Below are 72,089 nucleotides of genomic sequence, written 5' to 3'. Positions count from 1 at the left end.
TGCCGTCGGGAGTTATTAAATGCCCTCCCAAGCCAAGAAACCCATGTGGGTTTCATTACGCCGGAGCCCGAGCCCAGGCAGACAGGGGCACCCACCCACCCCGGCGGCCCCCGGACCCTCGAGGCCCTCCTGGGCGGACTCCCGAGCCACGCCTGAGCCTGCCAGGGACAAGCGGCAGCTTTTATTACGTTGTTTTGTCTTTCCTTTTTTTTTTTTTTTTTTGGGACGGAGTGGGTTTGGTGCCCCAGAGCGCTGGGCCGGGCGCGGCCGTGCCCGGCCGGGCAGGCAGCCTGTCCCCGCTCGGCGCCGTGCGGGGAACTCGCTCTGATGGATGGTACCTGCCTCCCCAACACGATTAGGCTGCAGAAATTAAGTTGCCACCCAGAAAGGTCGGCACTCGTCCCCCTCCACCTTGGCCTGGAGAGGCGCACGCTAAATCCCGCCGGCCAGACCCCGGCGCCATCTTCCTGGGAACAAAGACCCGGGGCTCCCCCAGCCCCGCCGCCGCCCTGTAATCGAGTTTCCTAATTGCATTACCCCGCTCGCAAATGTCAGGAGCATGTGTTGGGGCACGCTGCCGCCCCCCGCCCCCCCTTCTCCGCACGCCTCCCTCCCCGGGGACCGCGCGGAGGCCCGCCGGCGTTGCCTCGACGCCCGGCGCGCCCGGCCCGCCCGGCTCCGCTCTCCTCCGCCGGCCCCGGGAGCGGGGAGCGGGCAGGCGGGGACGGGCGCTGCCTCACAGCCCTTGCACTTCGTCAAATATAGACCGGGTCTAAACCTCGCGCTACGAACCTCGAACATTGTTTGCAGAGGCTTCCAAATATTTCCAAACAGCGCTTTTTTAAAACACAATGGAGAGTTATTAAAGCGCTTGTTGGTAAAGTGAGCATGTGTTCTGCAATCATCAAAAATTGATATGTACCGCCAGTAAAGTAATTATGCACCATCCTGAGGATACGAGAACAGTACATTGTTAATCCACTTGCACACCCGTTGACTTGCAGCATCAGGCTGCAAATAGCTTAATTAAGTCATACACGTGGAATATAACCATATTGTTACATTGCATTATGCAGACTATATCTCAATTTATTGGGACAATTAATGCTAGTGATAGACCTCGGGCAAAAAATATTAACCGCAAAGCACTGAAGTTGCATTCTGGTGACATTTGCAGTACGGGGAGTAAACACTGAAACAAGGCACAACCTTCCGAGAGCTGCGAGGACTTCCGAGGATGCCTCCTGCCCCCAAGCCCGTCCTTAGCAGGCACTTGGGCCAACCGGAGGGAAAGATCTCCGCAATACTCCGCTCCCTAGCTGTGTCCTGACTTTCGAAAACACTCCCAGAGCCAAACCGGCTCACTCCTCTTGACTCCGGGGAAGTTTGGGCTGCGTGGGAGCTCCGGGATCGGTCCTCAGGGGATGTGAAGTCCATAGCAAGGGGGCTCAGCGCCAGAGCGAGTTTCCCTGCAAGGTTGAGGAAGGGTGACGTGCCCTGGGGGGGGGGGTGTTGAACACCAGCGTTTCACGGGCAGCCTGGAGCTGGGACGACACACCAGCCCGTCTAATAGCTTGCACACTCTTGAACGTGACCACATGCCGGTATTTCTCACAGGGGAGCGGCGAGGCTGCATCTCGGGGCGCGACCCTGGGCTGTCTCCGGGCCCGCCGTGCCCCGAGCGGGGCAGAGCCGTCCCGGCGCGCCCGGACCCCGTCGCAGTCGGGGCACAACGAACGAAGCGTCCGCAGCGCCCAGCCGGTGACCAGGGTGGGGACGCCCAGCCCGGCCGGCGGCGCTCAGCCGCCCGCCCGGGGCCAGCCCGCCCCGCTCGCCGCCCCAAACTGCGGCGTCACCCCCCGGGGTCGCCCCTCGAGGGTGAAGCTAACGCCGGTAGCGCTCACAGCGTCCCCGTCTCCCCGGGTGATCTCCAAGCCCCCTGGACAGGCTGCAGAGCCGGGGATGAGCCGGCGCTGGGAGAGGCGGGGGGACCTGCCCCACGCGGGGGGCAGCGCCGGGGCGGGGGGGGGCAGCGCCGGGGGGGGGCAGCGGGGCTCTGCCCTGCCAGACTGCTGTCCGGGTTATTTGTGTAAGCAGGCGCAGGTACGCTTCTGGGAGCATGCGGCGGGGACGCCCTCCTTTACCGCCTGATTTACCCCCTTTTCTGCAAAACCCCTCAGAATCGATATTATTTTCTGGGGCACAAAATATACCCAAACCAAAACCTCTCTGTTTGACCGATTTCACTGCCTCCTCCAAATTTTCTAAACGCCCCTCGATGCTGCGCCGTCATTCCCATCGGGATGAAGTCTCTCCAAGTTTTCCCAGCCTGTGCTCTTTGGGGATGCAAAGGGCAATTTCCAACCTCGCGCGGTCTTTGGTTTAACGGATTTCCCAAGCGTTTGGGGAAAAAGGCGTCCAGAAGGTAACCAGGATTGCCCCAGACGTCTCTCCCGCCCACGTCGAGGTGACCCGTTAAGGGCAGCCCCGGGTGCAGGCGGGAACAGGGGTTAGACCCGTGCGCTGGGGCTGCCCGGGGGCTGCGGCAGGGCAGGGGCTGCCAAGTTTGGCACACGTGTCCGCTCCCACCCCGGTGGCCGGCGCTGCTCAGCCCCGTACACACACGAGTGAGGGCTGCTTCGGAGCTGGTTTTTCCGTAGTTTCCCCCGGCAGCTCCTTTTTACTCTTATTTCAGCGCTTCTCGCAAGTTGCTGCACCGGCGGGGGAAACGACCGCAAACTGGTTTCTGCTCCTGACCGCTGGCGTGGCTGGTGCCGCGGTCATCCCGGCAGCGCCTGTCGGGGGACAAGCCCCGGGCACGGAGGTCATTAGGCGTTAGGAAACTGCACACTAAGTTTGCTCTTGGACAGGTGACTGTGCCCAGTGCGCGACTCGCACGCTCGTATAGACACGCAAACACACGCTCCTTCCTCTGCTCTGTGTCTGGCTTCCAGCAGGGTTGCGCGTTCTTCTCCCTCCATTTCGTTTAATCGTTTACGAATTGAGCCCAGTATTAGATTTTAAATCCCCACCACCCTCGGGAAACAGCCGGCTGACGGGGATCCCCTCCTCTCCTCTGCCCGCAGCATCCCCCGCCCGCAGACTGGACCACGGGCCGGACCTCCCACCCCCCTGGGGCGCGGGCAGCACCTGCCGCCCCCACGCGTGGGCACGGCGGCTCCCAGCCCACGGAGGGACGCCCAGCCCCCCTGCGGGGACCCGCGCACCGGCCGCCGCGCTACCTGAGGCGGAGGCGCTGGGGCTGCGCTCCCCGACCGCGGGGCTGCCCGCGGCGGGAGGGCTCCCTGGCTGCCGGGGCACAGGTGGCTTCGGGCACCGGGGCGGCTCTGGCCGCGGCGGGGTCGCGGTGCGCCCGCCCCAGCCCCTCCGTGCGGCACCTGCCCGGCCCGGCCCGGCCCGGCGCGGGGGCAGGAGGGGCTGGATCCGGCCCGCCGGGTCTCGGTCCCGCGGCGCGGGGGGCAGAGGTGAAGGGGGGGGGAGATTTGTCTCGGCGTTAGGCACTTGCGGGCTGGCTGCGGCCCCCCTCCCGCGGGGCGGCGCGGACACTTGTTTTGCAGGATGGGAATAACTATGAAATAAGGGGCAAGAGGCGAGGGGAGCCCGGGCAGGGCGGGCGGGGGGCGCTTTTAACCCCTGCTTCTCCAGCAAATTACCCTCCCCTCTGCACAGCCGGCACTGACATCTCCCCCGGACCAGCGGCATCAAAAGCTCCGTCCTGTTACCAAAGCAGGCGGACACAGCCTCAGATCCAGGCTAAGGCGCCAGATCTCTGCTCCTCGCTTACGGCCAGGACAACTTTCTGGAAGCCACTGGCAGCCTCCGAGTGCCACTGAAGTCTCAAGAATTGCAGAGGTTTTTACGCCAGAAGAGAACGGAGTTTACTAGTGGTTTGGGGGCTGTTTATGGATGTTTCCTAACAGCAAGCAAAACCCACACCGAATTCAACTGCCCCTCAGAGTCCCTAGTCTGGGGTATTTATTATTGTTATTATTATTAATCGCTGTTATTATTTAGATCTATTTATTATTCAGGAGAAGGGCAGGAGCTGATTCACAGCACAGCCTTCAGTCGCCATCCCTGCAGTCCTTTCGACTTGTCCTTTCTGGTTACGGCCGGGAAGCCCTCCCTGGGGACGAGAGATGAGGTGCTGGTAAATTAAAAAGTAACACCTTGCCCAGGGGCTTTGAGATGCCGTGCCTTTTTTAAAACCAAAACCAAAAAAATCCTGCCTTGTCCCTGTGCCAGAGGCGGAAAGAAAACCCGTTCGTGACACACGAATTGTAAAAGTTCACTTTTGTTTATTTGCCTGTTGAGATATTTTTTAAGGGGGGGGGAAACAAAGCGCGATAAACATGAAAAAAGCTAAAAGCCTGGAGGACTGTAACTTCAGTGGATGGGTTTGAAGCGGGCAGACTCCGGCTACCTTTGGCCATCTGGCTGGTTTAAGCTTTTGCCCCCATGCTGTATGATTTTAGCTTAAAATCTCTTCCGTTGCAGTGCTGCTTTTATTGAATTCATCAAAAGCAAACTTTCCCCGAGTTTTCTTTTTTTTTCTTTTTTTTTTTTTTTTTTTTTTTTAAGAAGGGCTAAAATAATAAGTCGACCACTGTGACATTCTCTGGGCTTAGGCCATTTTTCATAACGCAGCTGATACGCTTTTGTGCAGCTAAGGCGACCAAACAGATGAATAACGAGAAAAGTCTCTCGAAAACTAAAGCTTCCAGCTTTTCCCATCTTTAAAAAGTTAAGTAAAATGAGAGGTGCATGTAAAAAAAGCCCTCCCAAACCCAAAAAACAAACCCCATCACGCCAAAGATCCGGGCAATACTTTTATACCTCTGAATGGTAACGATGCCTTTTAAACAACTTACTGCACACACGCACACACACACGCACTCACACACACGCGCACACACACACACTCACACAAAACTTTAAAGCTTGTGAAACTGCCCAGGTGGTGTTTATAGGACCGTAGCCAGTGGGTTGTAAAGAAATCCGAGACATTTGAAGGAGATTAGACTATTTAGAAATATATGACAAAACTTTTTTTCTTTTTTTGTTTTTTTTTAAATTTTATTCCTGTTTCACTATATCCACCGTGTTTAATGCAGGGCTTGAAGGACCAAGTTGTCTGCAGCACTAAAGAAGAGTCCCACAAATTGTGATGGCTTGGCAGGCGGGGGTAAGTTTATTTATATATATATTTTTTTTAAACGCGTTTTCTCATGCGTGTATGGTTGTGTTTAAAGTCTGCGCTGCCAAGAAAATATGCCCTCGTGATTTTAATGTCATTTTAGCCATAAACCAGTTTTCTGCTTAGAATCACGTCTCTAACGTTGTTGATGTTCTTCCTGGAATTTTGTCAAAAAAAAAAAACCCAAACCCCAACAAAAAACCAACCCCAAACCAACCCATCCCGCTTCTCCCAGCAGCAGAGGCAGGCAGCAGCCAGACCCCACGGTGCGGGACTGGGAGGCGACTGCCTCCATAGCACAAGGCAACAAGTAAGAATTTCACGAGCTTTCGCCTGGGTTCAGAGTAATCGTTTTTATTTGGCGGTTTGTTGTTGGTTGTTTTGTTTTTTTTTTTTAAATCCCACTGCCATGTATTTATTTATTTATTTATTTATTTATTTATTTATTTATTTATTTTGCACGTGCAACCCCCAAACCTGAGTGCTTTAAGACCACAACTGTGAAACCCGGGTTTATTATGAAAACTACTGTACGTACAGCCTGGATGGAAGCACAGCCATTGGTTCAAACAAAATGACTATTGATTCAAAGTGCGAGCCCTCCAGGCTGAACCGAGAAGGAAGGAATGGGTCGCCGGGTTTTGGTTTTTTTTTCTTTTCTCCCCCCCCCCCCCAAAAGAGAGAGAGAGACTTCTAAGCTGCGAGTGTGACATCCACCACCCAGTCCTTTGATTCTTCTCTGTTTTTATGGATGGCAGGAAGAATTTCCCTATGGGAAATAATAAGGTTTGCTTGGAAAATTCTGCAGGCGGATCACCCTCAGAGACAAATTCCAGCCTTTCCCATTCAAAACATGGCTTTAGTTTATTGCCACGACGTGGGGAGGAATGAGGATAATAAAGTAACTCGGTTCCTCCTCCCCCCTCCCCCCCCACGCACTTTCAACGAGGAGTCAAACTGCACTTTCCTGCCACTGGTCTCCGCTCGCCCAATTTCGCCGGGGCTGCTGATACCGCCCTTCTCCCCGCGCTGGTGCTCCGGGCGCTCAGCGCGCTGAGCCGGCCGGCGACGGGCAGCCCGGCTTCGTTTCTTCGGGGAACGGGGAGGGAGAGGAAGAAAACGCAGGGAAAGAAATAAAGAGCAAGGAAGGGAAAGAAAAAGGGGGTGTGGGGGGGAGCGGAACAGTACAAAAACCACCGGCTTATTGGAAGGCGCTTGTTAGCAAAAGGAGCTGCACCCCGGGCACCCTCGGAGCCTCCAGCCCTTCCACCCGGGAGCTGTCTGGAAGCGATCACAGCCGGCTCACAGCTAATAATGTCCTTCGCAGAGGTTTGGTCTGCGGTGCTCGCAGAAAATGCAACTTTTGCCCCATTGGTTAGCTAGGTGAATTAGCACACACTGCAACTGAACAGTACTTGACCTTTGCCTTTATGTTTGCTCAAATGTTTGCCTAAAACACAATCACCCTTGACAAGAGAGCATGCTACCGTGTGACACTGCCTATTCAATAGATAGATGTTCCCTGCCACACACAACCCAGTTCAGCATTTTAAATAGCTTAGGTATTTGTAAAAGCCGTATAAATTAATGTCTGATGATTGCTAGTTGCTGGTTAAAGAGCCGACCATTTAGCACATAGAATAAGAGTCGGCTTAAAAAACCCCAAACCAGACCAAGCCCCACAGCCGGCCGGGCTAGGATATAAGGTCAGAAAAGCGAACTTGTGGCCAGGGCGATCAACAGATTCTTATTTTCTGCCCAGTTCACGGCGTGGCTTGTCGAGCTGCACTCACAGATTGGGTTTGGGACCGGCTATGGAAAAGGCAGAGTTCAGGCACCGTCCGGAGACTGCGGATGGCAGAGATGTGCGGGGTGAGGTGCAACCGTGCGCCTGAGAAATTCATAGGTGACACAGGCGAAAGGACGGAGGCAGGCAGGTTACCCTGATATAAATCTGACCTATCCTTCGTCCCACGAACCTCTCTTGCCGAAATTGGGCAAACACCGCAAAACTTTAGGGGGGGGGGGGGGAAAGTTGCCATTTGGCGGGAGCGTTTTGTACGTGAATTTAATCGCTGGGGTCTGGAGTCCCAGGCATCCCCCTAAAGCCTGCACGGAAGAGACCTGGAGCCAGCCGCAGGCAGGGCGGCACTCGGTGGGGGCTGCTGGGCGGGCAGGGGGGCGGCCGGGGCTCCGCGATCCTCGTCGGAGGCGGCGGCGGGACGGGACGGGACGGGACGGGACGGGCGGCAGCGGGAGGACCGGAGCAGGAAAGAGTCACCCTTCATATTTATCAGGCAGAGCATCGTTCATTAATAAAATGCCACACCCTGCGTGGCTTTTGTTTGAAAGGCTACTTTATTATTTGGAAGCGTGTCATAAAGCTGTTCTCTGGAACAGAATATTTATACCAACTGCAGTTTATGATGTAAGCGGATACCTGCACATCTTGCCAGTACTTCCACTCGGTAAAATACTGCCCAGCCCGACAGGAAAAGTACAAGTGATATTGCAAACAGTTGCTCTGCTTTGATTTACCTTTACTGTCTTCATCTGGAGATTTTTTTTTTTGATGACCAATTTTTTTACTGTCTTTCAGTTTTGGGAAACACAACTTCCCCTCCTTCTCCCCCTCTGTGTTTTATTTTCACGGCATGATTTAGTCAGGAGCATTTTGAAAAAGTTGGTTCGTATTTATACGAACGTCCTGCTTTAGCTCTAACGTTATCTTGGCTTTAAAACCGAATAGCTAGGCAGAAGCCAGCGATGTAGCTTAGAGAAAACGGTTGTCGCAGGAGAGGGACTGCACAGCACCGAGTGGAATATTCAGCTGTTACTCGTTGCCAGTTATACAGAGAATTTATTTCTGTCAATCACTTCCATTTTTTAACCAACAATTACATTATCTCGTTTACAACGATGTAGTAAATGATGTTCAGAAAAACAGCAATCGGACTTCACAGAGAAGACCTTTGTACACGAAAGGAATCCGAACCTAATTTAGCCGGAGCCTGGCTGCTCCCCGATGAGTTTATTTCTGATCCCACAGACACGCGTGAGGTGCCTGCCCAGTTCTGCGCGCCCCGCGCTCCTGGCGGGGGCTGCCGCGGAGCAGCGGCTCCGCGCTCCCCCGGGGTTGGTGCTGCAGTCAAATTCACCGCAAAGGTCAAGAGCCCCGGGGAGCGCCTTTCCCCTGGCACTGCACCCCGTCCCTGTCGAGGGTCAGGAGCCCTGGCTTTGGCGCTTCTCGGCTCCGCTTTTTGACGGAGTCAAACCTGACCCGGTGGAAAGAACCTTCCCTATAGAATGAAATGATCCCTTGGATTGTTTGCTTCTGTGTGGCTTGGTTTTTGATGTGAACACATGTTCACTTAGGCTTATAGGTCACTAGTGACCTAGAATAACATAGCGCGTACCCCTAGAGGCAAAGCAACCGAAGTGAACTTTAAGGCCAGATGATATTCAGAGCGAAGTTGTGTGGAAACCGCTGGGGCTCGTTTCAGCCGGGGAGAAAAGGGATCAGACCCGCGGGGACGGGCGGTGCGTGGCTTCACCCACGCGCAGCTGCACACGCCAGGCACCGCCTCGGCTTGTCGCGAAGGAACTCGTTGGAAAACTTCACCCGAAAGCAGCGGGAGTGGAGGAAGCCCTCGAGTGAAATGGGCATCGACACCAGCAGAGTTTTTAGGAGTGTTTTCCGTGATTTTGCTGGGAGTTAGGGTCTGTTGGAAGGAGGAATTACCGGTTAAAGGAGAGACAGATGATTCTGCGCAGGGAGAGTCAGCAATGACTTCAAAACAAAACCATTTGTTCAAAAAGGAACAGTCTCTACATCAGTAATCTATATTTGTATTCCTTTAGGTATCGAAAAGCAAGCTTGTCTTTTTTCCCCCTAAAGTCAAGAAAAAAGAATTTAAAATATTATAAACTCAATATGAAATCAGGGCTTGATATGTTCCCGAAGTGACTGTTGTTTTCGGTTAATTTTGGCCGGGCGCTCTTTTACATTTGTTAGCTTTCTCTGTGGAACAGGTAATTCTCTGCGCGCCTTGAGAAAAGTTTTTTTTCCCCAGCAGTCCCATTCCGGTCAGAAATTCCCCCAAACGAGGCGTGCTCGTTCTGCCCAGTAAAGCGCTCTTTCCAGAGGCAGAGGGCACAGCTCAGCATCATCGCCTGTTTCAGGAATACCCAAATGGCTTGCTTTGTCTTTATACCTTTAATTTTTAAAGGATGAGTTTTACTGGCAGGAAGATCAAGGATGTGTCTCTCTCCTATACTTGCTATGCTGCGCAGGTATCTCTAATTAGAATAAGACACCCAGCACAATGAGCAGCTATTGTGTGAGAGTTTGAAGCACGACAGTTCCTCTTCTGGTTCAGAATCGCTGCCTACAGTTATTCTCCGATTTCCGATGCCTATTACGTATACAATCGAGCCTATAATTACCTGCTGATTTCTTTGTAGAAGTTAAAGAGAGTTTGTACTGTTCGGGCAATATTGTCCAGTCGTTATGTCTCCAGAAGCTGTCAGGAAGGCTTGAATATACTCTGTACAATCTGCAAGTAATCAATGAAATTTACGATCTCGACCCCCCCCCCCCCCCCTTCCACCCACATTTCCTGTCCAAAGAAGAAAAATTGAGATATGAAGGTGTCTGGGTCTCCTCTACGGCACCTCTGACACGGCGGCTTAGAAGGAAGATGAGTGCCAGGCTCTCTGGTTTCACACGGGAGCGAGAACCGGGTGGGAGTTTCCCGCGGGGCAGAGCCCCGAGAGCGGCGTGGCCCGTGGTAGCCCGGGGGAGCCGCCGGGGTCGGGGCGCACCGAGGGGCTCTCCCCGCCCCAGCTAGCGGCGGGACCCTCCGGACCGTGCCGCCCGAGGGGGCCGCTGCTGCCCGGGGGGCGGCGGGCGCTGCCCCGCCTGGGGGCCGGGCTCTGCCCCGGGGCGGGCGGGGGGGGGGGGGCCGGGCGCTGCCCCCGCCGCCTCCGCGCTCCGCGCGTTTGCTGATAGCGGAGCGAAAAGGGCCGGGCGCCGGGGGGCGGCGGCGGGAGGCTGGATGAACCGCGCGGCATCCCCGCGCCCGCTTCTCAGCCGGGCTGCGCGGCTCTGCCTGCTACGGGGGAGGCGACCCGAGAGCCGGGCGATGCCTCCGGCCCGGCCGGCCCCAGCCCCGTTCCGCGGTCCTGTCCCCTGAGCTAAAGCAAGCGTGGGGATACCGCCTCCCCGCGCCCCGGGCTCCGCTCGGGGCTGTGCGTGGCTCTCCGTGCCGGCTCCTGCCCCCACGGCCGGGCCGCTGCTCCCCGGCCAGGGCTGCCCGCGGGGCACCGAGCCACGTCCCTGCCCCCGCCCGCCCGCCCTGCGCCCTCCTCCCGTCTGCGCCTTCCAGGGGAGCCGCTGCCCGGAGGGGACCTGGGGGGATCCCGGGGAGATGGGGGTCACTCCGTCTAGGTGCTAGGTGCGTTTCCACCGTCCCCAGTGTCCCCCCCCCCCCAAAGCTGTCCGGGGTGTATCTGTGTGTGTGTGAGGGAGAGAGCGAGCTGCTCCAGGCATCTCACTGCTTTTCTGAACACCAACCCGCTGCGGCTTTTTTCAAACGCTGTTATTAAAACAACATTTAGGGAGTGTGCATAATTGTACAGTTAAAAGGCATGGCTGATGCCTCTCAGCCCAGAAGGTCGGATCGGGGTAGCAGCCCCCCGCCCTAAAAGATGGGGGAGGAGGGAAGAGAGGGGGGGGCCTGAAGTTTGACTAAGGCTCTCTTAAAAAAAAGAAAGAAGAGAAAGGCACTTGCAGGCTGACACAATGGTGAATCCGCCCTGACCCAACAATTAATCTTGGGAAGAGAATGTGACCAGATAGGGTGGGAAGCCGGTTCCCCGGAGAATCGGGGGTGGGGTGGGGAGAACAGGAGGAGGAGGAGGAGGGAAGGGGGATTGATCTTGGGCCCCAGGCCTGCTACGTCTTCTCCCAGTGGTTATCTTTCAGACAGGTGAAATACAGGCCTCCCCCATCCCTCCCCCTTCTCTCCAAGGCCCAGATACTGCCTGCAAGTAGATGCTGTGGTCCCCAAGTCCTCCAGTGCCATGCAAACCCGCTGCCTCAGTAACCATTTTTATGACAGGCTCGCCTCTGCAGTCCCTGGGCACAGACCCTGAGGCATGGGGATAGCCCAGATGGTAAAGGGTCAGCTCCTGGACGCTAGGCTGAGGGCTTTTGTGGGCTTGACATGGGACCAGGGTCCAGAAATCCCATGCAGGTCATAGGCAATTGCTAGGAGACACTTGTAAGGATGAGGCGATGCCAGGCAGATGCAGCAGCGGAGACTTGGCTGTCTCCAGGTACTGGATGGTGCACCCAGAGCACCCCAGTTGTGATCTACGGCCACACCTGAAACTGCCATGGCACCCTGCTGGGACATGCAATGCCCTAACATTCCCTCGTGCCCGCCCATGAGTCTCCCGTGCTGGGAAAAGGCTGAGTGTCACCCTTGTTTCGTGTCTGCATAAAGGCAGGAGCGAGGGCCCTGAGCCCTGTGAAGCCACCCCACTCCCAACCCCTGCTCACAGCCCTCCAGCAAGGGGTGCCTCTGCCTCCATTTCCAGCCCACGGCAAATGTTCCCCAGCAGTGCAAACCCAGGCAGGGGGTCAGATGCCCTTGTCTAAATTAATTGACTTTAACTAGGCATTTTGAAACTGGTGATTTTCTTTCAAAAAAGACCCAAGAAAAGGTGGCCAGAGACAGAACAAGCTCTCACCGAGGATGTCTGAGTTTCTTTAATAAACCTTCCTCTAATTTCCGCTCTCCCCCCAACCTACTATATTGTCTTGCCCAGAAATTGACTCCTTCGAAGTAGGAAAGCAGTCTGTGATGGAGTTAATCACCGAATCGTGCAGGAACACGTTTTAGCCAGGGCACCAAAGCCAGTGTAACCGATACAGCACAGACTAGTCATTTCTGTTGTTTCTTTTGCTGGCATTTTAATGAAAAGGAAGTAGCTGTAATGCAATCCTTTTGGAGAAATCAACACTTCCCGCTGTTCGAAGCGAGGCAAGGAACCGAGCTGAGCTCGAGTGATTAGGGTTAATTCCAGGAGGGTTACGTGCATAGAGTCACATGCGAACCCAACCAGCCACTTGTCCTCATGGAAAGAACCAGAGCTAGACCCAGTTTTCCGTCTAGGATTATTTATAGCCTGTCCCACACATGCGTGACAATGCCTGTTGCCACTTACAAACAAAGAAGTCAAATGCACACTTGCATATTTGCATGGACACTCCAGTTTCTTTTCTTTGCTGGCATGTAAAGCCAAGATTTCAGCATCTCAGGGCCTCATGCTGTCCAGATTTGTCTGATTTCTAAGAAAAGGGTGTTAGTCTCATGTTCATTCCTCTAACATTTACAGAAAATCATGACTTGGAAAACAGCTTCATTTTGCATCATGCATTAAAATATACTGTGATGGGCATGCTGCTATTTGCACGTATCTCTGTCATTAACATCGGCATTAGTCGGTAGGCTTGGGTGATCCTCACTCGGCCCTGGGCGAGGGTCAGTGCCATCCCAGCAGTGGCCTGGGCCCGGCAGGTGGGAAGGCCTCAGCCTGCAGGAGAGCTCTCAGGGCCGAGGCCGGGGAGTGGGGGACACCCGGGCTGGGCAGCACCCGTCCTTATTCCTGGCTGCTTTGGGGAGGAGGAGGGGAAAGGGAGGGGGGCCTTTGGCACACGCCGTGCCCGGGGTCGGCAGGGCTGGAGAGAGCCCAACACACGAATAAACTACCCTCCTTCCCTGCCCCTGCAATCCTCAGGCACAAAAGTAGACCCAAATTATAAAAGCCTGTTCTGTGCATCAACAACAAAAAAAAAAGCCCCCTATTCTCCCCTGACTTTGTTCTTTTGATTTTTTATAGATCAAAGGCAGGATAGAGGAAAAAAAAAAAAAAATTGGCAGGCGAAGATAGACATTGTTCTAGTGACAAGATGAGGGTCCCGAAAGGAGAATGCTTGCTCCATCGGAAGTGGCTGCGTGGCAAAGGGAGAAACCTCACTTTTCAAGCCCCTTTGCGAGGCATTGTCTTTGGGGCTGGCGCTGCTGCCATACAGTAGGGTCCCCATGGCAACGCAACCTGCTGCTGCTGCTGCTGCCCCTCTTCCAGAGTTGAAGGCACTGAAAGGCAGCTGAAGTGACTGGGCTTAAAGAGCAACAGAATAAACAATATTTTGATTCATTGGGAGAAGAGAGAGAGGCTCCCGCCCCCCCACCCCCGCCCCCCGACCCATGAATGCTGGCATTGTCCATGCTTTTCTGAATCTGATTTACCATATCATAACCCCTAGGAAGAAGAAAACATCAATATCCCGAAGGAATGGAGATGTTTCTATGGAAAACCTAGGAATTTTAGTCCATAACAGATCTGGTGTAAAAATCAAAGAGATCAAAGGCGGCGCTCCCAGGAGTATAGATGCGTCTCTGAATTAAAGATGGACGATGCAGACTACAAAGTACTTTTTTTCCACCCTTCTTTATTCAGGCCTCTGTTTCCATTTCAAGGGAGGCGCTGTCCCAACATCATATCTGAGCCCAGACACTCACCGCGAACAATGCTCGCGAAGGGGGAGAGACGCTAAAGAAAGCAAATCATAACAACCATCCGGCCTCGCAGGATTGTTTCCATTACAAACCCGAGTGCAACAATTAATTACGAAATTGTAAAAAAAAAAAAAAAAAAAAAAAAAAGGGGGGGTGGGGGAGAGAGGCTCAAGCGAAGCGATTAATATAGATGGTAAAGGCTGCGGGAGGTGGTGCTCGGGGATTTGGGGGGGCAGGTTGGCTGCTCTCTGCCACCTCCTGCATCCCAGCCCGGCGGACCCCCGGACCCTCAGCGCCTCCCTGCCGGCCCCGGCGGCGCGGGGGAGGGGGCCGGGCTGCCCCGCACGCAGGGTTTCGGTGCGGGGCGGAGGAGCGGGGCGGCGCCGGCCCCCGCGGCTCTACCTGCGGCGGGCGGGGAGGCTCTGCCCGCGCAGGGAGGCGCGGTCGCGGAGGGGGTCCGCGGATCCGTGCGCGCCCGCTCAACCCGGCGCTCCCGGTCAGGGCGCTGCGCTCTTGATCGATGAGCAGCTCCGAGGGTGGTGCCGGGTCTTCTCGGGCTGGCACCAGCCCACCGAGCGCCATAAACCAAAGCAAACCCACATTTAAAACACGACGGGGACGGTCAGCTCGCCGATCTACCGGCAGCCACTTCATCCCGCACGGCCCGGAGCCGCTGTGCCAGCCGGAGCGACGCCGGCGACACGGCTGTCCCCTCGGCGTGCGGGTTACCCCCGCGTCCTCATCTCCCTGCACAGCCACCCCCTCCGAAAGATGAAGCTCTCTTCGTGCAGACACCCCTGGGCCCTTTTCCCGGGGGCTGGGAACCGTGGGGGGACAAACCCGTCGTTTAGAGCCCTGGAAGACGAATATTAGAGAAGTCAATTAAGTTGTTTGGAAACACACGTAGGGAAAAAAAAAAAAAAAGGCGCTGGGACTAATGTTATGAAGAAAGCCAATTAAAATGGTTTGATAAGCATATGTATTAGCAACAAGTGTAGCACAGAGGTCAGAAACAACACTAAGTAAACAGAGTTGACAGAAGAGTGAATCTTTTGTGGCGGGTGCGCAGCTGTCCGGCCTCCCTTTGTCCGGGCTGAGGCTGGGTGCACGCTCCCTGCTGCCCTCTCCCCAACTCAATGCACAAAAACAGATTGGGATGTTCTGCATGCATAGGCAACATTGCAGCTCCAGTCCTCCCTTTTCTGTTCCTTCTTTAGGAGACAGGGCTCTCCAGACATTTTTTCCTGACAGTAACAAAGCGGGGCTGTAAAACAGTTCAGAATAGGAGGGGAGAAAGAAGAGAAAGGAGTCCCCGAGGGGGAAAAAAGCGCCGTGTCACGGGACAAAAGAATAGGAAGTTGAAAATAGAAATAAAACTGAAAGCAAGAATTATCTTGTTAAACAGAGGTGCTTTTTGTCCAGAGTCGTCTTTGTGAAAGTTTTTAAAGTATCACGACGTGGAACAAGTGTGCAAGTCCCCACACATACTTCAGTCAAAGATTCATGAGCTTCCGAGAGCCTTGATGGCTTATTTATGTGTCAGCAAATTCTGCAGCTTAAATACGTTTTAAAAAACAGATCGAGGGTTAGTCGGAGTCCCGCCGACATGGCTTAAAACGTGCGGGGCGGGCAGGGGGATTCCTCCCAGGCCAGGGAAAGGAAATGAAAAGATCAAGAAGCAACGAGCCGGTTTCTTTTCATTTCAAGTCTCGAGAATAAACACAGGCCGGGCTGTTTTCTGCCGGCTCGGCCCCCCCTGCGCACACAGGCACTGGGTGCGAGTGCTTCAGGATGGGGCCGGGAACACCCCCCGTTCAGCGAAAGAAAGCAAACTTTTTCTGGCAGGCGAGGTGAGGTGCCGGGGCTGAGCTCCCCCCGCCGCGTCAGCCGGGCTGGGGGCTTACACCGGGCACTCCGAGGTACTTTTGGCCCTCGGGGAAATCAGACATTGTGGTGCGAAAACCCATCACTTTCGCCTGCCGCCTCTTCCCGAGGAAAGGATGCGCATTTAGGGAGGGATGCCGCACTTCTTACTCAGGCAGAGTCCCGGCACCGCCACCTTCAACTCGCCTGTAGTTCTGCACTTGTCTTTCTTGGTTTAATGTCACCGGAGAAAAAAAATATAGTTAAAAAAGGGGGGAAAACCAAGCCAAGCCGGGAGCAGCAACAAAGCCCCAAGCCCAGCAAACACACCTCCTCCCTAACTCTGCTCATCCTCCGTGTCCAATATTGAGCCTTGCTCGCCTGTCCCGAGAAACCTTCTTGGAGCGCAACTTTTGTTAAACCGGAGCTGGCAGGGAAACCTCAGGAGAAACAATACAGCTCCGTTCCCAGGGACAACACGTGTTGCCCGATGTTGCCCAAATTGTCCGCAATATTGTCAGAGTAACTATGCGGCAAGTGGCTTTTACAGTCCCCTGAGAAATTGATAGCTCTTGCGCGCTTTTGATCCTGGACTCTGGTTCAGTCAAGTTTCGGTTTGGAAAAGACACATGCGAAAGCCTAAATTTTATGACTTCGGGATTTGAATATGAATCTTCCGTCTGGGCACAAGAACACACCAACACACTGCAAATCAGAGGGGGGAAATCATTATAGCCTGTCACTGGAGTTGTTGTTCTGTCTTTGAAGCAGAGTCCAAGCGCAAACTTTTCTGATGAATCGAAGTCGTTAAATTTTAGTGTGGATGAGTTACGGCTCAGCTTCCAAAATAGTACAAATGTTTAATAAAAATCGTCTCATCTGCGGCCTTTTAGAATCGTCTTGTTTCACCAGCGAAAATTAAATTTGGGACATGTCACCCTTTTCTAAATGCCATCTTCCCAGTAAACTCCATTTATTAGCAGTATCAAGTTTGTCATTCTCATGATTTAAGGAGACTCTTTGTCTTAAAGCGAAGATTTCACAATCGGAAAAAGCCGGCTCGAGTCACGCTGCCGCGTGATTTCGGAAGCGTGGACGAACGGCCCCGGGGGCGCGCGTACAGCGCCCTCAAAGCCCGTCGATGGGACACGCGGGGGCCGGTCCCGCCGGCCGCGGGCGGGGGCGGGTGGGGGTGCGGGACCCCCGCTCTGCCCAGGTGCGAGCCGCGGGCGCGGCTGCCGCCGCGGGCTCCGCCCGGCCGGTGGCGCGTCGGGCGGCGATCGTGGCAGCGCCGTGGGGTGGGTGCGCGTGTGCGTGCGCGCCGGGGTCAGCTCCCACCCGCGCCCAGCCCGCCGTGGGCTGGCCTCGCAGTGCCAAGCGCGGCCCCGGCCCCGGGGCGAGGCACCTTCCCCGGCGCTTCGCCCGCTCCCCCCTTCCCGCCCGGGGAGCAGCCGGGACCGCTGGGGTAGTTTGCGCATTCGACATGAATTTCAGTGAAACCAGATGCCAGCGTCTAAATTAATACTAGTGTTTTGCAGATTCTATAACCATTAAAGCATCGAATTAATTAAGTTCTGCGGCTTTCTTTAAGTCGAATGCTATCGCTTTATTCCCATCGATGGGAGGCGGGTCAGCGCACTCGGGCACAGTCATCAGATACTTTCCAGAAGTTTATCTGTACATCAGAACACGTTCTGAACCGATTCCAGGAACACTCTGCTTCTTATCCATGAAGCCTGCAAGCTTTGGAGAGTACGGTATAAATAGCGCGGACAAGCCTGTAATTGCAGCAGAGCAGACCCCCGCCCTCCCAACCTGGCCATTGGAAGGAGTATTTGGATTTGGTCTTTTTGTTTTTGCCGGGGGGGGGGGGGGGAGGCTTGGAGGTCTTCTTTTTAACTTTTGTTTTTCTGAGGGTTTTTTCCTTCTTCTTCTTCTTTTTTTTTTTTAAGAGGCACTTTCCCGTAACCCCGCCCCGTCACAGCTAGGTAAAGTCAACAGGCAGGGTCTAAATTAGAAATGTTTTAATGGGAGAGGGATTGGCTGGGGACCTCTCCCGTTCACCCCCTTGCAAACAAAAAATTAAAAGTTTCCTAGAGCACAGGAAAGCCCTGATGACCTTACAATTCACCCCGCACATTAAACCAGTGGCTGCACGGCTGCCTGCCTGAGAAGAAAAAGCAATAGACTTAAGAGGAAATTGAAACAAGGACATTTCTGCTGAGATCGGAGTTGGTCTGGTACATCTTTTGGATCAGATCAAGACAACTGGGTTTGATTTTGCTTGGCTTTACAGGGAGCACTGGGAAGAGAAAACCGCATGAAGGTGGGGCCCAGGGCTTCAGAAGTGAGCAGCTGATGAGCCCTTCTCTCCACCCCAGAGCGGTGCCTTACGCTAAGCAGAAAAGGCAGGTACAGCTGAGCCCTGCCCCTGGCTTTGGCACCGCATGCCAATACCGGAGGAGGAGCACGTCTCTGAACGGGCTGCGGATCTCTTTGCTAAAAGATGGGCGCTCGCCCCTCCGGCTCCCCGGGGCCACGAGTGGACCCCCGTGTCCCGAGCCCTCTTCCGCCCCCTCCCGCGGAGCTTCAAAGGTTGTCCTTCTGCGGGGGTTTCCGCCGGCCCTGGCCACTGCCTGTTCGCCCTGAAATAGCAATCCCATCTGGTGCAGGGGGATCTCGCCGCGAGGTTTCCTCCTCCGAGAGGAGCTGCGCCCTGCCAAGTGTCGTTACAAGGGGAAGAACAAAAAAGCAAACTTTGGCAGAGCCCTTTAGGGGAGAAAACGGCAGGTTAAAATACAGGCGAGAGGCAGAGGCAGGGGTTCTCTGGCTGCTGGGGATCACAAGGAGAGGGGTGTCTTTTCAGCAGACTTTCAGGGAAACCACAGGAGGAAGGAGAAACTTGCTGCGTAGGACACTTCAGTACCGGGTAGTTGTGCGCAGCAGCGCCTGAGCAGCGGCAATGAACGCGCAGCAACTCACTCTTTATTTCTCCCCTGCTTAATCCCACGGTTACCATTACCCCTGCATGCCTTCCCCTGCGTGTCCTCACTCAATTAATAAAAGGGGGGAAAAAAAAAAAGGAAGATAACTGTACCAGAGGCCTTTGAAAAGTTGAGCGCATCCAGGGGCTGGCGTTAGGCGCGACGCTTCGCGCCGCGTTGCTCGCCCGGGTTGGGGCCGGCGCGGCCCGGCCGCCGTGCGCGCCCGCGGAAGGGCAGCGCGGAGCGCCCCGCGCGGCGGCCGCCCTGGCAGCGCCTCTCGCCTCCACCCCGACATTATATCTATCGCGACACGAGTCGGGCCCCGCCAGCGCGACACCCGCCTGCGAGTCCGGGGCGGGGGGTGAGGCTGGAGACTGCTCCGGTCGAGGGCGATTCCCCCGACATCCTCGGAAGTGGGAAGGTTTTCGGGCTTCGCGTGGCCAGATCTGGGGCTGGGGCTCGGCCGAGCTCGCCGAGACCCTCTCAGGAATGTAAATATTTCAGTCTTTCCTATGAGAAAAAAACCCCTGCCCGGGCTAAGTCCCTGCGCGGGAGTTTGCTGACCACGTCCAGTCCCTTCCCGCAACCACGTCCCCTCGCTAAGGGACACCGGCGAGCTCTGATGGTAAAAGGAGAAATGCCTTCATTGCCAAGGGTCACATTTCTAGTAGCAAAGTGCTGTTAATATTTTAACTACATTAAGAAAATCACTCGATTAAAGGATGCAGTTTATTGGAATAATGCGAGTGTATTTCAAAGAAATCAAATACCCAGAGTTAATCAATATTCAGACACTCGAGGCTACAAAGCTAGGTGGAAACAAAGCCTTTTTCAGCAGAGTAGCAGTAACGTGCGGCACCTGAAGTAAGTCACTGCTGGGGAGCTCTGTCAGACACCGCTAATTAACCTACTTTTCAACTGAGTTGATGTCAACTTTTTGTAAGCGAGGAGAGAGACGCACTTTTCCTCGGATTTCATCCTCGCCCATCGCGGTCCTTCCCCGCGCCGCCCGCCCGCGGGGCGCCCCCGGCTCCGCCGCCGCGGATCCGCCGCGGCCGCGCAGCGAGGCTCGGGGCAGCTCCGGCGCTCCCGCTCGCCGGCCCCGGCCCCAGCCCCGGCGATGAGACACCCCCCCCCCCCATGGGCTCTTGGGGCTGGGCAGCGTCAGTTAGGCAATCTTCGCCGTATTTGACTTTATTTTTTATGTTTTTTGGAGCGCTCTAGCGCAGCACCGATTGCAATGACTTTTTTTTTTTCCCCTCAGGAGTGACCCACCGCCTCCTAAACGTTACAGGGCAGTGACCGGCGGGGGGCAGCCCCCCCCCCCCCCCCGCCTCAACCCTCGGACTTTTCAGTAAAGCAGCCGTTCTCCGCGTAGGAAAGCAGCCCCTTTTCTAGGGGGATGTAACAGGGCGTTGTTTGTTTTACTTTAAGAAACTCATCAGAGCAGGAAGACAACACTAAATTGTCCTCTACGCACCCAGGAGTGCCGCCTCTCAGGGATTCTTGAATTCAACAACACGAAAATCTCCTAAATAGTGCCCCCCCAACAAACCCAAACCCCTAAATTTCTCATACAGAAACGAATAAAAGGGAAAGACCTAGTCTTTCTCTCTCCCGCGTCTTTCCTAAAGCAACAACAAAGCAAGCTACCCCACCTCCTCCGAACTTACATAGCCCGTTAATTAGGTACAGACCTGTGCCAGCTTATATCACCTGTGGGGCTGGCCCATGGCTATGTATATGAGCGCACTGCTTTCTCCTTTCAAATGCTCCTGCTAAGGGAGAGGGGGGAGCTGGAAGGTTACTGGTCGGTTGGTCAGACCTGGGTTATAAATAAAGGAAAATTAGGAGATTGTACAAGAAATCAGCAAGTTTGATCACAGCTCTAGGGCTTGATTTGTGAGGAAAGATAGCACAAAAAAGATTTAGTGTAAAGAGGACAAAGCCTAGACAAACCTCTGAATACAGAAAAAGTTATTGGTAAGGAAAAGGACTAAGCACTTTCTTTCTCCACAGTAGACAGGAGAAGAGAGAGTGGGCTTAAACTGCAGCAAAGGGGGCTTGGGGTAGAGGTAGATCAAGGTCTCCAGCTGCAAGGAGAGCTGAGTGCTGGAACTGACCTAGGGAGCTTTTGGGGTCTCCATCCATGGCGGAGAAGCCGGATGAGCCTCTGCTAGGGATGACGTGAGTGTGGGGATTCTGCCCTGAGGCAGAAGAGTCATTCTTCAATCTCTCTAGCTATATCCCGTATACTTTAGGTAAGAGAAATGTCAGGTTTGGCACTAAAGAAAAATAAAGTCAAAGAACTCAATCTTGTAGCATCGGTATTCTCAAGGGGGAGAGGCTCAGACTGTGTACAGTTCCTCCGACATTGCTCCCGGCAAGTGGGACCAGCTTTGAGGATACTAAGGCAGGCTTTGGCAGCAGAGGGAGTATTTTAAGTATTTAATTATGTGCTTACCATATTAAGCAATAAAGGACAAGCCAAGGGTGAACTTTGCAAGGTGGGAGGACTGGGTACTGCAACTCCAACTAGGAGTTGCGAGGTCCCCAACTAACGCGTGTGTCACCAGGGTTGTTTTGGACCATGTCCTGGGGCGCAGGGACGTTCCTAACTTAAGAACCCTTTTACTGTGGAGGTGACAGCTTTCCCAAAACAAGTAAGGATCTAACTTTTGAAATCAGCGTGGGTGCTAACAAGTCTGAATCTCGGTGTAAGTATTTTCATTTGAAATGTCCAGGCCTCTTAATTTTAATTCTTCTACCACCAGACCACTAGGAACAAGAGTCAGTGCATGCCCAAATGCTGAAAATTCAACTGATTTTATACCTGCATGTCTCTGAAATCAAACAAAGAGCTTTTTCTTAACTGGGGGCTGAGGAAAAAAAAGTATGTTATCTTGGGGCTTGATTTCTCAATATATTGGAGGAAGTGTGCAAGGGGTGGTGAGAAATATGGAGGGAACTATTTCTAATGGAAAGCAGAACACAACTCTACAGTGCTCTTCCCTGGAATTTAGTTGTCATCCAAGTGTTTCCCATGAGCAGTAACATTCCAGATATATCCACCTGGTAGCACTGGGTACAGCTTTAGAGTTTAAAATGATTTTTTGCTTATATGAACCTGAAAACATTCTTTCTACTGGGAGACAAGCTGTTTGGTGAAGAACTCCCACTCTTTCCTCTGCTTTGATTTAAGCTTTTTTTTTTTTTTTTCATTTACTAACATACTTATGGAAATAATTTGCAAACATATTGTATCTTTTAAAGTTTGAGATATTGTGCCATTTGTTCTTATGCAGACTCTTAAGTGAAGTCATTGTGGGGGTTCTGCTTAAACAGTGGACGTGAAGAAAGCTTCATGTATTTCACGGGTTGGTGGGTATGGATTTTGCTACAGCATTTCCCCTCCTGCTTGTTGCACAATTGTGCATTAACTTTTCACTTTTCATTTAAAAGAAATAACAAAAAGTTGAGTCTAGCAGCCTCAGTCACAGAGATTACTATATAAAAATAACCCCCAAACCTAAACCAATGCATTATTGCCATTTTGGGTTTGAGGGAAGCTGAAATAAGCTGTAGGTATGAACAACCCCATGTATTTTAACGGATTGCTAATTCAGAAGCAAAAATTAGATTTGGAGGAATGCTGTATAAAATACATATCATATGCATGACTCATCAGCATGTTGTTTCTTTTCACGTTTAATTATACCAAGGCTTCAAGATCTGTCATTTACCTTAAGCTACCAGGAAACACCTAGCTTTTTTAACAAAATGCAATAGACTTTAGGGATTTCAGTCCCAGTTGCTCCATGAAAGTGTCTAGGATGCTAGCTACATGACAGGAAGAACAAACTTTACCTGTGATAATTTCATTTTGAAAAGTTTGCCATGCATATGTTTTAAGAAGATAAACACAAGCACATGAGCAGTGCAGCAATTACGATGCCAGACAGTCATTTGTATTGAATAGGTCGTTTAGAATGGAGTTCTGGCAAGTGTAAATGTCTGCCGTGCTGCTTACAGCTTCTCTTGGGCACAATAAGATTTGTGAAAATGTTTTCTACTTGGTGTTTCTTGAACAAACATTTTCTTTGGAGGAGTCAGGGATGTGTGACTTTTTCTTGTTTGTTCTCCCTGAGCACAAATGACAACATAATTATGGCATGCAAGGTAGCGGTGGTGTTGAGGGACTTTCAACATATTTGTGATTTACTCTTAGTTTTTTTTTCTTCCTCTGGCTAAAATTTTTCAGAAATGCATTAATTGTCTGTATAACTCTCATAAACCCTACAATTTATGAAATTACTATTATTATGGAGGATAGATACTGATATTTTTGCTTTCATATACCAAGAACTTATTTGTTCTTTTGTTGATCTTATGAAATCTCATAGCTTTCTGTCTAGGAAATAATCTTGCAATTTGGATTTTGCCTGTACAGACACCCACAGGAAGGGGTTCCTTTTTTTTTTTTTTGGTGGATAAGTACTCTTATGTGTCAATAAAGAGGAAAATCTGGTGTGCTGTTACTTGTGCAAAAAATGGCAGATTAAAACATCATACAGCATAGTACTTTGTGTAGCTGGGAATAGGATTCCTCAACCTCTCTACTACCACATATTATAAGTTATTTAATGAGATTATCTGAACATGTTCAGCACTAAAATTAAAAAAAAAAAGATTGTGGGAATCTGAAGATATATAAAGGAGAAGCTTCCTTTCTGTGTTTGATCTACAAATTGCAGAGAAGAGCTCTCTTCTAGTGCAGTGCAATGTCACCCTGAGGTGCTGCCAGTAGCTGGGGCAAAAGCCTTGGCTACATAGATGGGATGGCTGATGGTGGCCTGAAACCGAGCTCTGCAGACCTAGAAGCAGTAATCATGCCCAGTGCTTCTCATATCCTTTCAGTCATGAGTTCATGAGGGAGCAGTAGCATGCATCCAACCTATGGGGCAAGTATTCTACTTGGCATTCCTTGGGGTCCAGGAATATCCAGAGAGCAAACAAGGCTGATGCGTGCGATGATGAAACCAGCGGAGAGGAGATGGCAAAGGGCTTGTGCTTGTGCCTTGCCCTAATACAGTCACGATGAGGGTCATGGCACAGGCTGCAAGCTGGAGCTTGGGCATGCTCCCGAGTTCCACAGGCTGCAAGCAGCAGCTTGTCCTTTCCCGGCTTTTCTCCCGACTTCAAGGCTGATACCCAGTTTGGTAAAGAGCAGGTAACCTCTTTTGTCAAATCACCATAAATCAGTATAGTTCAGAAGTTAGTGGTCAAGGACGGACAGCTCTGGAGAGCACTGTGGCAAAAAAAGAAACAGCAGAATTCCTGGATCATCCACTTTTAGACAATTTACGAAGGGGAAGGAGTAATGAGTTGTAGGAGTTCAGCAAAGAACATCTTATTTTGATAATTATTGTCTCAGGTCCATACACACCACAGATGTAGCTAAAAGTAACCATCGCGAATTCCAACACACAATTGCTGCAGAATCTTGTGGTGAGGTGAATTTGTATGGATGCTTATGTTTTTTGAGCTGCTGCTGGCTTCTGTGCCGCATGAAGCTGAGGTTGTTGGAAAAAAGTAGTAGCTGGTACATCTGGTTCCATTAAAGTGCTGGTGATGGCTGGTGCAAACAGCCTTGCTGACACCTGCACCGTTAATCTTGTCCCGCAAAGGCTGGTTCACTTTGGTTTCTGATCCGCAGATTGAGACTGACTGTTCAAGTACTTGCACTTGGTTACGCATCTGCTGCCGGGCGAGGAGGGAAAATGGCTGTCTGCTGCTATATCAGAAACACGAGTTTGCTGATTGCTTCCTGGAAGAGCGTTCCTTTAGCGGCCGTGGCGCTGGATACAACGGCTTAGTTTCAAAAAAGCAAAGTTGTTAGTAATATAATGCGTGGGCATTTGAATGATTTGTGGTGTTCTCTCTAGCTCATACTGGCAGGTCTGTTCCTTACTGTCTGGGGCGGAGGACAAGGAAAAAGGTCTTTTCTAGACAACAAGGTCCTCCTAAAAGGATTTCATTGGGAATTCCCTAACTTCACATACATGGATTTTTACTTGACTTATTCTTGCCCTACATTCAATACTTTTGAGGGGCAGTGCCCTTGTTCTTTAGGAAAAGAGGAAAAGATGTCTTTTTTTTTTTTTTTTGCACATTGTTACTTTTCTTAAACCTTAAAGGAAATCTGGTTACTGTGTCACCCTTGTCTTGCTTGGTGTGCCCTAGGATCAGCTTGCTTTGCTATGGTGGAAGACTGGATTTAATCTAGTTATTTTTGCTTTGGCTTGCACACACTTTTTCTGAGCGTTACTGACTGTATCATTCATCACATTAGATCAGATACCAAACTCTTTTTTTCTGAACATCAGCTATATGCAGAGGCAATGAGAGAAATTTCCGGACCAAAGATTTCTGATATTCTAGGAATATTCTAGAGGCCTCTAATTTCAGATCACTGTCACACTGGTGAACAACAAGGACCTCAGCAGACTTCAGATTTATGTGCCGCAGAGAAAAAAAATTGAGCCTCTAGATATGATATGTCTGGTCTAATTCTGGTATGGTCCAGTGAGCTGTGCAGTGTTCTGCTTGATTTACCTCAGTGTAAAGAGTGTCTGATCTCCACTCCCATATCGGTCTGTTCCCCCCTCCTTAGGTAAGGAAATCAGGAGAATTTTTGATCCCTCTAGTCAGAGCAGTGGCCTGGCCTCCCACAACTTGTTTTATTTGAGGGACTCCCCAGCCAAATCTCCTGTGTTCAATTGGATGCTGCTGCTTCCAGGATGTGCTGTTCATGTTCACCCTGCTGTGCTGGCACTTCTCTGCATGCCTTTAGTATGTCTGTGATGTTACAAATACCCCAAGATATATGGATGGCCTTTATCACAGTTTGCTTGAATTCCTTCTTTATTTTTAATTGATCACATAGATCTGATAAACAAACATTTGTTTTCATCTAAATCGTAGACCGGAATGCCTCTTTTGGCCTTTCAGCTGTTTGCTTGTTTGTGTGTGTGTGAAGTGCAGAGTGTTTGGTAGAAATTCAGTACTGCAGGAAGAAAATACCTTTCAGATGTGCTTTCACTAAAAAAAAAAAAAAAAAAAAAAGTTTCTCATTATTTTCCAACATTATGCATAGTTATGGTATTCAGATTTAATTACATACAGAATAAATATAATGCAGGCCCCAAACTGGTGAGATCAGCTTTCAATCACAGCAGGCCATAAGCTCTAGTAATTAACCATACCTCCACAAACCATCCCCACTAATAAATCCAGGGAAAAAAGAACACAGCAGAGGAAAAAAGGAGAAATGAAAAATACAAGATTTTATAGCAAAGGGCCAAACAGCACCCTGATGTATTCACAATGTATCCCTCAGAAAACATGTAGTGGTAAAGCATTTGTTTTCCAAGCTGAAGTGCCCGAAGCTGGGGATCCGTAAGCGAGAGCTGAGGTCTGTATTTAAGTCAGCATTTCTTTGAAATGAAGATGTGTCGGAGAGCTGAGCAGGAAGGCTGTGTGGTGACTCGACTCCCTGTCCCTTCATCCGTCAGTGCCCGAGCCCCTTGGGGGAGCGCGGAAGATGAAGAGCCACGGAGGTAGCTAGCAGGTGGTGTGGGCGAACGGCTTTGTTGAGGAGCTGGCTCAAGGCAAGGAGGTCTGGACTGCCCTGACTTAACGCGGGAGCGGGCAGCACCACTGCAAAGCCCGAGTCAAGAGGCTGAGAGTAAATATGGGCTGTTCTCTCCCGTGTGGGATGCTAGGGCTTCATGTGAAACATCATGTTGCTTTTCAGCGGTGGTTAAAATTTTCTGCCCTGCTTTTGATGTGGCACACGCAGCCTTTGAAAGTCCCCAAACTGGAGTCTTAACAAAAGGGATATAAAGCAAGGAGTCATTCTTCAGTTAAAACCAAACAAAATTAAAGAAATTCTAAATGAAACAATGGCAATTGTAGAAAGATCACCTGTTTCATTCCAGTCAGGCCCCCAGAGATATTAAACACACTTACTTCACAGACTTAATTGCCTCAGGATGAGGCAATCCTGTATATCTTTTTTAGAACCATTAATAACCTACTTCACCTGATTGCAGCAAGTATTTTATTAGAGGATTTGTCAAATGGTAAATGCAAGGACTTTATGCACAGATAAACAACAAAAATTGACCAAATTTAGCCTCCACTTACAGCTAAAGCTCATTTTTATTTTAATCTTCCATTTAATTTGAAACTTAATAGCTTTTCAAAAATTAAACCTACGTGATTTTCCTACAACACTTATTTTGATTAAATCAAATATGCTCATTTCTGCAATGCTCAGTGCCTTGTTATCGAGCATTGTTGAACATGTGCGATTTTATAGCCACTCTTTTTATTTCTGACATGATACAGAAACAAGCAGAAATTCTTAGAAGACAATGAGAAACTAGCCATCAACAATGTATATTTGTAGATAAATATGTCTCGGTTTGAGGACAAGTGTAGAGTGCTGCCCTTCAGAAGAAGTCAAGGCATGCACACAGTAGAAATGTCTGCCTGGTTACCAGGACTGCAGAAAAGGGTCTGCAAATTGCAGGGGGGCTCGGTCAAAACATAAAACAACGCAATGATGCTGCAAAAAATGAAGCTGGCATCCCAGTGTCATCCGATGTTTCTAGAAGGCAATGTGTCTGTGAGCAAGGGGAGGTCGCTGCTGCACGGCATCCAGCCCTGGTTGGCCATGCTAAGAGAGAGGGAAGCAAACTGGTGGGAATCCAGGGGAGAACAGCAAGCAAAAGCAGGGACTTAGCAAATGTCACCTACAATGAAAGGTTGTAATAATTTGCTTTCTTTAATATAAAAAGGAGGAGAATGAGAGGCCTCATTGGCGTTTTGGGACAGAGAGGTTATAACAAAAAAAAGGCCATCCATTGTTTACTTCTGTGTAGCTGTTTTTCAAAATTGGCTGATATTTACAGGACGGAAAGATTAGGTTGGATATTAAGGAACAATTTCTAGCTGCTGGGATGGTGAAACAGGGAACAGCCTATCAGGGCATGTGTAGAAACCTCCTTGATGGAAATCTGAAAAGCCAAGTCAGACTTCTGCTGTTTGGAGGCCATTTGGAGACAGATCATCCAGCTCCTGCTCCGGGGCTGGCCTGGTCTCTCGAACGGCTCCTCAGGTCTCTGTTCATGTGGCTCCGTCCTATGGCAAGGTCAGGCAAACATGGATGCGACTCAGCAGAGAGACGTTTCTGTTAAACAGGGGGACTGTATCTGATCCTCAGTATGCAATACACATTTCTGGCTGGGAGTTAAGACGTGGACCGAGAATGACGTCCGTCTCCCCTACTCTACAGAGAGTCGATGCATCTTCTACTGAAGCTGCTTTTAACAGAATTTTTTATTATAAATTTACACTGCCTATTTTTCTTACTTTTCTTAAACAAACCCAAAAGCTAGCATGGCTTTGGCACCGCCTTCCTCACCCCCAAATGTTTTTATCTAAAATACCACTGTGGTGCCTCAGCATCTGTAATTTACTGTCTCACATCGCTACCCTTTGCACGATCAGCACGGACATCCCAGCCAGGAACTCCCTCTTCTGTCTTCTGATAGGGGACATAGTGGGAAAAGTGGAAATCAGAAAGAAGATGGGAATGGGAAATAAAACTCCAAGAGAATACAACATCGGCTCTTCTTAGTCTCATTATTTTGGTTTTCAGCTGAAATACACATTAATTTAAAAAAAAGTTATAAAAAGTAGAAGCATTCCTGTGGGTATTAAAATCGGTGTTCTGATATACCTGCAGATTCACAGAGAACTTTCTTGTGTACGTTTGAATTGAAGCCCCAGAAGAGGCTATTAAAAAGAAAGTAAATTTCCACTACAGAAATAGGATTTCCTTATGAAATACATTATGACTTACTCTGCTGTTGTGTATCAGTGACTTTAAGAACATTGTGGAAGATAAGGACTGGTTATAAAGCCTGTGTTGGTGAAGATTAAAGATCTCCCTTAATTCCTGATGAATTATTCTAAAAGGAAAATATCATGTCTCAGCAGCAGATTCTGGATATCTGCTTGCTCTTTGGCGGAGGAAGAGAGAGAGACAGGGACTCTTCACATGCTGTCTGTATTCTGAGGAGAGTGCACTGACAGTTCATCAAACTCACCACTTTGACCAGCTGGCCAAAGGAAGAAGGTATTTTCATGTGCAAAATGCCCTTAAGCCCTAAGCTTCTCCTGAAGCTTCTAAATTTCAATTAGAAACCTAACCTCAGGCACCATTAATGTATTTCTTTTTTAAAAACATATTTATTGCTTTTAAAGGAGATAGGATATGTGCACTTACACTGAAAGGGGAACATGATGAAGAGGGGAAAATCAGCCTGTAATTTTAGCACATCATCAGTCACAGACTTAATAGCATTCATATTTCAGTGATAAAAATCCAACTGGTTCCAGTGCAGGGTATTCCTTTACTAGTCAACAGAAGCCAACTAGCCACATCCCGCAGATGGCCAGCTCTGCTCTGTCTTTCTTGCAAATAGCATTGTTCCTTTATTTTCTCCAGTAACTGCTCTTAATGTTACAGGACATTCACTTCCTTAGGAGGTGTCCTAACTGCTAGGCACCCTAACTGCTGCTAGACTTGGGCTCCCTTTTGGGTTCTTTTTTTTCTTTCTAATAAATGGTCATGTTCTCTTCTGACTGGTGGCACATCTTCAGCAAAAAGGATGGAGAATATCACAGTCCAGAGGGGTTTGTAGGTAGGCTGTTTGCATGTCCTCTGCTTACCAGGCTTCCAACTCATCACCCCTTGGCAAGCAGGATTTGAACCTGAGCTCTTCAGCTTTCAGGTTGAGTGTCTTCTAGGATGTTACCTCCTAAGAGCCCCAAATAGACTCTTTCTCTAGCTGTGTGTTGAAATCAAGCCACTGCAGTCACCGAATGTTGTGGAGGGCTCAAGCTTGGTTAACTTGTGCTCTGCAAATGCCAGCCCTCCTCGCTGGGGAAGGAATGACTGGTTTCAGTATCTCCACTGGACTTAAGAATGGGAGTGGTGCCAAACTGCTTGTCATTAGACGAAAACACAAGTTCTGTGCATGTTCAGACAGAGACTTTCCAAGTAATTTATTACTTTTTTTGAAGGTACAGAAAAAATGTACAAGCTGGAACACTTGGTAGCGGCTCTGCAGAGGTTTTTACAACTCTTGACTTGTGGGTGTTTACATTCTGTTTAAGACTCATTTTAGGTGTTTTATGTTCTGTTTGGATCTGGGCCCAAGGTATCAGCAACAAGTTTATAATTTTGCAGAAGTATTCTCTGTAGTAAGATTCTGACCTCCTACCGCCTGGGGACTTAGCTTTCTACTGGAACATTAGTTTTGATAGAAAACTTGGTATTTTCTTCCCTTAAGAAACTGGATCATAAAGCTATAGGACTGGAGAAGACCTCAAGAGGTGAGCCAGTCAATCCTCCTTTCCCAGCTGCAGCTAAAACCATGTCTTTTGTGTTGGTGTCGGACTGTGTACAGGAGACAGCTTGGGAATGAAGAAAGAAGTCTGGAGAATAAATAGCACCAATTGATTTCCTAGTTTAGGATCCAGGAAGGGAGAGTAAGTGATTGGGGTATGAAAGCTGTAGTTTAAAATCATGCTTTAATAAGTATTCCTGTCTCTAAGGAAGCACGGTCTTAAGATCCTCAGTATACTACTAGTTGTAAGTGATGTCTCTGAAAGCACCACTCCTCCTACTACTTCACCCACCTAAGTTTTGAAGGACATCCCTTCTCATTTTGTTGTGGTTGCTGCTCAGGAGTACCGATGACAGAAAGTCTCTGGGTTATTGCTTTCTGCGACTTCACATGGTGTTAACTCTTTTGGCTCTCCTAAATTCTGAGACCATTTTGCCATAGCTTCAAGTTTAAATAATTTTAGTCATTGCCTGATGAAAGCCCCTCATCTTGACTGTGTACCTCAACCCCATTTGTAACTCAGCTGCTAGAATATGCTGTTTGAAGTCAACTTGAATGGTGAGCTATTAGACAATGACTGGCTTATCCTCTGAGGTGTGAAGTACTGCATGAGCAGAGCTTTGTGAACTCCATGTGTGGGAAGCAGGATAAAGATGGTTCTGTACCCACTCTGTAGGCAGGCACGTATGGGATCCCCTTCTCTTCAAGGAGATGGAGAACAGTTTTTAAAGGAGGAGAACACAGACCAAGAAAAGAGAAGTCTTAAATGAAGACTTCCCTGTATGGAGATCAGGGACTTTTGTTTTCTTTTGCAAATGGTTTCGGTGTCAGTGTGTGGGTGGCTTTTGTGGTACAGAGCTGGAAAAGCATTCAAAATGTACACGGGAAAACGAAAACAAAGTCCCAGAAGGGAGTTGCAGTTATTCAGGAAAGTAATCAAGACTACTGTTGCAGGAAAGCCGGTTTATGCCCAATAAAATTACTTCCCTTGCTTTAAAGAAGTATTTGTGGTGTTCTTTGTCAATAGAAAAATATTTATTTTTCTAAAAAGAACTCTTTTTTCCATAAATTCTGGATAATAGAGTTCTGAAGTACTCCAGGTGCTCTAGGAATGCAGCACACCCAGATGTGCTCAGTTCTGTCATACTGTCTTTGTAGATTGGAAATTTTTCTCTATTCTAACACTGGTTTCACAATGGACAAGAAAAACTGTTAAATTCATTTTTGTTTTGAGTCTAAGACACTGAGAGCTTAACACAAACTGTTCTGTATGGATTTTTAATAAGGGCTGGTAGATCTTCATGGTCTGAGTTTCCCATCTCTGCTGAGCAACTCATCAAAGCTTTAATAAAAATCATTGCATTCTGCAATCTTTATTTTATGTACCTCTGGTTTAATGTCACCTTCTGTAAAGCAGACAGAAATAGCCCATTAAAGTTCTCCTCTAAGGTCTTAATTTATAATAATAATGAAAAAATAAAAAAATATGCATTCAAGTTCATCCTTCTAAGAACAATAACAATACTTTGTAGACCTCCTTAATTAGTGGATCAAATTTCTCCTCCCTTCCAAGTAAATAAAAGTCACACAGGAACTGCCATAAACTTTTACCTTTTTTAGGTACAGTTGAATGAACTCATACCACAAATACAGAGCTCAGCCATCTACCGTTCTCTAAGCTATTAGCCCATTCATTCCCCCACTGAGCTGAGTCCTAAAGATGAGGCTTTTTTGTAACAGTCATGACCAACATCTTAATTTTTGGTCTTGGGACTGATTTTATTTTGATAAAAATGTCTGACATAGTCATACACAAACATATTCTAAGCTGGAACACATTAACTTAATGCCAACTTTTTAGTTTTCAGACAATTGCATTATTTCATGCAAATGATGACTTCTTTCTGCTTGAATATTAAATCCAAAAGCAAGTAGATTATCTATCTCTGCTTATACGAGAGTTCTGTGAGAAACATCATCGTTCTTAATGTTTGTTTGGAATAATATTTTGTTGTGGAAAGGAGTGGGGAAAGACAATTAGTATTTTAATTTTCTAGACTTTAATATACTCTCTCCAAGAGAAAGTAAGTCCTTCTTTTGGAACAAAGAACCTATTCTGAATATTTCCTCTTACTTGCCAGGGAAGGCACTTCCATTGCCTGTGAAGGGATTTGTTCATTTCTTTCAAGAAATTGTAAACCATCATTGTTCATTGTTTGTGTGAAAATACATGTTCAAGCATTGTCTTCAACAAGCTCCAATGAGACTAACCTTAACTTCTATAGACACTTCTGTTTTCTTCATGGTGCCCTTTTGCTTAATGAATATGTGAAGGTATTAGCAGGATTGCTGTGGAACTAGATGTCATGATAGTTTTAGCATACAGATAGCATATAGTGCTTTCTTATTTGTAGCTGGCACTGATGAGTTCTTAATTCATTTGGCTTGGCACCAACATACCTCAGCAAGCCTGAAATGATGTGCCTAGGCTAGGGCAAATGAGACACGTGGGAGGTGAAACCTCAGGCGACCCCATCAGTTAGTACGGTGTGACCCGCTGTGTTGCCCAAACCTTATGCTTGGTGGTAGCAAAGGTTGCTACTGAATCTTGTAGTGACTTCAACTTATATCACGTCTCAAACAGGACTAGTCTATAATAGAAATATAAAAGAGTAGAAATCATAAGAATTGCAGAAAAAACCAAAATTTTTTCTTGAAAAAATCTTTAAAGAGATGAACATTGCTGTTTTTGTCTCTCGGCAGGAGGCACTTGTTAGATAATAGGTTTTTGTCATAAAAGGCTAGTACTGTAGTAGCTAAGACTGTTTTTTCATTTCTACTTGGCAGGGGAAGGATGCTGTTTTCTTTTTGCTTTTATAGTCGTAACAACTATTTGCCTGTTTACATTTATGCACTTAATAGTTTTGCCATTGTGGATTAATTCAACATGACCTGGTGGAACAACTTCAAGCCATTGAAATATTAAGATGGGCTGTCCAATTTCTAAACAAGATTGGCTGCTAGGAGCAGATGAGGCGATTCTCTGTGTTCATGAGACACCTGTGTTGGAGATAATATTGCTCAGGTGGTGTTTCTTGACTCCTGAACCCGGAGCTACATCTGAAGAAGTATTGCTTTTTCTCCTCAGTGTTGTGTTGAGAGTAATGCTTGATGATTTTAGTATAATCCAGTGTTTAAAACAGGAATGTCAGCTCCTTTCAGCTTCTTGACTGGCTGATACTGTGCTTCATGGTCTAATTCAGCTTATTTAATCAGCACAATATTATCAATTGCATATTATCTGTATGTCTGGAATGTTCTTTTAGAAACTAATTGACATACAGTGGCACCTTTTAGAAGAGAAAATACATATAAAATCACTAAGCACCGGCTATTAAAATACCTTAACATTTATTCACTCTCTTATTATAACATCCAAGAATGGAAGAGCTCAAGTGACGTCAGTTGATAGTTCAAAATCACCCAAAGTAAACACTTTTCCACACAGTACGTAGTTAAGTTGTGAAAGTTGTTGCCACAGGATGCTAAGATGTTATATGATTTGAACAACTGATTGGACAATTTAATAGAAGAAAACACTATCGAGAGCTAGAAACACTGGCTTCGGTGTTCAGGAAGTGGTTCAGGAAGTCTCTGCGCAACAAATGGCTGAAATTGAGACTATTCCCATTCGTTTCCTAGCGTGCTTGGCCTCCCTCCCCAGGCACCCATCCTCAGCCACTGTTGGAATAGGATAGTCCAGTTGATAAACCTTGTTTTTACCTACTACAGCTATTCTTGTCCCAAAGTAGGTCAATTGGCCAATCAGCCAAGAGAGAGAGAGCATACTCGGTCATATAGATACACTGGCTGTATTACTAAAAAAAAATGCATCCTAACTTGGAGCTAATCCAAACCCCTCTGAAGTCATTGACTCAACAAGCTTTGAGTTAGGCTGAACTCCTATTATAAGTTATAAGTTAGGCTGAACCCTGGAAATTGTAATAGCAAAAGTGTAAAAAAAGCAAATTATTTCTATTACTGTATTAACTGATTATGTTTGTGACAAAGTGTCAGTTAAAGGGTAGAATAGACAGAGCATGACTTTCAATTTCTTTTAAAATGTTACAGTTCTCAAGTATATTTTTGTACTTGACATCTGGATATTTTAATATCTGAAGCAAATAGGAACAAAACAGAAACCACCTGGATTTCCAAACTCCATATGTAGAAGATGTAAATACTCACAGTTTTGCCTTGCTTCCTGTTTTCTTTGATTTTTTTTTTCTCTTCCTGCTCAACTTGTTTGTTCTTGGAAAGCTTCCTAATTGCTTTATTTTTTTTTTTTTAAGTTTCTTTAAATAAACACAATGCTGTTATTCTGCAGATGTGTAGGGAAACCCTGACCTCCGCTGAAGCCTAAAGGAGACCTGTTGTTGATATGACTCCACTCCAGGACTTCACAGTGGTAATCACTAGGTCTAGGAGTAAAATTTTTATAGTTATATGATGTAAGGACCAACCTAATCAAGTCTGAAGTTCTGTATAGGTCAGGATATGTGTTTCACTCAGTTTTCAGTGTCGAGTATTCCCCTTGTGTTCATCTGTGTAATGGACAACATCGAAACATTGCTTTGGGTTTGGATGTGAAATTCAGCTGTGTCACACAATATTTGGCTCACTAGACTTCAGTAGAATTAAACGAAGAATGAATTTAGACTTGAATTGAAATCAATTCAGTTAATTGAAGTCAGTCAATAGGAGCTTTTTGTACATATTTGAAAGAAGAATGTAGACATTTTTAACTCTAATCAACTACAGAACATTATTAAGTTCCCATAAGAAATGGTTTAAGTGCAACATGGTAATGAAAAATGCGAGTGAAAAAATTTTGTTCACTTTGAGTAGCTCTACAATCTAGAATCTGAAAAGAAACCACTTTACATAATGGAAGGAGATACTTACAAAGCAGTCAGACTGAAAAATACCTAGAATTATAGGGGGTAGCAAATTAGAAAAGAGCTTGTAAAGTGATACAGTGGCAAAAGTAATTTCAGGCTGGAGAGATATCTTTTTAGAAACCAAGGAGGTGCTAATGCCTTTATTATGTGAAATGGTGCCTGCAATACCACACCGAGTTCTGGGAGCCTCCGATAGTAGAAAAACACCACCAGTGAAAACAAAATGGAGCAAACCTGGGAAATGCTTTGAAGGCTGGGGCAAAAGATTGTACTCTACAGCCAAATGCTGATGCTTTCACTCTGCTTTCAGAACACTCATTTCAGAGGCTCCGTAGTGATTTAAAAGTCAGACAAATGTGACAAAACGATATGAACAACCTGATGTTTACCACCTTTTCTTTGCCTCCAGGTGGGTTTTAACCAGGTAGCAGACTTTGAACTAGATCTTTAGGTGGACTGCCTGGTTCCATCACTATATATTAATATTGTCTGAGAAATCCAACACCAAATTTTTCTGTGTACATCAATATGCCATTTCTTCAGATTTGTCTCATTCTCATAATGATCTACATCTCTTGCCTTGTTGAAGACATTGAAAGGAGTCAGACAGCTGTACAGTTTTCTTCAAACTGCAGGAGTGTCTGCACTGGGCCAGGCTAAAGGTCCACCTAGCCCAATATCCTGTGCTTGACTATAGCCATCAACAGATGCCTAGGGAAGAATATAAGAGCAACTGTGCAGTGATACTTCTCAGAATTACACTCCAAGCTTCTTGTGGGATTTCCTCCCGTAGAGATGCCATGTTTCTGTTTACTAGCTCTGTTGAGTTTCTTTTCCATTAATTTCTCCAGATGCTTTTTGAATCCATATAGATTTTTTGGCAGTCCCAGTGTCTCCCAGTGAAAAGAGTTCCTTGCCTTAGCTATGCACTGTACATCAAGAATGCCCTATTTTCCTCTGAACTTGACATTTACAAGTTTCATCTGATGGCCCCTCAGCTCTTCTAGAGAGTGAGCAATCATTCCTCATATATCCTGACCACATCATTCTTGATATTATGGAGCTTTACTATGTTTCCATCAGTCATTTAAGTAATTTTTTTTTCCAGTTCCAGGAGGCTTAGTTTATTTAACCTGCCCAAGCCTGGAGGCCGTTACTGAGTTTTGTTCATACTTGTCATCCTTCTCCAAACCTTCTCCCATTCTATTGTAGCTATTTGACCAGTTACGTCGGTGTAACTGTAACTGCTCTCATTTTGGTAATTTATAAATTTGGATTCTAATCTTGCAGCGGGAGCCGAAGGGACTGAACCTTGGTCAGCTGAATTGAGCTCAGTATGGTTCCATTGCAAACATCTGGTCACAAAACTGGGACTGAAGAGAGGACCAGAACCACGTGTTCTCCTTCCTGATGCACGTGGGCAGTGCGGACTGAACTGTTTTCATTGGTCTGCTCAGAAGGGCTTTTCTCTTCGGTGATGATTATTTCTTTGTGAATGTCCAGCTTAACCTTAGCTATGAAGAAAAAAGAACCTTTCTGTTCTTCTGAGTAACTGGACAAAACACATCACCCTAGAATGTGAATAATATTTGTTGCCTAACTCATTTTCCTCCAAAGTTCACTGTTCTCAAAAGCAATCTTAAAAAAAATTTCCAACCAAAGGGTAAGATTTAGATCTAATGCCCTGAAGTTTTGGGAAACCATAAGGTGAAAAATAGTCAGCTGGAAATGACCACCCAAAAGAGTGATTAACAGGAAAGGCAGGAATTTAAATAATGCTGGAGCAGCACTCTGCAGATGCTCACAATTTTGGCGGAATGGCTTACAGCAAGGGAAGTTTCGCATGTTCATGAGCCTTTGCAGGACTGAGGCTACACGGAGGATGTGTATTCTCTCTCCCCAGAGCTATGTAAGTGATACATCTTGGATAAAATTCATCCCTGATGTATAAGTTAAAAATAGAGACTAGAAACAATTCTTTTTAAATCTAAACATTTGCATGGGATAAGGACTATTGAATATTAAAAATCTGTGAAGTAACATAAAACAGAGCTGGACAGACATTCTCAGAGGGCTCTGTAAAAACTTACAGAAACCTGAGGTAATGATCAGGCTAGGAATGGTTTTTAAAAATAACTTTCCCTGACTTCTTCAGGGTCTGGTAATTTTTATGTATTAAAAAAATACTCTCTGAATGTGATCTCAAGCCATTGGAAACAGAATTTCTCTCTGATTTTTTGGTGTGAAAAAGGTCTTCTCTTAAAATATCGTATTTGCACACAAAGTTTATTTTGCATGAGTTTGTTTATTTCTTCTGTCTTCGGGCTGCGGAGGGTGAATTCTGCTCCATGCTAATCAGCCTGGATGGTTAATGCCCAATTGGTGTGTTAAGCGTTTAGGTTTATGATGCTATATAAATAAAGCGCTAAATACAAATGAAATAAAAACATCATTACTACAGTTTGCGTTAGGTTTATAGCGTTGTGTTCTCAAGATGTGCAACCGGTTTGTGTGTACACTTTAGATTATAAGAAGTTCAAGCATGTGGTACAGGAAGAAACATCAAAGGTTAGACTGTTATTATTAGGACACTTCAAAGAAAAGAATTTCTGAAGCCTTTAAGTTTTACGGCAGGTGCATGAAGAGGTGCCAGGTCATCTCAGGGTGGTCAAGAGTAGACTACATTGAAACTAGATTGCATAGGACTCCTTTTATCTGTCAAAGACAGTTGGGATTCTGACTTAGAGAGAGTTTTAACAGTGATTTTGAATACTGGACATCAAGCCTCTCTAATTTCAGCTGCTCTCAGCATGGAAGCTTGCAGTCATGGTCTCTACCAATGGGCACATCTGGGTAACAGAAGAGTGGTCCTCCCGGTCATGTCCCAGCCACAGAGCCTCCGGTGCCGTCCGTGGCCGTCGCCGGGTCAGGCAGGCTGAACGCTCGACAAAACGCTTTAGGTTTTGAAGCAGATATTTGCTTCAATAATTATGGCAGTGCGGGGGGATGACCTCTGGCTCCTGCTCGATGTCTATTATCCATTTGAAGACAAAGGTGTCATTCTGGTATTTCTTATTTAGGAGAAGTGCAAAAGCAGATTAATTGTATTTGTAGTTTAAACAACTAGCACAATAAATCCAACACCACCTGATTAAAGCGTGATCACATTCCCCTAATGGGATATTACATGAAGCTATATGGAGAATAATATTTTTACAATCAAATTAAGTGACAGTGATGGTTAATTTTAGCTGGTTAGAGCAATATATGTTCAGAGCTTGGAAAGAAAATATTTATTTCCTTAGCTTGTACAGACTTCTCTTTCCTGGAGACTTGTATCTCAGCTCCACCTGCACTGTGCTATAACCTGTCAATTTAATACCGCTTAACAAGTATATTCTTTTTTGGAACATCATCAGCCAAAATAATGACTTTGTCTTAATAAAATGAAAAAACCAAAATGAATTATATATAGCCAACAAAAACATATTCCCTGCAACCATCTGCAAGAGGGTTTCTTTCTGCTAATGAATTAATACATTAAATAATAATAGTTAAAAACCATTTTACATTGCTTTGATCATTCACTTACACGTCATTAAGTAGACTGAGCATTTTAGTATGAAAAGGCTGTGTTTACAAATTAGTCCAGAGAACATGTTTCACACTGAAGATCAGCACATATATTGTGTTTTATTTCAGCTGCACATGACACAACCTTAATATTAGAGCCAGATGATTAAAAGAACATTACCTGAGCCTTGAGAGTCACTGAATGAGCTATGCTAAATTGGTTGTTTTCTATTTTGTGATTAATTGTGCTTCTAAACCATATTTTAGTGTGCTTTGTTTTTCTGTCCCCAGTCATCCCATATTATTAAAGAGAAATTCTGCATATCTCTCCTGGAGTCCAATTAAGGATTTGCATCATGACTAGATTTTTCACTTTAATTACTGTATATAAAGTAGGTTTTGACTTATTTCCATATTTATCAAACTATGCAGAAGAAGCAAAATTCATCAAATAAACAGATATCTGTGGCTATAATTGCAGCCTGCACTGAGCATGTAGGAAGAAAATATGAGGGTCCAAATTTCATTATGTAGAACATAATAAACATCTGAATAATTAAACTGTGTGTAAATCACATGCTTGGCAGTAGTAAGAATAGAGAAGAGACACCTTAGTTTGATCAGAAAAAATACCATATTTCTAAATATATTAAAAAAAAATATTCTAAACATAATTCAATCAGCAGTGAGTAGAAAAACAAGAACCAAAGCCTTAAATTTGCGGCTTGTTATCAGGTGAGGGAGGATGCCATATACATTTAGAAACATTTTTTCATTAATAGTAAAATATGCTTAGCTCTCCCTTTTGCGTGTGTGTTGAAAACATGTTGCAAGCAAACTAGAGGATGCAAAGTCTTACACTGAAATGGCAAGTTCAATTAAGACATGCAGCCAGCTTTGATAAACTGCCTTAAATCAAAAGTTTGAAAATGCTATAATTGCTAAAGCAGAAGCTTTGTCAAATTTAACTGCGAGGAGTTCATTTTTCGCTTAAACATCTTCTCTTAAGTCTCAGTTAAAAGGAATACAGGAACATTTATTTATTAAATAATTTCTAATTATAAGCTTTAATTAATTTTCTCCATTTGCTATGAAGTAGTACTATAATTTATTTCTATTACACACATTTTGAAGTATGGTATTTTTAGTTCTATAAATATTTCAAGGGAATCACATTCCATATAGAGCTTTGCAAAATTGTTCCAAGCTAAAAATAAAATTTTGAGGACCAGACCTGAATTCAGTGTAAAATTTTACTGATGTGAAAGCAAAAGATAGGAACATAAAGAACATTCATGCTGATTTGCACTTAAAATAAAAAAAACAACCCACAACCCAAGCCTGTTGTTCTCCCCCTCTTGTCAAATGGGTGCAGTGTGTATTACACTCAAGCAAACTTACATCTACTTACTCCAGAACATAGCTGGATTTTTAACTGAGTTTTAAAAAATGGATTTTTAATTGCTACTTTGATTAGAATTTGTAGGTACATAAAATCTTTTTAATTTGCTGGAAAACTTCTTGAAAAAGCATTTTGTTATTTAGATTTTTTTTATTTTTAATGCTATTTATGGGAAGTGAAGAGCTATTCTACTATAATTGCATCTTTTTGTAGACACTACAGTTGTTTCTTGGAAACAAGAACTTGTTTTATTAATTTATTTGGTCTGCCCTACTGAGTATACAAATAGTAAATGAGGAGGAGAATGACAGCAACTCAGATAAGGAAGAGATACAGAACTTAAAAAAATGTTTTAAATGAGCACCAACAAAAAGGATTTAAGCCTGTGCAAACAAGAGAAAGGAAAGCTAATAAAAATAGCTGGACGTAAAGAATATGTAATAAAATTCATACCAAATTTTAATCTACACCCATCAGCCAATCCAATTTACACATGCCGTAAGATAAGCAGGAGATGTGCCGATTGAGCAAAGCATATCTATTTTTGAGGAGGGAAGAATGGAAATGTGCCTCAGTGCATTTCCTAAATTGAGACCTACCTAACAACCTCCTTATACAACCACCATTCAGCAGAAAAGTCAGAAGGACCTTGGATGATGCTGAAAATCTGGATAAAAGCAAATGTAGTGCTCATTCTTAAATAAAGGAGGAATAATCATGCAACGAGCATCCATTAACTCTAACATTACTTTCAAGTAAGGTGCTGCAAAATCTTTGACAAGATGTAACATTACGATGAGCAGCTTAGGTGTGGTTAAGCTTAGCTTACCATCTTAGGGACCATTGACATCTGTAGCACACCACTTGTGCGTGGCACTTAGCAAACAGCTAACGTGTCAGACTCTGGGGCAGGTGAGGATGACGAGGAACGGAGGAAAGTCAGAACGATGAGGAAAAAACCCAAAGCATGCTCTTGAAATAAGGTTAGTGTACCTATCTGTCGGGTTGGTAACTTTCTACAAGGAAGGTAAGTAGGGTGACAAAAAGAGTAAAGGATAAAACTGGCTTCAGCATGTTTTCCCATAGGATTAGTTGTGTGTGCTCTCCTAACGCTCCCTGATTAGTCTTCCCTGGTAGGGTGGAAAGCCACCGGTTGGAGGTACCAATGCAGATCCATATTCTGACTGGGCGAGTCACAACTAGGCAATGCATTCTTTCATACAGAAAATTAAGAGAAAGGATGGAGGTGAGACTTCTTTTCCTTACGAGGTGTGTCTCTTCTGCTTAGGGTTGAAGAATACCAGTAGGAACCAAGGGAGAAGTTTGCACCACTGCGTGATGTGTTTAACTCAGTATACAAATGGAGGAAAAGAAAAGAGGTAAAGAGGAAGAAATGCAAAGATGTTAAAGTTGCAATAACCGATAATCATAAACACAGCAAGTTAGTCTTTCAGGAAGCTGACACGCTAAATCACCCTCTTGGTATAAAAATATTAAGCCAACAGAAATCTTCCATGATAAACAGCATAATAAAATTGTGTCTTAACATTGCTGGGGATCAAGGACTGATGCCAAGAAATTACCTTCCTAAACCTTGAATTGTTTTTCTCTCTGAGTTACACTGTAAGTATTAAAGTGCTGGTTTTGACCAATAATCGAAGTCGCTGAAAAGAGAACTCTTATGTGGCAGAGGTGAGGAAAGCCAGCTGGCCTGTATTGGTCACAGTCACCACTGGTCAAAATATCTTGTGTTCACAATTTCTGGACTAAGATTGGTGATCTGAAGGAAGTGTGGAAACGTGATATTTATGCCTGGGAATAAGAGAAGAGTAAAGGATCAGAGAGAGCAGAAAGAGCTCAGATAATACAGCTGTGCTCAGCAAAGACGGCATACAGGAGAAAGGACAACATCCTCTTGCTTGAAGAGAAGCACATTATATAGAAATGCATTCAGGTTTACTGGCTCTCTTTCATCTGTTTTGAGTCTCTTCTTCCACCACTATCCTCCCCAAGGGCTCACTTTTGCATGGAAAGTATTGCATCGATGGCTGCGATGCAGAGGAAATGGAGATCCACATCTCGTATTTCTGAGACCTGGTTACAATTTGGTTGCAATGCACAAAGTGGCCAACTGTGTAGCGGAGTTTATTAGACTGCCCAGGTGTTTCCTGTACTTCCAGGGAAGGATCAAAGTTTGTAGTTACAAGGGTGTATAGACTATCAGAGTGTATGAAATATATCACAAATGTATTCATTGAAACTCTGTCAGAGCTACTGTTGGAACTATACTATTAGCCTTAGAGACTTCAACATCCATATGAGCATCAAACCAGATGAGGCAACATCTGTTTTCCTGGTAAGGCTGAGCTCCCTAGATTTTGCCCAGCCACTTGACAAGCATTCATAGGGCAGGAAAAAAATATTTGATTTTCATTTGCATATGGTCTAGTTGTCAGAAATACAAAGGGACCCTTTTTGTTTGGTTTGACCATTTTCAACTAAATTTCAATGTAAGAACTATTCTGCCCTGCCTAATATAAGCAGTATCTTCAAGGTCAGCTAGAAGTTATTATTTCTAGGTTTTTTTTTCCTTCAATGAAGTATAAACTTTATCTTCCTGGCTTATTGTTAGCGAAGACAACCAAATTCTCTGGCTTGTGGATAATACGGCAATCAATTGTATACTGATCTCTGTCCTTGAAAATAAGCCTGTTCAGTGGCTGAAGTTCACAATCTCTGGCTTGGGAAAGTTAGCTGATATTTTTTGTCCTTCATATCTTTATTACCAGATGGTAATATTGACTGATATTGGGAATGTTTTTCCAGTTCCAATGCAATTTATTTTCAATCGTTCCTTTTCTAGAAAGGTTCCTGAAAATGCAACTGTTTTTCAGATTTAGGTGTTTAGGCACTAACAATATTTCGAATAGGTTTCCCCCACCTCCCTTTCAGTAGATGCCTTCTATTTGTTTTTCTATTGTCAATGATAATATGAAGATGTAATTTACATTTACATTTACATTTTCTTACTGTAATGCTCCATTCTTCTTATATTTTAGGGTGTGTTAAACTGTTCAGTTACTTGATATGCTCAAAAATAGAATTGTTAGCATTATTAATTGTTATTTCTGGTCAGCTTACCCAAAGTGATTTATTTTCAGCTATTCAAACATTTTAGTTGTGCTTCATAATACATCTATTTTTATTAAGAACTCAGCCTTATAAAATGTTGCTTCTGATATTCATGATATTGTTGACCTTTTTTCCCCAGCAGTGGATTCTTTGGATTTCTAATCTGAAAATCACTTCAGAAGTCAAGTAAACACTCATGGGTCAACACCTGACTTTTGCTGTCTTTGCCATAGTTCCTGTTCTAGTGACTTTGAACTTGATGGTTTTGAGACTAACTGAACTGTAGCACGTTGTAACAAAGCACTCACAGAATATAATGCCAATATCAGTAGTGTCAGAGGCTTAATAAAGAGTGCTCTTGATGGTAAAAAGTGCTTACATTCATACAAATATTTTTTGCACAAAAATGACAACCATTTACCAATCTGTCACTCTTAGTGGACTCTATTTTGATTTTATTCATTATTCTGCTTGAGGTAATGAGACGTGAAGCAAAATAAAGTGAACTGGACAGTACTGAAAAACTTCGCTTGCTTTGCACAGGGTGATGCAAAGGACATTTAATGCTGTTTTACACACACAGCTGTTTTTTGCCTAGTGTGGACCAATCCTTGAATAGCATAAAACCGAACAGGCTCTTCCAGGACTTTTGGTTTAAGAGCTGCAGCGAGGCAGGAGGGAGTCCTCTGAATGCAGCAGCACTCTGGCAGTGTCGGTGAAGGGCTGCTTGGTCCCTCAAGGCAGGGCCCTGCAGAGCTCTTCTCATCCACAGGACACGGTGCCACAGGAACAACAGCACAGAAACTTGTGCTGGAGCCCTCCAGCAGCTCAGTCCTATTTGACTCTAAACTTGGTGGCTTTCCATGTGCTAACTTCTGATTATGCTCACGTTTGACACGTAAAATAAGACTGCCCACAGTTGCTTTAAATTTACGTCACTACTTGTTGAGAACTTCCTCAGATTTTTGGTGGGAAGAGAGGCACGTATGCTTTAATGACTTTCCTATCAAGGGTGTCAGCCAAAGCTTCACTCCCCTCTGTAGCTCAATCATTTATAGTACAGCACAGCAAGACTTTTTGGAAAGCTGGTGCTATACTCATCGCGTTAGCATTTTAGTGGAGAGAGACAAGGAGGCTTCTCCAAATCAAGAGAACCATAAGTAAGGGCAACCTCTAAGTGGTTACTTTTGAAGACCATTGTCTTGTCTCAGCGCTCCATATTTCAAACTTAAATTAGTCTTTTCCAAGTGTTTCATAGTGGTAAGCACATCTGCATGTATCCACATCTTGAGTCCCTTTCACAGCTTTAGTTACACTAAGGTTGTAGAAGAACTGAGATTGCCGGAAATACGTTTTCTTTAGGCTCAAATCTTTGCTCATGGTATCTTTTGTAATTCAGCTGGCATTTACATAAAATACGCTACTTTAATTATATTAATTCCTACAAAATGTAGTTAACAAAACACATGCCACTTGGAAGTTTTTCCCTGGAGCTACTTATAGCAGACTTAAGCTGTTAGAAGAGAAGCAAAGGGAATTGGGAAATTCTAAATGGAAACTCAGCTCTGCTTCTTCTCTGGAGAATGGGGATCACATTCTGTTGACATTACTTATTTGAATATATGAAAGGCACTTTGGGTATCTAAAGGGTTTTATAAACATTACAGTAAAGTTCTCATTACCTCTATTCATACAGCACCATGCTACAGGCAAATACTGTCACCACTGGATGTTAGTTTCTTATTGGTATCAATTGTATGCTGCTAGCTAGTAAAAGGATGGTCTAGAAAAAGGAAAATGGATTAATACTATGTGGTACTGACAAATACAGCATGCAGTATGAGACCAAGCTATAAAGAGGCAGCATAATCCACTTAACTGTTTTTGGGTCTGGGAGTGTTGGCATCCTTACTCTCTTTAATCTTCTGTGACAAAATGCATACCTTCTGGTTCATTTTCTCTGGCTGTACAACGGGAATTGTAACAGGCTGAAGTTGGTTTTTCATGTCCTACTCACTTTATCAGGGTGGGAAAAGGGTAGGTGTATTTGGAAGTTTTCCGATCCCCCGGTGTGGAGCCATAGCAAGGCTGAAGTGGTGGAGAAGGAATGATAGTATCCCTAGTCTTCATTAGCTGCTTATGCCGGGCGCAAAGAGGGATGCAAATTTTGAGCTGTGCCTGTGTGAAGGAAGGAGTGAGAGCAGTATGTGCCCCAGTAGCTCTACCCAAAACTGGGAGAGCTGAACTCTGTGGAAAAGTGATCTAGCCTCTGACTCACAAATCCCAAAGAAGAGGCAATAGGAGATAAAATTAATATATCCTAATTTCAATACAAAAGGAAAAGGCCCAGCTCTGCACAACGGCAGAAACTGGGCAACACTCTGAGGGCTCTGTGGAGCTACACCGTGGTGGCTGTGGGGGAGGCTGTTGTGCAGGCAGCCCAGGCAGTGGCGAGCAGGAGGGCCCATCAAAGATGAGAGAGCATCACCCAGTGTGTGACTCCCAGCTCCTGCCACAGGGATTAAATGCCGCTTCTCTGACTTTCCCGGTGGATAGGATAGACTGTGTAGAAACCTATAAATGTATCTTTCAAATGATGCCTCTTCATCTTTGTGTTTCTCCACATAATGCCTCTACTGACAGATCGGTGGTAGGAAAAATCCTCCATTTTGATAGAACATTTCAGAATTGTCCACTAGCTAGTGCCTTCCATTTTGCTGGAAATAGCCAGCGTTAACTGCTTTCAGGAGTAGATTTCCGATCCCGGTAGGATTTGGCAGTTCCTATTCCTTTCTAGAATAACTTCACGCAGACTCCATACTTGTGAACTGTTACTTCCTCTGTTTTATGTTTGTATAGGACACAGAAAAACAATTCAAGGAGTGGTTATACTATCAAACAATATGTCTCCTGACATGCTGCAGGCCTTCTTTGACACGAGTTCTTGAACGCAATGCTCTGAACACATAGGGTTGGTTTGTTTTTATTTTTTTCTGTGTTCTTATTGTGCTTGGATGTTGTTTACTGCTGCTAGCTTGAATACACTGACATAGCTCTATAGCCAGTACTCACACACCTGCATTTTTCCCTGCACCAAATACAGTATTTTTAATGCAAAATTTTATCCCCAAGATATAATACCTTAGTGCTGGTAAATGATAGATTATCGCCTAGGCGTTAAGTGCCTTCTCTGATGTCCATCACTTCACTTGAACTTGGATGATGCCAGACTCAAAATTCGCCAGCTGTTTGCACTGAAGTCCTCTCTCTACCTGCCTTTTCAGTTCATCCTGGATAGCTCTATTACAGATAATCACGGACTGCATATTTCAACGATTAAGTTAATCTATTAAAGTTAATCTTGGATTGTGAGCTTTCCACTCCTGTTTGCCATGATAATCCTGCGCGCTTTGCACTTGCACACTTTGCAGTGTACCTTGAAGTTTCAGTGTTGTAAAAGCAATGGTCTTATAGCAACAACCTACAGTAGTATAAGCAAAATGAGATTTGTCATCCTTCTGTGAGTTAGAACTTACTATAAATAGAAAGTGTTCAAAAGGTGTTATTTAGTAGTTTGCATTGTGCAGCTGTCTATTTAAATCATTTAATTTTGGCGTCTAATCTAACTCCCAGTCTCCATCAGAGACAAATAAGAAACCATATGCGAAAGCATCTGTGAAAATCTTTCTTTTATTTATGACAACATTAAAGAGAGGCTCTGATGTCAGTTACTTAACAATAATAGACATTCCTTTGCACCTATAGTGCTGGGTTACTTGGGCATATCCCTCTGTGGTATCTTATACCTACTGCTGTTTGCTTCATTATATACAGATGCACAGCAGTGAAGACAGTAATAGTCTTTCTTAATTAAATAAAGCTAAATGTTAATTAGTCAGAAAAATTGATTTATTTTCAGTGCATGAAACTTTTCATTGCGTGTCTCTTCTTTTTAAAGAACAGGTTGGATATTAATTTAGGACTTTACATTTTTTCCCTTTATTTCTGCACTGTATTTGGACTCTTGTGGTGGGATCTAATCGTCATAGAAAAATTATAGGTCTACAGATGTTTTCAAGATGTTACTCTGTCAGTAGCAGATTATCCCCTGTAGCAAAATCTCATTAAAGTGCAATTTACAGAGCTCTGCTGATGTTGCCATCAACCAAAATTAAAGGCATTAATTTTTCAAAGTTCACAGAAGTCCTTACATAAATGATGTAGCAGTTTGCAAGAACAATTTACAGAAGTGTTATTTGCAGAATTAACCTACATTAACAGAACAAATGTTGTAAGGGTATAAGAAAGGATTGGGCAGTGAAATTGCAGCTGTTCATGGTTTGTATTAGGTAGTGGGTGCAAAGAACTGTTGAAACATAACAGTTATTCTTTGTTGATGCACAGTTGGGTAGGTAAGCTGGAATCTGAACTCTGTCTGTGAAGAGTTAAGCTTATAATAGAGTGATCACCAGTTGGGGACACCCAGGGAGACCTTAAATTCTATTTTGAAACATCTGTACTTGATATCTCTTAAAATATTCCCATTTAGAGAATGAGTTTATGTAGCTCATGTTGTGAGTATGCCTCTTCAATACAGTACCAAATGCTTATCCAGGTATTTATTGTCATAGGAGGTCTATATTTTAACTGAGCCTAAAACTTCCATGACGAATACACCAGAAAATTTCAGGCTATTAGTGTTTTATGGACTGGTATCAGAAGAAACCTCGGTTAAATCAGTGGCAGGAGATAAATGACTCATTTTCAATATTTAGAGCCATATGCATACGTAATGACCATATTTAGTAAGCAATCACCTGCCTTTTGCAACCATCCCAAAATGCTGGCTAATGCAGTTGGCATCGTGAAGCCTCCACAGCCACAGTTATCTCTTCCACTTTTGTACGTGCTATATTTCAATATCCAGAAATTAACATTCAGCCCATGAGTAATCCCATCCATTCGCTGCAGAGCAATTGAGCATGTGCTTAGAGTTAAAAGTCACCATCTCTCCAGAACTGGAAGCCAACAGAAACATTTTAACTTCAGTACTTACAAGGGACACACTCCCCACTCACACATTGTTCTGGGTATTCATAGAAGTTTTTATACCACCAGAACAGGTCAATATAATTAAATCAACATTTTTACTTGATTTTTTTTTTTGTCTATGGCAAACAGATAGATGTTTAGACATGAGCTGGTTAAGCTGGGACCGTATTAGGATGCTTTCAAGGGAAAGGCCAATGATGGCCCTGGGCTATAGTTACTTCTCTTTACTGTTTTGGGGAAACATTTGTCTTGAATGTTACTTTGGTTAAAGATTTAACAGAAATTTTGCCCAAAAGACATCTCTCTATCTGTCACTTGTTTCTAAAATTCTCCCATTTTATCTTCATGAAAGATTCAGACCTTTCAGAGGCTGCTGTTTTGTCTTGAGCAGTCAGTTAATTCAGGCTTCACCCTGCGTATTACCCACGGCTTTGTCAGCCATGAAGTGTCAGGCCCATCCCAAAGGGCAGATGTGAAAAACATTGTACACTCCATCACCGTATGAGAGCCCTCTTGGTTGATCTGTCTTTGTTCTTCTCAGCTGCTCAGAGTTTCCAAGGTGCTTCACACTTCCGTTGGCATTTTAAGTCTTAAATGATCTACATTTTCAGAACAGATGCTGGATGCTGCTTGTTTTTCAATATCTGGCTACTGAATTTTAGAGGTTTAAATGGGACACGAGCGCTGTTGAAAATCTTCCCAAGTACTGAGCTGCTGAAAGAGAAGGCCCCTACGTTGTGCTGGCACCGCTGTGTTTGTGGCTCCATCATGAGCCAGGTCTGGACTGGCTGATAGAAAGAGGGGTGGACATGGGAGCCGGAGGGCCGGCGTAAGCTCATTGTAGTGGCACAATTGCCAAATATAAAACCACAACCCAGCAGATTGCTCATGAGTCACGCTTAGCCTTGGCAATTAAACAACATGGATGTTTAAGTGGTCTTTAGCTGCTAGAGACAAAAAAAGTAAGGGCTGGATGGGTTCAAAACCTTAAAACACGTAGGCCATCACTGCGTCCGTGTGTGCAGCAGAGTGCAGGTCTCACCCGTGGGGATCAGGGCTGACCCAGGAGCCTTCACCGCCTTCGGGTCCCACGGGGTCTGTGCACCCAGAGCAAAGAGAGAAGTGACATGTCAAGCTAGATATTACCTTGCAACAACAGTGGGGGAGAAATCTAGTGTATTTAGGACTCATGTACTTGTATCTTTTAGGCCTGGGTTTGCATGGCAGAAAGTCTTTGAGTTTGCAGCAGCTGGAGACTGGACGTGCGGCTGGTTGGCATCGGCCAGTGTGCTAAGGAGTACAGAATGTGTCCTCAGAGGGCTTGCAGATCGGGACCTTGAGTTATATGGCTACAAACACTGTAACAAGCGGCTGATGAATTAAACCCAGCATAGATACAACAGTATATGTAAGGCAGAAGTTAAATCAAACCGCATTTATTGCCATTTTATAAATGTTGTCTTATTTGTAGAAGCTGCTAAAGCAATTTATTACAGAAGATGATTGCTAGCACTATACCGTGATATGTATGCATGAATTATATTAGAGGTGATACAACTGTCTGCTTGTTCCTGTAGTATTCAGTGATTCTACAATGAGAAGGGACTTGCTCAATAATCCAGGCTGTAGATTTCACCCTGAATTTTGCCTTAAAGTTTTTTATTGAATCAAAGTGTATAATTAAAAAAAACGCACATAGAATTGATCACAGCGATTGGTAACCTGTTCTGGTGTTTGAACGCAACAGTAATGGTGTATTATAAGATTTTAAGTATCAGCGACTGCAGCTGAACATAGTTAAATAAAACCAGCCAAATAAAGAAGCAAATACAAAACCATGCTTTGTTTCATATTGTAGTTTTAATGACATAGTTAGTGAAGGAGAGAATGCAATCCCTGATTTAAAATTTTTGTATGTCTTTTCCCAAGAGCCGTTGTCTTTATTTCTATTTGTGTCCATAAATACAGTGTCTTGTTTTTCAAACAGTAAATGAATCAAGTTTTCTTCATATTCCAGCTGCCTCTGAGTGATTAGTATAAATCATATTCGCTTTCAATAGGAATATTTTCACATAATTTGTAAAATTATGCAATGGAAGAATAGTTTGCAAAGGAAGAATATTGTGAAACCACATCTCTTTAGCAATGTATCTGTATTCCTCAATGCCTTTCATTATCTGGTTCTTTTGCATAGAAAATGTATGATAAATATCGGTCGTCGTCCTCCTCCTCCTTTTTCTTCCACATACATGATAATGTTTAGGCCTTAAAGAGTTAATACACAAGTCCATTTTAACAACTAGTAAACACGTGTTCCTGATTTGCAGGAAATAAAACAAGTTTTTTCCCATTCCTGTAAGCTGTTCCCCAAGAAGCCTTACCTTTATGCTGCTTTTGCAAAACAGTGTTGTTCAGCTGAAGTTCCTATACACAAACCACTTTTATTCTTTAAAGGGAGGCAACCTCGCGGCCCCCCCAGGCGCTGCTTCGCCAGCAGCCGGGCCCATACCTCCATGAGCTCCCAACCTTGTGTGTGGCCAGCCTGAGCTTGGCTCCGAACCCAGGGGTGAGGGTGTTCAAAGGAGGCTGTACAAGATGCTCCCACAGGCTGGGGGCTGCCAGCAGCGCGCTCAGCGAGGCTGTTTTAAGTTACTGCCGTCTGCAGCAACACCCTTGGGACCGCCGCGATAGCTGGGGAGCGGAGGAATGCGATGCCCGCAGTCCGCGCCGGTCCCGCTCCCACGGCCGCTCGGAGGCCTCCTCCGCTCCCCATGGCGCGGGGAGAGTGGCCGGGAGGGTGGCACTGCCTCCTTCCCGGCATCGTCCCGCTGTGGGAAACCTCCCCGGGGCTGGGCATCCGCTGGCGGGGCTGACCTGGGAGCCCACGGGAGGAGAGGAGCGCTCGCTCCTTTTGGTTCCCCAATTAGCTGGTTCTCTACGAAGCTGAAAGATGGCATTTAAAAGTAGTTGGAGATAATGTAGCTAGCGCTGTCAAACTGCACAATACTTATTGTTATGCTCCCCTAGAAAATAAACAGGAACCAATATAAATGTGTTATATTAATATTTAATACATGTTTGGCTATGTAAACCTAGAATGTGTTTTAAAAAGATGGCACAGTGAGGAAAACTGTGAATGTTTTCAGAGAAAACAGTATTCCTCACAGCTTTTCGTAAATGCTTAAACTTAAGTTAACTTCTGCATGACTTCTCAGAAAATGTGAGAACCATATGAATGCCTGTGCCTTATGGAAAGTCATGAAATCTAAAAGCATGAACCGCTGTTCACTATTAACAAGTAAAACCCCATTCTTTTTCTCTATAAGGTCCTGATTAATGGACAAAAACCTTCTTCCTTGTTTTTTCACATTCTTCTTGCAGTTCCTTAAATGTGAGACAGACAATAAATTATTTGCACAGATCCTACGACATACCAGTTCCTATTTGGAGCTTGACTGAGAGGCAGAAACAAATATGGGTATTGTGAAAACCACATTGGGTACAAAGACTGCACACGGATTGCCACTTATAGTCAACAGCTGGGAATCATATGGGTCTTTATTAATCTGAATATTAGTGGTTGCCATTTTGTTTCTTTTTTATGGTTTTGACAAAATGGTGGGAGAAAAGACATGAGGGATTCCTCGCTGATAAGCATGCTCTTAAGACACGCTTTGTGCCAATTTGCTTGCCCCTTTGTAAAACGGCATGCTACTTTTATTTTTCTTTTAACAGCCTGAGACTCCAAAAATTAGAAAGAGGGAACTGAATTTAGAGCTGTACCAAAAATGGCAGTCCTGATGTGCAGCGCATTAGGAAAGGAGACAATGGGATGAAGCAGGCAGGAGAGTGGAGACAAGAAATTTATGACTGGGCATTGCCTAACGAGACGAAAATTCCTTGGGATTTTCAAATAAGCACCACAGAAGAGCAGTAATACCAGTGTTCATCTGCACAAACCTTCCCACGCTTCAATTTTTAAATAATAACTGTGTCTTGTTATGGGAGGACATGGACAGCGCTGGGAGGAAGGATGGGACTGTGGTTAAAGTGAGTATTGGATGCAGAAAACCTGACCTCTAATTCCATCTTTGCCAGTTTCAGTCAGTGGTAATTCACTCTCGGCGTGCCTCAGTTTCCCTGCTTGTAAAAAAATGTTGATTGTATGGCTAGCCACAGGGGACAGCTGAGATATACAGTCCAGTAGATAAAGCCCTTATACATATTTTGAAGTAAGGTATAATCTAGGTGCATCGTGTTATTGCTAGTTGAAATCTTTGCCCGTGACTTAAACAAAATTCTCCGTGACCTCCCTGAGAAGAGCTGCAAAGGTCAAGGCTATTACATTTGGACCATTATTACACTCCAGGTCCGGGAATAAGGAAATAAATCACGGATAATGAGAAAAAGTTTCACAGAGGTTTTTTTTACAAATGGAAAAGAAACTAAAAGTGGAGCATTTTCTTGTTAAAAGGACACTTCCACACACTACTGAACTAACAATAATTTTACTTTATGTTTCTACTGTTTGCAGCTCTTACTAAAAAGAGATGAATGCTGCAGAGCCCTCCAAATCCCCTTCTTTTTTAATGTGGTTGTTTTTTGTGACTATAGGCTTAGACATGATCTGCAAGTTTTTAATCCAAACAAAAGGTGGTGAAAACGAGAGATGAAAGTGTTTTTTGGTTTCTATCATCTAGCTCTCTATGCCCTTCTTTTTATGTCATTGTTTTAATAATTTAGCTAAATTGCTAGGAAAACAGACAGTGTTTAAATCAATGTAACAGCCTAGTGTGGACACAAGTGTGTTAGCTATAAAGATATTTATTTCAGTATAGCTTTAACGAAAACAAGCAGCAGTGGTATAAATAAACTCCGTACCAATAATATTCTGTTTTTGAGATGAGGTGGCACCGATTTTAACTGAACCATTTTTCCGGTTGATTTAATTACTTTGGTGCAGAAACTGTATGGAGGCAAGGCCTGGGGGGGAGGACCTGACGTGAACAAAAAAGGTGCAGTAGGATCTATCTTGACTGATTTGCCAGATTGATTCCGAAAGAATTGGGAAGAATTTTAACAAGGGAGATATTTACCTTTTGAGACAAGTATAATTGTTACTTGAATTTTTCTTTTTTTAAAAAAAATGTAACATGAAGTAATGTTTTGGGTTTAGTAGTGTTTCTGTGCTTCAAATTTCTGGTATGAAAATACATTCTTTTCACCGTGAAAAGATTACAGGATTGCTTTTCCAAGTAGCTCATTAAGAAATATATTATTGGATTTATTCAACAGTTTATGTTAGAAGCAAAAAATATTTCCAGCTTTTGGGAACTAAGACTTTTAAGAATAAAATTTTTATATAAAATGTTAGTATTCGAACTGACTCATTTGCTTGCTAAAGTTTAAGAACTTGTGTCATGTATGTGGAATACCGTGCATCTTTCTCTTTTTATGCTTCTGTTCCCTGATTATATTCTGTTTATCATATCAGAAGAGTCTGGGAGTAACTTTGTAAGTGAGGAATAAGAAACATTGCATTTCTTATTGTAGATAAAATCCTGCCCAAGCCATAACAAGGCGAAAACTTGGAATATACCACGTACACTATAAAGTTATTTTAATTTTCTTTTCAAAGGACAAGATTTGGTATGATTGCCCCACAGTTTCTGCTGCTTAATATTTTTAATATATTGCTAATGAAATGATCACACAATGGCAAACCACATTTTAATGCAAACACACCGAAGGATAGAATTAAGGTTGACTGTTCATCGTTAACTGTGCCTATCCTCATTTTTATACGCTTAACACTGCAGCTTTAATATTGCATTAACTTGGTTTTTACAGAGAACGTTTTGCCCTAAGTATAAGAAAAACGTTGATCTTTTATGTTGTCAGCCAGGGCAAATGCAAATCCTTCTACTTTTCATTGAAGAATTAACCATCTCCCTCTGGAGCACAAATGCCAGCATTACTGGTATAATTTTATTTTTAAGGCTATGGCCTGTAGTAAGCTGATTGAATGGTATAATATGTTATATTCAAATCTGACTGCTTATGCACTTCGTTCCATAATGCCTTTGAAAATATATCATGTACCAAGATGAATGTAAGTTATGCATAAAAAAGCTGTTTGTTACACAGCTTGGAAAATGTGGATTCAATTACTATTAGATTTAAGAAAACCAGGAGCCTTTTCGATTAAAAAAATATTTTTGTTGAGTTTGTAGTAATAATACCAAGTTACAGTGCAAGAAATTCCTTTCCATTAGAAAACTGAACTAAAACAATAACTCTTGAAGGGATAGTGAGTGTTTCAATTAATATTATGTCAATTTGTTTTACCATCTGCATGTATTTACTAACCCAGGACATCTCAGAAGGCCTGTCCTAAAAATCACCACGTTTACTCAGTTGAAAACAAATCGGAAGATCCCATTTCATTTTCATGCCACCAGGATACGTTAGAGTAAGTTCCATGTGTTGATGGAACCTTCAGGTTTTATTTATGGAAACGGCATTTGCGTGAGAGATAACAGGCTAAGAATAACCATTACCTCACCTAATTGTTGTCTCCTTAAGGCTTCTAAAAATGTATTTGGGGTTGGAGAGCAGGCAGCACAGGCGGTATAAGGAGTCCACCAACTGGAACCGCCCATGTTAGTTACTAATAATCCGATCACTTGGGATTAGTGAGATAGTAGACAGAGAGAGAGTCTTAGAATAGATGGATATAGGGGTATGTGGTAGACATATAATGGATATATAATAGCTATATTAAAAACAGATAATAATAATAATAGTAATAATAATAATAAAAGAATAGATACATAAATAAAGCATGCCAGGAAAGTATTGTGCAACAGAGAACAAGCCAACAAGTGAACTTTTTTAGAAAGGTGCATTTTAACCATATCCAAGCAAGACAGTTCTTTTTCTTTTTCCTCGTTGACCACTGTTTCTTTTGAGCGACAATATCAGCGACACAAGCATGTGTGTCACTGCTTGCCTGATATTTCCAGCCTGGCCCTGTAGCCTGACTGGACGCACTAAGCCAGACGTAGGGAACCTGACCACAAGCACTGGCTCGGGCAGTTTACAGTCGAAGTCAGAGGGGCAGTGGAGGTGGGGCAACTGTTGGGGAATTGGAGGGGGAAGGGGGTGGTATGGAGCGTATGAGAGGGAGGAGGGGTGGGAGGCAGGAGGGGGGAAGCGGTGGGCATTTGGTGAGTAAGGAATGGGGAATCTGTGTGTCTACCCAAACATGACGGCAGTAGATCCCCTTGCATAACACCTATAGGGCATTTATAAGGACCCTGAAATCCTCCTCTTTGTCGCCATCCTACATTTCTCCATAAAAAATTACAGTGCTAGAGGAAAGGATGTTTTCACACCTTAGTTCTTGCTTTCTTTCCTTATGAACATCACTCTTTCTACTTCCACACTCAGGTTTTGAGATCCCCTGAAACATGTGAGATCTTAGCAGCACCTTGGGCATGCTTGGGGCCAAACAGAAGTCTGGTTTGCCTGCTACAATGCCCCTCTTCAGGGAAAAACAAAAAGCATGCTTTCCCCAGGAACGCTGATGGAAACTTTAAAAATTGCTGAAGGTTTGGGAAGGAGTTTGACTTTTTCCTGATGTATTCTTTTTGACTCCAAAACAAAGCCTTCTTAATTTTTATTTCTTGTGTTTTTCTTCAGAAAATTAAAAAGATTTGAAGGGAAGCAAAAAGCTACCCTTGAATTTTTGATAGTTGAGCACGCTAAATTCTTGGGCAGCTTTACGTAACTAATACGTACAGCAAATTTGACTCTTCCTCCAGAGGGCAAGAAAGCAGACCTCACAGGTTATTTAATAAATAACCAGAGGACTGAGATAGAAATAGGAAGATTTTTGCTTTCTGGAGACCTGTGTTGCCAATTAAATTGACTGGGTGATAACGGAAAGCTGTGGAGAGATGCAATACTTAGGCTTGCTCAAAACATGCCTGCTTCATCTGTGCTTCAAAATTCTGTGCTTCGCTACAGGGAGTCTTTTATGTGAGAGAGGGGTAAAGACCAAACTGTGTAGCAGGCCAAGCATGGGCACAGGAAGGCCACTAAACCACACGGATTTCCTTTAGGGAATCATTTCTCCCCCTTGAAGGAAAGGTTGGATGTTAACAGCTTCTGTTACCATTTCATAGGCAGCTGGAAGGTGATTTCCAACCATCCTAGATAAAGCCAGAGAGATTGAAGGTAACAATACAAATGTGGTGGTGTATATGTGTGCCATTGTATGGGCACGAATAGGATGTAAATACTCACTGAAATACATTTCCTAATATGTGTAAGGAAGGCACATACAGAGAAACCGAGACTTTCACTGGGAGGGGAGCAGCATCCAAAAAGACAGGAATGATAAAGTGATCTACTAACCAGTAAGAACTTTTAATTTAAAGTTACTACAAATTATTATGAATATTTTCGTAACTACATGGGTACATTAACTGGAAATGATATCTGGAGGAAGAATTTAATTTCTACGTACCTGCCGATTTTCCTGGTTTGTGGTCTCTGCCAGTGATAACACTTCCATGGTTGCATTTGGGCTTGCTTTGACCAACATTGGTGAAGGGTCCACTGACTCCAACCAAAATTACATGAGATGCAAATTGTGCCCTTGCCTGTGTACAGCTTCTGATTTAGGAAAACACTTGATGTGAATCAGATTTATGCAAAGGGTTTCCCTGAGCCTGTACTGGAGGACTGAAGCCCAGACTCCTTTTGCAGGACTACGATATGGGTGTACTGCTTTGAATTTATGAAATGTATGAACATGAATCTCTCTGGTGTTTTGGTAATCCTCCAGTCTGTACCTGTAGTTCAGTCTTAACACAAATTACATGTGCTAGTATACTTGTAAAAATCTTCAGGACTTAGTAGATCTAAATATGAGATGCTTCTTTGAACAGTGTAGCTGTACAGCAACAAGACAACTTTAGGTCTTCAGCTGGTCTTGTATTTCTGAGCCAAAAAAAGCTCTTTCTGGTGAAGTCCTAGAGTAAAGTGCAGATTCTACTAAATTCAATGGGAATTTTGCTAGTGACTTAAATCAATCAGGCATACTTCTTTAGGATAAAGATTTCACTCCTATTTTTTGAAAAGATGTTATCATGACTACCTCTCTATAGAAAGACAGTGAATAGTTTAAAGGTCTCCTAAAAGAATAAACAAGGCCAAATCCTCACTCAGTGCAGTCACCCTTAGCAAGGTGCAATAGAAGAAAAGTTCCGTAAAACATTCTGCTTAAAGGACTCTTTTTAAAGATCGCTCCACACAGCAGGTGCTTGTAGCCGCCCAGCAGACTAAGACTGGGAGAGGAAAAAAAACACTGGACGAGCACAGTTGAACATCTGAAAATTAGGAGATAATGGCATTATGTTTGTCTGGGCATTTTAATTCAGTGAGTGATGACACAAATGATATGCCTTTGCATAATTTTGCATGAAGCAGGACCGCTGCCTCATCCAGTCCCTGGGATGGAGGGCATTCGGTGGAGTGCTGCTGAGGGGTTTCTCCCTGTGCTGCTCAGGGCATGTGCACACTGTACCCCATTCAAACCCTCCTCAAAGGACACTGTTCATTGCTTAATGGCCTTATAAGGAGAATTGTTGAGCAGTTTTAATGACATATACTGGCTTATAATTGTTTCTTCTTAAAGAGTAAACAATTTTTCTTAACTTACTTCGAAAACAATGTCAGAACCAGAGGAAAAATATGAAGTTAAACCACCAGAACACATGCGCAATGCCAAAGGCCGGGAATACCGCTTTTATTTGCCTCTTTTTCATTTACTTAACCTTTTGGAAATGCTCTTCTGTTGCACCTTTAACACGCGGTTACACGGATGTGTAAACAAGAACACCCTCCTAAACAAGAGAGCTCATTAAAAGTGAGCAGTGTGCGTATGTGGTGCTGCTTCAAAAAAGGAAAACTATCTTACCTCAGGTTTCGAGGGTTTGAGTACTGCAAACCCCTTTCAGGGCATCATTAACATATTCTAAACTGTTATCCAAAACAACATCCCCTACAGTGGCTCCTCAGGTCAGGGCCTCAAGGTACGCCGCTCCACGTGAGCACTTCAAGAGATGTGGTCCCCTAGCTGGAGATCAAACAACGTTTTCACCACACGGAGGATTAAACCAACACATGAGGGGGCCTTTATCAAACTGTGTTTGATAATGAAGGCTTCAAAAAACTAGGTGGGTCAAAATGTCAGTGTCTTTCTTTGGTCTGTTCAGGTTCTGTATTGCCATACAAATTATAGAGGAAAAGGCTCAGAATGAGAGACGTCTGTTATTTCCCTTGGGAACTATTTCATTATTGGCAAGAACTTCTCTTCTGTATATTTCCTTTCCCCCCCCTCCCGATTTCTTGTAATTTTTCCAAGTGTTGTAATCTGAAACAGTTCTTGCCTTTCTATCTCTTTATCTACCAGTGTCTTAATTCCCTACCCATAAACTGATATCAACAGATCTGCGGGCCATTCCTGAAGGAAAGTAATGTCTCTGGTATTGATTTTTTTATTAATTAATAGAAAAAAAAATACAACTCTTCCAAACATTCTGTCACCATAAGGCTAGCTTAGGTCAAGTCGTATGATCATTTGAGTATGTGTGCAATAAAAATTATAACATGAATGCCTGTTGCTTTTTCAAAGTGGCTTATGCAAAAACTGGTGGCCATTATGCAGAAACTGGTGTCCATTATCGCATGGTACTGGACAGACCATGAAGCTGCTCTGCAGAATGTAAAAAGCATGTAAACAATCAGAAAAGGGAATTTGGAAGTGAAGGGAAGTGAGCAAAGAATACCAGCTGATGAATAAAACATTTCCCAAAGTTCAGAAAAGTCAGCTGCTCTATGTTAAAGTGGTTGCCAGGCAACTCATCTTTTTAAGACAAGTACTTCTGTGGCAGATAACTCATAAAGACATTGAAATGGCAAAACTAACTGCTCTTGAACAATTTCTTCGATACATTAGGTACAAACAGGCTTTCATTCATCATCAGGCATGCATATCTTCTTGTTATAACTTTTTTCCTTGAACAAATACATGTGTTTTGTCCAAAGCACTGAAATTTTAACTCTTTCTTTTCATCTCATTCCCCATGAGGGAACAGCTAGGAATCTCTGCCTTAAATCTGGGCATTGATATAAATCTAGTCTGGATGAAACAGGGGAGCTCATTCTCTGTTCTGAAAAATAGGCACTCTTGTTCGGTGGGATTAGAGCACTCGTGTGTAAAGGGGAGCTTGGTTGCAGTCCACCAAATATTTTCCATGAGACGGGCTGAGGCTGCAGACAGAGAGGGAGGGGCTCCGGTAGTAGATCGTCAAAAAAACTCCAGGAAAAAAGCAGGCAGGTTCTGGCAGTTCTCGCTGTGGAGAGGAGGATAAAGCAGTGACTGGAGGGGAAAACTGATCATATGGAATAATTTATTTGACTGTTTTCCTTGCCAATTTTTAACTGAACAAAGTTGTGGTTTTTTTTGTTGGGTTTTTTTTTTTTTTTTTACTATTGTGTTCATTATTCATGATTGCTCAATGAGCACTTTAGTGAAATGCTGAGCACAGGGGATGTTTGCAAGCTGATCATAATGCCTGGATTTTCAGCACTTTGCTACTTGCTATTTATCATTTGTAATTGATCATCCTGCATAGTAAGATACTCTTTCTGTTTCCAGATTGGATAACTGAAAGTTTTACAGATGAGAAAAGGAAAACTGAAAAAGTTACCAAGGACTTTCACAAGATTATTGTTTTCTGTTGAATGCAACCAAAAGATATATTTACCGAAGTAGAAAACAAATAATAAAACAGCTCTTAGTAATTTCAAAGCAAATCTCTAGCGTTTCAAAACCTGTTTGGCAATGCTTGCAAATTCTTTCCGGAGTGTCAGCTCAGCTCTGCCACTTGGAAAACACCTGGGATAACCCACCTCTCTAACAGACCAGTGCAGGGTTGTGCTCCTTTCCTGGCTATTTGATTACTGCCAGCAATGCCACAACAAGCAAAGGGAAAATCCTCAGTGTTTGAATTTGCCATTGTCCTCCCGAATTGCCTTCTAGCGGCGATTCAGCCATAACCATTATTCCCCCAGCCAAATTCAGTAAAACAAAAAAAATATCACCCAAATGACAGAGCAAAGTACATTTTCAGCAAAAACTACAAATGTACCAAACAAAATAATGCTTATTCAGATAGAAATTAATGCCATGTTGAAGCTTTTTGTCAGTAGCTCACAGTCAGTCCTTTAAAGTACTGCTGCGGGGACATGTGGCTGATGTTAGGAGAGCAACTTCTCACCTTGCAACCTGTTGCACTGCTGGGACATCGCACGCCCAGCACCCACGCCAGCCTCAGCGCAGCGCCTACGGCACCGACACCAGCCCTCAGCAGCAAGCAAGCCCCTGGCTTTCCGTCAGAACATACCTTTGTTATTCTAGCTTGGTTATGGAATAATTTTACTAAAAATATGTTAGGGGAAGAGATCGGCTTGAAAGTTGGGTAACGTTTTAATATAGTATACTTTTCTTGCTGGTGTTAAAAAACGTGTAGTGATTTTTAAGGTCTGTTGGCCTCAGCCAGTCATACAATCCCATTGAATTAATTAATTAAGGCACAGACAAATTTAACTCCCACTTAGATGACAGCTTGTTAAACAAGTATTTCTTATTGGATTTTGTTTACTCTTTACCTGACTCTGAGCTTTAACTATTTCCACTGCTGTGATCAAAATATCCTCCTGGGCTCTGCAGTCGCACAAGGTGAGCGCTGTGGCATCGGCACTCACATCTGTCCGATTCCTGTCCGTAGTGCCACAGAGAGTGCCCTGTTGCTGTCCCAAAGGCCACAGCTACTCCTCCAAAAACGAGAGCTTTGCAGCCACCTGAGGCGCACGGTCCCGCCGTGGCCCTGGGCTCTGCCTGCACGTGCCTCCGGCTGCGGCTGCTCGTCTTGCCCACGTCTCGCCCAAGCGGTGCGATACAGAGAGGTGGGCAAACTTCCCTGCCAGACCGTGGATTCATATATGTGGGGACAGGTAACGTGATGTCCTACGCAACGCAGCCAGTGCTGCAGCGTCTGCTTCCCACAGCCCCCGTCAGCTGGGCGAATGATGGGTTAGGATGCTAGTAACACCACCACTTTAATACACAGCTAATACACCATTTCCTCCTTCCTGTGTACATAAATATAGATGTGCGTGTATAATTAATGTACATAATTACTTAGATTGCTTGATACAGGTACTTATTTTTGTTTGTAGTAAATATGTTGCAAGGCTTCAGAAACACAAATAGTTAACGAGCCTATTTAGGTATTCAAAATACACCAGATATGAAACTTTGGAGTAGGAGGTGGTGTGGCGGGAGCTGCAGCCCATTATTCAATTCCTGGGGTCAGACCAGCAGCAGCTGTAAAAATCAATAAGGCTTACAAAGATGAAATAAACTTTCAAAAAGAAACATTGACAGAGGATATTCCACAAAGCCACTCTTGATGAGGCTGAGCCTGTTCACACCAAAGCCAGGGGAAGTTTTACCGTTTACTCTAACAGCCTTGGGCCAGCGTCAGGAACTTGCAGGATTCTTTGGGCAAAGTTTTCCAAAGTCCAATCTCCTGATGGGTCCAAAATGTGTCTGGGTACCACAGTGCTGGAGCACGCTGAGGCAGTGTGTCTGACTGTCGCCTCTTCTTCACTGATGGTTTTGATGAAGCAGAGTCCAGGTTGGTTGGTTTTTTTTTTTCTTTTCCTTTTTTTCTTTTTCAGGACCTTTCAAAGTATTAAACAAAACACAAAACCTTGCTGGTCTTGCAAGTAAAACCCAGATGTGCAGGTATTAATATCACAGACCTGAGAGATCTTCATATAATATGTTTGTGGGATAAACTTTTAATATACATAGAAAACATTCTAAATAGTATTCCAAATGCTGGGAATAACCTAAATCTTCTGATACCCTCATAAATCTTCCCTTCTTTCTTATTCTCCTGTCTGATTTGAAGTCATATCAGATTTAGCCGCAAAGATAGCTGTAATCAGTGCCTTTTTAAGGCCCAAAGTAACTATTCACAGTAGAAAGCATCTAGTATTGGAAGATGCCTTCCTGTAGAAAGAGAGTCAGAGCCAACATAGCAGGAAAAATTTTGGGCCCTGCTTTATATAGTGTACTTAAAAATAAATCCCAGTTAAACACAATTTTTTTCTTATAGAGTAAATGACTTTGTAGCAGTCTGCTGACTTTTAAGACTTTTTTTCATGCGTTTAAATGGTCAACAGAGTACACTTGCCAAGCCCAAGCATTCAAGAATGTGTCAAGCCCCTGAACAAAGATGAGCATAATAAATAAATTAAAAAAAAGAGTCTGAGAAAATAATTTTGGGTCTTTTTTAATGTGTTTTCTCCTTTCGTCTGCTTTATCGTCCATGCTTCCTAGATTTTCTCTGCAGTTGGGAGGGTTAGAAATTGAGGAACTGAGTTTTTGCATAATCACATGATTCCAGGAGAGGCACTTTTAGGAAGAATGACCAAATGTCACAGACAGTTGACAAGCATGCCAAGACTGACAGCCGTGAGCCTGCGCTGTCAGTTTCTGGATATGGGCTTCCAGTTTTGGTCAAAGATATGAACATAAATACACTATTTCGTTATTAAGGAGTAGTATTTATTTATTAACTCATTCCATTGAAGAAATATTATACTCAACTTACACTTCGGAAGTGTCTTCAAACCATTCGCTGTCATACGGTTTGCAACACTTTTATGGCCTCTGTAATTTACAGCAAAGTCATTTAAAATATATACCTTGATTAGATCTACATTAGTCTTATACTTTTTATGTCAAATTATGTTAAAATGGAAATAATGATTAATTTTGCTATAGGAAATTTCATCGAGTTATAATAATTTCAGTCTTATCTCTTTGAGCTGCATGTTTCTCCTATTGCTTTAAAACTAATTTAGGCCACATTATATACAAAATTAAATCTTACTTTTATAGCTACACCCTTGGGGTTCAATGAAAAGGCTTTATGAGCTAGAAATTAAAAGTACTGGTTGAAAATACTATTACATTATACAGGCTATTATTAAGGCAATTTACAAAGTTGGTATTAAAACTATGCACATTTTTCATTGTTAGCACCCATATATTCAGCAAGCCCATGGGACCATTTGGTATATAATCTGGCAAATAAAATCAACTGAAAGGTAAACAGTAAGTCCACAGCATTTCTTGATAGGGAAAATTGCACTGTAATAATTGTAAAGCTGATTTAGCCTGAGATTGTTATGAATTTAGGAGATACACACCACATTTGTTACATGTAAAAATAAATTTGAAACTCTGTATTCCACACATATTGGAGGACGCACAGAAATATGAGTTTGCTTTCTCATAAAGAAAACAAATATTTTATATTCCATGACATCCAATTTGGCATAAGTCTCATTTTGCATCTTAAATGTGTAGTTTTTCTTCACAGTTGAATTTTGGCTCCTAGGTACATATTTCCACAATTTGGAGGCTAGATAATTGCTTGTTTCCACTTGGACCCTAGGTAACATAATGTGTGGTTTAATGCTTCGATATTTCTGCACAGTGATGTAAAAAAAATCTCGCAGTATGATTTATGGGAAGTATAAGAAAAAGAAATGGCCTTTTAACTTCAAGGACACTTAAAGAACAGAGACCACTAAGAAGCAGGGCAGAATATCAAACATTTGTCCTAGACGACAATACTGAGCAAGAACCAAGTGATTATGCAATTGTCCTTTAACGTTATATATCTACATGTTCCACATTAGAGCATCCTAGCTCTTGTATCAAGACGGGACATGCTCGACTGTATTTAAAACAGAAAGGGAGAAGGTATCTTTTTCCTCTCTCAAAGGGAAAACCGTTGCAATAGCAGAAATGGTTTGGCGAGAAAGATGCCACCAGGACTGCCTGGTTGCAACGTGAGCGCTGGGAAGAGCTGGAAGGAAGGAGCAATGCTGCGGCAGCATCTCTGCTCGCTCGCTCGCTGCTCTGCGGCTGCAGGAGTCTCGTCGGGAAGGCCAGCCTGGCGTTGCTGTGACTGAGAAGTTTTCCCATCTACTTCCACTCTAACTTCACGGCAAGCTGCTTGGCATTGTCACACTGCTGATGGAGTCAGAGGACAAGAAAGTGCATTCTTCCCTTGGCTCCTACGACTAGGTTCTAGCTAGCATTTGGCAGTAAGTTGAGGTGACCAGGGCTTTTGGGGTTTAACTATGTTGTCCCAGGGTTTAGGCTTGTGATTTATTTGGAGCATCATTTCTTGCAGGGGAGTCTGAGAAAACACAGGATTTGCTTTCCCCAGACTTTTTGCAAGGGCTGATGCTTGAGGTGGCAGATTTTAAGCAGGTTAGGAGAGGGCAAGGATGCTCAGCCTGCCACTGTAGGTTCAGCGGGGAGCTGGGATATTAATTGGAAACCTCTCCGGATTCTGGGGAAAACAGCAAAATTCTTCTTGCCCCTACCCTTTGTGGAAAGCTTGTTGCTCAGGAGCTGTCTGGGAGGGAAGAGACTGTGTAAATATGCTGCCCGGTCACGGGCATCCAGCTTTCAGGGGGTGCTGTGAGAGCGCTGGAAGGCAGTGATCCTTTCCTTGGATACTCAGCAGCCAGCCTCTGCAGGAAAAGTATGGATTAGGAGTCAAAGGTGACCAGCACACTGTGTAATCAATCTGTGCTGTGTTACTGAGCAAAAGAAATTTTGGCTGTTCCTGTTGTGTTGGGACAGAGGGAATTCCATGTGGGAGCGTTGCATGCAGCTGTTGTGAGCTGAAGTGTGTTGCTGGTCTGCACTGAGGGGTCATAGAAACACCTGAAAACGTCTGATTTTGTTTACATGAGTGATAAATAGCCCTTTAAATGAAATAACCCAAGTTTGCAAGTTTTAGCAAGTTCATGTTTTCTTCATGTTACAAGAACCGTTTGACAAGGAACATAATTTTATTTGCCTAACCAAAACTCCTCTAACCACCCAACTTCATTCCAGTTACTAACTACAAGGATATGATTTATAGAAATTAAAGCAGCCCAATAAAAAAAGGAATAAATGTGATACTGTATTTAATTTTGGCGTTCTCCATTATCCTCTTACTGTCCCTTAAAGAAGATTCTTCAACTATTACAGCATAATGCAAACATTGCTATTATTAGATATTCATATTTTATGGCCTCGGAAAATGTTGATATATAATTAATTTGATTATGGATAAAGTAATTCAATTTTATATTGCCTACACTAATTTATTAAATACTGTAAAAGATAATGGATTGAGCGCAAAGGGAAATGGAAGAAATTATTTGTACTCAGAAAACTGTCAAGCATGTTTAACATGTTTGTACAGAGAAGGCAAAAAAAGACATTATGTAATACATCAATCAGCCCACAGAGATTACATTTCAAAGCCTTTTCATATTGAACAAATGGAGCTTGATTTTTAGTCTTTTAGAAGTATCTGAATTTACAATACTATAAATTTATAAATAATGCATTTTATTTTTGTTGCTATTGTTATTATGGCCTGAGGATCAAAGCCCTAAATTAGGCATCTGAATTAAATTAACCCTCCCTAAGAACGGATAATCCCCAAAGCAAATTCTATTTATATATCTTTTCAGATTTAAATAGCTGAATTATTTTTTGAAAATATTTAAAATGAAGAAAACAAAGTTTCGGGAGGGTGAGTAAGAGAACGTACAAACCACAGCACAGTCTTGGAAACCCTTACACACGCGTAACTTCCCCAGTGAGTGGCTTCCTTCACTGGACTGGGGCTTCTTGTTCAAGGAATGTTACCTATACACTGATTTCAGGAATTTGTTTTACTTTTAAGATGACATAATAGCTGTTTTATAAATAAAAGGGTATGGACCTGATCAGATTTCTTACTAAACGATACTTTCTCAGTTAAGACTGATGAAAGTTCATGTGGATGGATGCAGGGATCTCTTTGTGTATGGTTTTGAATGATGGGGATCTACTCATCTAATTTTTCTCTTATAAAATTGTGTGTCTTTCATATCCTTATACTGACCTGTATCTTACTTCAATTGCTTTCCCACCGATTTTAGCAAAAATACATCAGGTTCTTCATCAATCTTGCAGAATTTTGCAGAAATACAAAATATTGTATGTGCGAACTAAAGCTTCATACGGGATTGTTTTACATTTTGATGTTGGTGGTTTTCAGGGGAAAGTCCCTACGTTCTGCTTCCCGCCCCCCTTTTATTTTTTTCTATTTTATTCTCAGGAAACCGTATTTATAACAATCTTTGATCCCAATTCTACAAACATGTACACCTTTACAAATATGAAGAATCACAATAGTCAGAAGTTACCCACATAATTGCACCTACTTAATTACAGGTTGAATTTTTATTCACAATAGTGAACACAGGATTTACAGCATTTTCTACGGCATATAGAGAACACAACATTTTCGGTTTGCAAGGGCTAAAGGCAAAAAAATTCTGCAATCCTTATCAGGAGCTACTTCCTGGTATCTTTCAAAGGTGAATTGAACTTCTAAAGGTTAAGCTTTCCATATGTGAAAGGATGATAAAAATACAGAAAAAATATTTCAAACTAATGTCCTGCAGTATCTGTTACAATGTTCTTGTTAAAACAAGATGTTCCTTGCTGGAATATCACCCAGTTCTAAACGAGGATTCATTTCAAAGACACCATTTTTGTCAGTACGTTTTATTGTCATAATATACTACATTTGACATATATAAACATCAAATTATGAGATGCTTAGGCCAAGATATGCAACCTTTCTCCTTTTTCAAAGTCTTGATTTTAAAATTCTGAATTATGCTGAGCTGATTTGTTACCTTCAAAGCTTGTCTGACACTCACCTATTTTGAATTGATGGGAATACTTTTACATTGAACCATTTCCTGGGGTGCAGGCATATATTTTTGAAATCTAATCACAATGAGCTCTTTACTACAAGAAAACAATACCTAGTTATTGCTGACATCTTACAAAGCAGATATAAAGAACAGAACCTTAAATGCCCATGTTAATTCCATACACAGAAGCAAGAACAGTTTAACTTTCTCTTGTCATGTTTCATAGTAGTCTTGCATATACAAATGTGATATAATCTATTACTGCAATAAAAACGTTCCTTTGCCATTAAAACCCTCTAATTAATAATGCATTTGGTAACGATTACTCTTACAGTTATTATTTAATACAAGCAAAAAATGAACATTATTTTCAAACACGGCCAACTAGAATTTCCTAAGTCCTTGTTATTTATGATTCTGCTTTCTGAAGGTCAGATTATTTTTCATTCACTTTAATAATTCACTAGGTGTGCTAAATGTTTACTTCATGTCTGAATGACAACCAATCTTGTCTTAATTAAATATATCTCCTGACATTGTTTTAACATATCAGTGAATTCAAATCAGTTAGTAAAATGTTAAGCAAATCAAATTTGTAGTCACTCTCTACTTTGAATATCCACTTCTCTAGTTTCTTCCCACCTGCTGTCATGTGTTAATTTTTTTAAAGCATCATCTATTTGCAAAAAAAGAAAGAAATTGGTATTGTCTTGTGTTGTTTCATCCTTAAAGTGAAACCATTTGCAAGAAAATTATGGGTCCCTAGTGCTGAACTTCTTTGCATATTAATTTTGTTAGCCTTACCTCCTGTGGTCTTTAGTTCTGGAAGGCCTATTAGATAACACACAAGATAAATTTTCCCTTGTATCTTACAGCTAGTCAGGGGAAAAAAAATCCTTTTTTCTTAAAACTTAAAAATTGCGATATTAGCCATGCATATTTTCCCCCTATTTTATTAGTCAAGATTAATTTAATTAAGCACAATAACCTAGTCAATATCGGTTATATTTGTTTCCAGTTCTTGAGAAATTTATGTTTATGCTAATATGTGTGTCTCAGAAGATAATCTAAGAAATGGATCCTGTGCAAGTTCTGTCAAATGGTGGCGTCAGAATGGGCTTTGGTGGAATTTGTGTGTTATATTTTATCTGAAACGTAGAAGCCGAGGGAAGCTGAGGAGGTGGAATAGGAACGGTCAGGCACAAACCTCCGGCTCTTTCCATGGTTGCGAAAGCAGATTTACTTGGATATGGTTTGTCTTCCGTTAGATCGGATGGTTGGAGACACTTAGATACTCAGACCGAGAGAAAGGTGCCTGGTGGGGTTTACAAAAGAGTCCAGGCAGAGAAGACACGACTCCTATTTTCAGCCAGTGGCAGTGAGTATTTTGGCGTTTTGGTTGAGTTTCTCTAACTGTCTGAGTACCTGCAACTGGAGCTCCCAAATTCCTTTGGAAGTCTACGTCTCAGTGTTACGGTTACATAGCAGCTGACTTTCAGCATGTCTCTCCGCGCCTCAGAAACGGGCTTGTGGTTTCTGAAAAGAAAGGGCTGGTGTTATACTCTGCCACTTACAAATACCCGAATTACAGGTTAAATTTCTTCAGCTACTTGAACTCGTTTGCTGTTTGCGCCCAAGTATCATCAGCTTCTTCTCATAACAAAAGAAATGTGTGGAAAGCCCTCAGTTCTTGACAGACAACTTATTTTTGAGTTAGGATTTCCTCCAAAACACCCTCTGCTTTTAGAACAATAGAAATGTTGACATTTCTCAAAACTTTATAGCTGATCAGAGACCAGTCAATTTGTTTCAAGCTTTCCAGCTCATACGCTGAAAACAAAGCGAGACCAGAGAGATCTTTAGGTTAAATGACATCATTATTTATTGACATCGCCTTTTGTTTAAAATGGCATACCAGGTCCCAATCCCAAACGAGTCCATAGTAATTTTTTAGACTCTAAAAGTGCAGTGGAAAAAAAGGCATTTTCATAGTTGCTGACATCACTTATTTACAACTGCACTGGTAACAAGTTACCAAACACGTTTCTTTGCTATTATTACACATTTCTAAATATCTGTTTTATTATGTAATGAAAATCCTTAAGACATTCTAAAGGCATTTTTTCTTGTTTGAATTTTGTTTCATTAAAATGTTTTTAAACCTTGTGAGGACACTCTCTGCTCCTGAGAACTGGTAAGCTGTTCTCTCTCATCCTTGCATTCCCTGGGAGGCTTTCTGGGAAAAAAAATCCACCTTTTTCCCCCCCCCTGTGCTAAACCACACGTGGATCAGACAGGCAGGGAGAGACAGCGCCCTTCACAGTGTGTCGAAAGTGAGAATCCACACCAAAACCACAGAACCTGTTTTGGTGATTTCCTTCAAAGAAAAAAACTACCAAAATCCAAAACTTACCCCTTTTGCCGTGAGTTTGTTAGCATTGAGACAAATGGAGGGATTTAGACAAAGAGCGTGGTACCTGACAGTGTCAAAATAGAATGGATTTTTCTAATTTAACTATGAGATTATGAATATCAACTAATTAAATATGCAAAACAGCTTAAGATGTTCCAGACAATGGTCTGAAAGCATGCACTGGGCTTTTTTTCCTCATTACTACTTTGCCATGGGATAATTAATGAAAATAAATACACAAGCCATCAATAAGTAATCACAGACAAGACCTCCTCTGTTTCCTCGGGCAAATCATTTGACCTAATATTTCTGTTGTCCCGCCCTTTGAATATTTGATCTGTTTAGACTGTGGGGTGTCTGGAGAAAGACTAGTTTTACTGTGTTTGTGGAGCACCCAAAACTGTTTTGAGATCTCAGTTTTCAGTGAAGCCTCTAGGCACCACCAGGCTGTTGATACGACCACGGATATTTCAATCTACTGAAATTTCTGCTTTATTGCTAGAAACAGGATCTATCAATACAACAGGGTTTTCAGCCTACGTTCTTTCATCAGAGCGCTTGCCTACCATGTGCAGAGACCTGATCACTGCAGGGGTCGTTTGCCGTATCTTCCAATTTCTGCTACTGCTTTCGCACATGGTTTGTAGGAAGCAAGGAGGAGGAGATGGATTTTACTGCAGATTCTGTTAGCGTGACATCATCAAGAGATGGAAAGGAGAGAGCAATGAGCTTCCCTGCAGGGCAAGAAGGCGTAAAGAGAATGGCATGGTAGTATATTTGGGGAAGCAGGATGGAAAGAAGAATGAACAGAAGGAGAAAGTAATAGAGACAACAGGAAGAAGAGTAAAGAATGAGCAATGAGACAATACGATTAGAGCTTTTTTTCCACCAGGGAGAAACATTTGCAATGAAAACAATTAAAATACATTAGACTTTCCTAATAATGTTTTTCCATGCACATAGTCATGGCGGTTGCCAAAGGGATGGGGAAGAAACAGCGGGCGGGATGTTTTTGCATGTAAACGAAGAAGCGGGACTTGAGATTTGCAAATGGGAGACTGGATGTTTTTTATCTTGTGATTGGACAGAAGCAATTGGCATGTAACGGCGGAAGAGGTGGACTGAATGGATGCTAGGGGATGGAAAGTATTCAATGACCTAATACAAACTGTTCCTATTGTGAGTAACAGTTTTCATCAATGCTAAATATATAGACACTTGTTTCTATACCGAGAGGAAAACCTTTTCTACAAGTATTCAATACATAAGGAGTCAAAATACTGCTCTTCACTGACTGTAAGCCTATTACAATTTCTCTCTTAAAAGAGGAAAATACTCTAGCGGGAAATTTTGTGAAGCTTTGAGTAGAACAGAGTATCTGGTAAATGCTGGTGCTTAAAGCTGATGAAAACTGAATAGAAATTATCTTCAAAGTCTTCTGAGATACGTTGTAAATGTGGTGTGACAGTGGTCTTGTGAAAAGTCATTACATTGTACTCAGAGTATATGAAGGACCTAATGCCATCTGACTGTGATAGCACCGTGATTAAAAACCGACAGTACCCAGGGTCCTTCACCGTTTCTACCCTGGCCAGTCTGTGCTGCTGTGCTGACAAACAAGAAAGTGACTTCAGTGCTCTTGCTGATGAAATTGCAATGCCAAATGGTCTTCATGGAAATGTAGCCTTGTTACACATTTGTTTAAGTGAGGGCAGGTACAGATGCTGAGCGTGCCTTCTTGAATGCTGCACGGTATCATTAATGTTCCATTTTTGCCAGGCTACCGTGGCTGCGCTTAAAAGTCTTTGGGTGCTTTCTTTGTTGGAAAAAAATCCTGAACTTGAAGAAATGATGTAGAAGATTTCAGTTGTTTTCCATTTTTTTCCTTTTCATGTTTGATAGTTTCAAAATTCATGTTAAAGAAGTGTTTTTCTCTAATGTTGCCACAACATTCTGTTTGCCAGCAGTTAACGACCAGGTTTTATTTTCCGTTTCGTACAAGCTTCTGTTATCAATTTACATCTTTATCTGTCAGTTGTCTTACCTGTTCCTGTGAAAACTTCAGTAATTTCTTCAGTGATGATTTTTTCAGGTCATAAATAAACAAGAAATATTCTTCCAAAAATAGACCTTCATGATTCTTCCCTCCATTTTCAAATGTCTCTTGTTTTAACAATCAAAGCCAGTTCTTTATCCCTTTGGTAGTTTCTCTCTGTCACACTGTTTGCTAATCATACAGTCTAGCGTTGAATATTGTACCAATATTTCCCCAGATCTTAAATCAGTTGGGGCCAAAATTGCTCCTGTTGACCCGCTGTTACTCCTTCCAAGCTTTCTGTCAAGTTTACTTGCCGTGATTTCTATTTGGTGGTTTGTTGTTAATCTAAGTAATACATTTTAGATTTTTCTGATAAAGTTTCCACTATATTGATATGGATTACTCTTCCACAGGATAAAGGTAACAAGATATCAATTTGTTGT

The sequence above is a fragment of the Aptenodytes patagonicus genome, chromosome 6 (assembly GCF_965638725.1).
Source record: "Aptenodytes patagonicus chromosome 6, bAptPat1.pri.cur, whole genome shotgun sequence".
NCBI classification, from domain to species: Eukaryota; Metazoa; Chordata; class Aves; order Sphenisciformes; family Spheniscidae; genus Aptenodytes; species Aptenodytes patagonicus.
Note: the sequence above shows the minus strand (reverse complement) of the source record.